This window comes from Gymnoscopelus microlampas (genome assembly GCF_963454915.1).
Source record: "Gymnoscopelus microlampas genome assembly, chromosome: 21".
NCBI lineage: Eukaryota > Metazoa > Chordata > Actinopteri > Myctophiformes > Myctophidae > Gymnoscopelus > Gymnoscopelus microlampas.
In genome coordinates, this window is record NC_139958.1 from 36,307,453 (window position 1) to 36,376,846 (window position 69,394).

The 69,394-nt window shown below is 42.8% G+C and overlaps 1 protein-coding gene and 1 long non-coding RNA gene across 3 annotated transcripts; one reads left to right on the top strand and one right to left on the bottom strand.

The window, feature by feature from the left end:
• Positions 1–5,752: 5,752 nt before the first annotated feature.
• Positions 5,753–50,949, top strand: zbtb7c (zinc finger and BTB domain containing 7C). Of its 2 annotated transcripts, none has more exons than XM_084047710.1 (5): positions 5,753–5,900; positions 44,749–45,120; positions 45,396–45,794; positions 46,766–47,451; positions 48,877–50,949. In XM_084047710.1, exons 2-5 carry the CDS (start codon positions 44,779–44,781, stop codon positions 49,472–49,474), a joined length of 2,025 nt encoding a protein of 674 aa, XP_083903836.1. In that variant the 5' UTR covers positions 5,753–5,900; positions 44,749–44,778; the 3' UTR covers positions 49,475–50,949. The 2 variants fall into 2 exon arrangements, with proteins under 2 accessions (XP_083903836.1, XP_083903835.1); XM_084047709.1 differs by lacking the exon at positions 5,753–5,900 and adding an exon at positions 5,966–6,004.
• Positions 50,950–51,330: 381 nt separating this feature from the next.
• LOC311038287 lies at positions 51,331–53,035 on the bottom strand. Its single transcript, XR_014600043.1, has 2 exons — positions 51,948–53,035; positions 51,331–51,568 (listed from the first exon to the last, which is right to left on the bottom strand). It is a non-coding gene; the product is annotated as an uncharacterized lncRNA (long non-coding RNA).
• Between the last annotated feature and the right edge of the window lie 16,359 nt (positions 53,036–69,394).

Consider the following 69,394-nt stretch of genomic DNA (forward strand, 5'->3'; position numbering starts at 1 on the left):
TGGGAGTGACTCGCAGTTGCTGCTACATGTGTTCTTGTTAGTTTGTTCAAGAGGGTAAACTCCCGACCGTGGGGCCTTAACGCAAAACACAGAAACCAATGAGTTACACACATGCAGCTGTGAAGCACATACACAATACTGTGCTGAATGTGCACACACAGGCACACACACACACACACACACACACACACACACACACACACACACACACACACACACACACACACACACACACACACACACACACACACGTATGCACGCACACCATCACAAACAGGTCTCTATGATGTTTTGTTTTGTGTGAGTACATTCAAATCCAAAGTGTTCAAAACGTTGCAGTTTGCACTGCTGCAGTACCGTTGAAGTGCCTCCCCCTTTTCTTAAAGGGCAAGAACACTTTAGTAGAGGTTTGGGTTGTGTAGTTACCTTGCCATGATGTAACTCCAAACGTGAACAAGAAATCTAAAATAATTGCTCCAGTGATTAGAAATCGATCATTCAAAATATGCTCCTCGTTGACTTACATTGGAGAGCTGAAACAGCTCTCAAAGTCACTCTTTTAGCACATAAACAAACGCAAACAAAGTTGATTCAGACAATACAGAACATTATATGTAAAATGTTAACATCCTGTTGATTTGACTATTTGAAGATCCTCATTCGGATCCATGGATCCAGTCCGGGTTTTCTTCCTAATAAAATTGGCAAAAACAACAGGAAGTTGACATTTGTATAAAAAAAAAAAGAAAACAGTACTGGGTTTGGTGATGTTCTATATTGTCTGAATCAACTTTGTTTGCGTTCGTTTATGTGCTAAAAGAGTGACTTCGAGAGCTGTTTCAGCGTACAATGTAGTCAATGATATTTTGAATTATCAATTTCTAATCAATGGAGCAATTATTTTTGATTTCTTCTCCACCTTTCGAGGTACATCATGGCAAGGTAACTACACACCGTATAAACACACTGTATTAACTTAACCTCGACATGGTGGAGATGGGGCAGGACAACACTCAAGTCTTTAAGAGAATGACAGGCAGGCAGGCAGTGATATTTGTAGAATGAATGGAGACCACGGCCTCATTGGCTAACTGCAAATTGAAAGAATCTGACTGGCTAGGAGAGCTCACGCTTAGAATTGTGAATGAAAGGTTTTCGACAGCGTGGGAAAGAGGAAGCGGCGTAGTGGAATTCCCCAGAAACAAAATGATGAAAGCAGAATGATAGATATAGCGTGAAAGAAAAGATCTTCCTCATTGAACTTTTGTAAAAGCTTCATTTTGTCCAAAATGAGGCGTGGACCGTCACCACACTGGAACGTGAACACAAGAATCCAGCCTGTACGCTGAACACACTATCTGTGATGTACTGTATGCCAGTGGTTCTCAACCTGTGGGCCGGGACGCCCTGGTGGGCGGTGAGGATACTGCAAGTGGGCCCCCAAATAATAGGCCCTATGCACAGCAGCCATATTGTAAGACATTCACACTGCCCTGCCAAGGTAAAGAGCAGTAACTACGTTTTTGGACACGCCGACTTATTTGTATATCCCAAAGGTCAAATTAGCCTTTGTGATTTTGGGGGATAAACAATTACCTCAAGAACAGATGCAAAATTAGTGTAATATCACTTATATGCCGATATCTCATTTGGCTGACCAGTAGAATCACTTTTAAACCCATTTTTCAGTGATTTTTGTTTTCGTAGTTACTGCTCTTTACCTTGGCAGGGCAGCACAGGTGTTATCAATGATACTAATGAAGGCTCTGTTCCATTCTGGTCAGAAGGAGTCAGGGTGCTGATATTGTGCATGTTGGCTCACTGGAAACACTCCCAAATGGCCCTTTACGGGTTTGTAACTCTGAGAGTGTACAAATGGAACCAAATGGACCCTTACGGGTCCATTTGGTTCCATTTGTACACTCTCAGAGTTATGGGGGTCGTGGAAATCTGAAATTAAAAAATCTGAGAACTACTGTGCTACACTAAATGGAACAGAGCCTTCATTAGTATCATTGGTAACACCTGTGAAGGAAGTGATAATATGGCTGCTGTGCATAGATCCTATTGGGAAAACACTAAGATTTTTGTAATGATATAACATTGATATTAAAAAGCATAATAATGTAAAAAAAAAATGATCCAAGCCAGAACACAATCGATTGAGGGATCATTCAAATAAACATGCTCTGAAAATGCACACGGCCCACCCATATCTGACCACTTCTGTTCAGTGGTCAGATGGGTGGGCCGCGAACACTATTCAAACGGGTCCTGATCAAAGGTTGAGAAGCACTGATGTGTGCATGCTTCAATCACAAACTGCAGTGCACACACAATAACCATCCATATAGTTCAACATTGGACAGGGACCACGCTGTTATTGGACTTTATGTCTTGTTTCTTGATGTTACAGGTAAGAACAACAAGAAAAACATCAAATACAGCTGCAGACTATTCTCATAGCTCCCATGGATCGTACTCGTGGTCCCCGGCTACAGATCAAGGCTTTCCATGCAACTGTGGAAGACTGTGGACTGCTAATATACTATTATTGTACCTGTTCATTTTGTTATTTGTGTCATTATAGAAAGTACTCATTATGCAGAATGTCCCATTTCACAAGTTTTCAAATGTATAAAATGTATACAAATATTTAGAAAATAGCAGATCTAGCAGCTCACAAAGCATCGCATCGCAACTCAACTCAACTCAACACAAACCCGCGACGCAAACCCACTGGTTTCAGTCTGTCTGGCTCTCTCCTCTCTCCCTCTCTCCCTCTCTCCCTCTCTCCCTCTCTCCCTCTCTCATGGTCAAGGCAGATGGCCAGCACCCTAGGGCCTGGTTCTGCCTGAGGTTTCTCCCCGTTAAAGGAGAATTTTTCCTTGCCACTGTCAAACACAAAAAAATAGAGAAGAAGAAAAATCGTGCTCAGGATGGACGGACGGACGGACGGACAGACAGACAGACGACAACATCAGTGTCTTGAAACGTGTGATTTGACACTATACATAAAATGAAATTGTATTCAACTGAAATCAAACCACTATGTACAGTGCCATGATGATCATGATATATTTAGAAAAATGTGTGAAATAGGGAAATGGCTAACGTCTTAAAATACATATTTATTTTCTTAGTTTTATTGTATCAGTACAAGTCTGTTAACAATACAGAAAATCACATTATGGTTAGTGTACTTAATGTCTTATCTACAGTAGTATTAAAACAATCTTAATCAGATCTACAAGCTTACAACGCATCGCCATGTGATGTGTTGTAAGCTTGTAGATCTGCCTTAATTCGCTCTCTTACCCCTTTAAGACCTGGAACGCATCTGTGTCACTTTAAGATGTATTTGGCTATTCAAAAATAGCAGATATACAAGCTCGTAGCGCGGCACCGAGTGCCGCGCTACGAGCTTGTAGATCTGCTATTTTTGAAAAATCGTGAAAAAATATTTTTTATATTTTTTTTCAAAAAACGGTTAGGATTTAGAAAACAATTTTTAAGAATCGCCTCAGGTCTTAAAGGGTTGGAAAAAAAATGTGAACATTATTTTAGGAACGTGTCATGCCCGCCGCCCCCCCCCCCGATTGACCCCCCCTCATTGATTCCAGCCTCTCATTATGTTCCTTTAAACAGTGGTACACACCACAGTGTTCTGTCATGCCAGCCAGGTACAGGTTGGCACGCTGAAGCACACACGCCCAGATACATTCAGATAGCTGTCACCAACGCTGCCTTTTTTTTCTTTTCTCCTCCGATACGTCTTTTGTTTCACGCTTGATACGAATCCCTCTTAAGCTCCTGCTTGGCACAGTCAGTCAAATAACCCACCCCACAACGCCCTGCAGTGCACTCAGCCCTTTGACACTCTTTACTGTGCTTTTTTACCTGTCTGTTGTTTTCAGTACCTTAACCCATTGAATCCGGGAACGCATGTGTGTCATTTTTAAGATTTCTTTGGCTATTCAAAAATAGCAGATATACAAAGCTCATAGCGCGGCACCGAGTGCCGCGCTATGAGCTTGTAGATCTGCTATTGTTTTTGAAAAATCGTGGAAAATGTGTGCAAATCTTTGAATAGGTATTTTTTCTAAGTGAACATTTTTAACTCCGCTACAACTTCTGGGGGTCCCTGGAACAAAATATGTTGAGATGGGCGTCCACGGCCAGATACATTTTTTTTTTCAAACTGTTAGGATTTAGAAAACATTTTGTAGAATGCAAAGATTTGAGTTACAAATGTTTGCTTTAAAAATATATATATTCAAAGATTTGCACAATATTTTCACGATTTTTCAAAAATAGCAGATCTACAAGCTCATAGCGCGGCACTCGGTGCCGCGCTATGAGCTTGTAGATCTGCTATTTTTGAATAGCCCAAAGAAATCTAAAAATGACACACAGATGCGTTCCCGGTCTGAATGGGTTAATGGCTGCACTACCAAGATATCCTGTGGTTTCTTTGGGGTCCCGTCTGGCTCTCCAGATCGATCTCTGACCACAGATCTATTCTTTCTTAGGGGGTCCTTGAGGGGGTTCCAGGGGGTCCCCCAGCTAAATGATTGATAGTGAGGAACCAAAATGGAACCTTACAAGTCTGTGACTCCGACTTTTTTCTATCGATATAGTCACTCCATGGAGAATTCATGGGTATTTTTTTTGTTATAATGGTCGAATTCCCAAGCCAATAATTTGATGACCAAGCGAACCGGTAGGCAGCGGTTCCGGTAGGAGACACAAAGGAGACTCTTTGTGTCTCTTACCGGAAGGGCCAAATTACCAACTTATTGGCTTAGTTAGGAATGCGACAAAAACTAAAAAAATATCAATGAATTCAAGTCGCCATGGGGTGATTAATCGATATCGAAAAAAAGTCATTTTGGGGGTGAACTAACCCTTTAGGCCATACCAAACCAGGAGGTTGTTGAAATGTCAAACGTTTGAGATCCTCAAACGTTTGACCTTAAGTCAACCCTTCTCCAACGTCACCACAGACTTCAACCCATTAAGACCTAGAACTGTGTCATTTTTAGATTTGAGCTAAAAAAGAATTATTTTACACTTTGGGCTATTCAAAAATAGCAGATATACAAGTTCGTAGCGCGGCACCGAGTGCCGCGCTACGAGCTTGTAGATCTGCTATTTTTGAAAAATCGTGAAAACGTGTGCAAATCTTTCAATATATCTATTTTTAAAGCGAACATTTTTTAACTCAAATCTTTGCTTCTGGGGGGGGTCCCTGGAACAACATATTTTGATGGGGGTCCACGGCCAAACGCATATCATTTTGGGGCCACGCTTCATATCTCCACCTCCTGTCCCAGAACCGAAGCTCGGCCTCACTCTAGGCCCAGCCAGAGAACCAGCACCACCACCCAGCCCCACAGTCCTATCTGAGAAGCAGGTTTTTTTTTCAGGCTTGGCCCTAGTGTGAGTGCATGTGTCACTCCCCTCCCCTAAGCACAGGTGGACGTGTAGGGAACCCTGCCAAATACTTTTGGTTTAGAGGGAGGGAGGGAGGGAGGGAGGGAGGGGTGTTGGCTGCATGGGGCCTGGTGGGTGGGTGTAGCAGGTTTTTTTTTTGTTTTGTTTTGTTGTGTTTCTTAGATAACCGTTTGGTGGTAAGGCTAAATCACTGACACACCTTCAGAGCAAATTTGAGCTTCTCTCTCTCTCTCTCTCTCTCTCTCTCTCTCTCTCTCTCTCTTGCCTGTCTCTCACTTTCACAAGTCTGCGACTGAAGACAGTGCAGGGTTTCCTGACGGGGGAGACGCGATACGGAGAGAGAGAGAGAGAGAGAGAGAGAGAGAGAGAGAGAGAGAGAGAGAGAGAGAGAGAGAGAGCGCGCGAGAGAGGAACTGAAATCAAAACTTCTTCTTCTTTAAAAGGTCAGTAACACACAACTCACTCTCTCTTGCCGCGTCGTCGCCCCTCTCTTGCGTTCGGTGTGTCACACTGCTTTTTTATTTCAACACAGGATGTCATGTCAGAGGTTTGTATATTCTGTTCAGAACGGGGTGGCATGGTGTTAAGAGTTGGTGTTGCGCGTCGCACAGGGGACTATGCCGTTGCAGATGATTAGAATCTCTCTAATCCTTCCTATCTTAAGTGGTCGGATGCTTCGCGTCTTAAAAAGTGTAAACCCGGGATAAAAGTTGAAGTCTAATTACGCCAGGGCCTCTGAAAAGATGTTCTCGGTGCTGTCATAGTTACAGTAAGTGTCTTTGAACAGTCTTGTGCTTAATTGGATGTCGGTGAGATTTTAACTCTTGACCATTCTCTTCAGAGCTATACTGTACATCGTGAGGAAGAGTCGTGTTAAAACATAGTGGTGTTCGAGCGGATCTAAAGTGCATTATGTGTTTGCTTTGCTGTCTGTGTTATTATGATGAGATGTCAGGATATATTGGGTCTTTCGTGTCTTAACTGTCATAGCATGTATGCAGTGGTGAAAAAAGTACTCAGATATTTTGCTTAAGTAAAAGTATCAATACTGCAATATAGAAATAGTCCGTTACAAGTAAAAGTCCGGAATTAAAAATGTAGTTGAGTAAAAGTACAAAAGTATTGGTATCAAAATATACTTAAAGTACTAAAAGTAAAAGTACTAAAATGTTTGAAAATAGCAGATCTACAAGCTCACAACGCGTCGCGATGCGACGCGTTGTGAGCTTGTAGATCGGCTATTTTCAAATAGCCTCGGTATGAAATAGGGCTAAAGTGGTTAATGTATGTTTTATAATATAATAATTGATAATGGCAAAGTAACTAGTAACTAAAAGTTTTCAAATAATTGTAGTGGAGTAAAAGTACAATATTTGCCTCTGAGATGTAGTGGAGTAGAAGTAAAAGTACTGAAAATTGGAAATACTCCAGTAAAGTAAAAAAAATACCTCAAAATTGGCAATCTATTGTCTGTAAAGAATGGTCTTAGCCATGACAGACCGCTGGAGAGCATGTACCGAATATGTCACTTCTCTCAGAGGCATAGAAGTCAGACAGACTTTCTGATGGTTTGAGACATCAGTAACAACTCAATCCACAAGTATTTCTCATTTTGAAAACGGAGGAAACTATATCAATTGAATTATCCCTTATCTGTTGAAGTTAACGACGTGTTAACCAGACATAATTATCTACTTGTTAATTCATAGCAAAACACTGGCCATTTCTGTAAGTGTAACTACCCGCGACTCTTCCCAAAGATTGCTCCAAAAACAGCCGATCTAACAGGCTCACTATGTGTCCCATCGCGCTGTGAGCTTACAGATCTAAATGATTTGGCCTGTGACACCGTCGTACAATGGAAGTATAATTCAGGCTTAAACCATTGAAACCGGGAAAGCGTCTGTGTCATTTTAGCTTTAAGTGTTGGCTATTCAAAAATAGCAGATATACAAGCTCACAGAGTGTCACTTCGTGCTGCGCTGCAAGCTTGTACATCTGCTATTTTTGTTTGATTTTTCTTTTACACAAATATGCTCTTCTGGGGTGGTCCCTGGCATAAAAAACGTTTTCAGCTGGGGGGTCCGTGGCCAAATATATACAGTGGTGTAAAGTAACTAACTTTCGGCCATTTGAAATGGGTTAAGTTTGAGGTTGTTTCCGTGTTGCCTCAGATGACCGGCATTCACTCATTCATCTGTCCGTGTTTGTAAACCCCTCTGGAGCCAGACTGGAGCCAATCACCATTAACCTCGCACATATTCCAAATTGACCTCTTTACCTGGCAATGTATTCCATAGGTTAAACCCATTGAGACAAATGCCTTCTAAATCACTTTTAGGTCAACTTTTTCGTGCCAAGGACAGGGCCGCATTAAGACCCCTCAGGGCCGTGGAACACCACAAAATCAAAGGCCCCCCCAGTCGCGTAATTTCACGCGCATGCACGCGCGTGCATGCGCACAACCTGCGCGCACTTTCGGGTCTAATTCGGGTCTAATTCGGGTCTAATTCGGTCTATTTCGGTTCTATTTAACCAATATAAATCAATTTTTTTCTTTAAATACACAAAAATTAAATACACAATTCTCACAGGGCCCTGCAGGCTGCGGGCCGTGGAACACCAGTTCCACTAAGTTCCGCGGTTAATGCGGCTCTGGCCAAGGACCCCCAAAATGACATGTATTTGGCAGCGGACCACCCCTACCTGAAAATATTTTGTGCCAGGGACCCCCAGGCAGAAGAGAAGATTTGTGTTAAAAAAAAAAAGAAGCATTTTTCAAACACTTTTCAAAAATGTTCAAAAATAGTAGATGTCCAGCTGGAGCATGGATATTACATTATCAGAATCAGAGTCATCTTTATTGTCGTGTCACAGGTTAACAGGTGAAAAAAAGTGCGTTCTCCATCATTTTGTATGGCATTCCGTGAGAAGAGAGAGGACAGAATTAGAGAGGGAGCAGATGAGAAAAGAGAAAGAAACACGGGCTAGAAACAGGTTATTCACCTGTTTCCTATAGGCTGTGTGTTTTCCACTTTCCTGTCGATTTGATCCAATGAAATCCAATGAAACTGGTCAGATGACCAATGATATCCAAAGAAATAGACAGGAAGTGGAAAACACACAGCCTAGGAAACAGGTGAATAAGATTTTGGCTGAGGAGGCGGAGCCAAAAGTACACCCTGCGTATGTCACTGATCACGTGACCTCAATCAATTATCCAGTTATAGGCAACATAGACGGGGGGGGGGACTTTTTTTCTTATTTCCACACAATAGCTCTAAGGTGTATTAAAGACATTTAAATGTTGAAAATTAGTGGTATTCCCCTTTAATACATATATCGTTACTGTCGGGCATTTACGTTAAAAAGTAAAAATATGGAGATAAGAGGTTTCTAAATGTTTTATGTAATCAATGTAACTGTTATGATGAATTGTATCTTCATCCGTTTCAATGTGTAAGGTTTGTACTGAACGTAGGTAACAATGGAATATGATGTTTTATATAATCATTTAATGACGACACACAGCCTATCTGCTGGTGTTTCCTTTCAATTACAACTCGTTCACGTTATTTACTATTTCACAACTAATTATAATTGAGGAAACTAACCCTGTGTCGTCTGAGCTTTCGCTCTGTGGCAGAGGGGTTATGTGGGGATAGAATCCATTAGACACACACACGCACACACACACACACACACACACACACACACACACACACAGGGCCACACACACAGGGCCACACCCACCTTTATTCTCTCTCACACACACACACACACACACACACACACACACACACACACACACACACGCACACACACACACACACAGTGTTGTAAGAATTGACCCGAACTGACCCACCTTTACACACAGATTTTACCATGTATTATAATAGCTCCCCTCTTCTTTAGTCTGTCTGTAAGGGCTGTCTCTGTGTTTTTGTGCGTGTGAGCCTCTCTCCCTCTCCCTCTCCCTCTCTCTCTCTCTCTCTCTCTCTCCCTCTCCCCCTCTCTCTCTCTCTCTCTCTCTCTCTCTCTCTCTCTCTCTCTGATTATCACACAAACGAACCTGATCCCGGCTATAGTCTTTTGTTGTAAGTCCTACCAGGATACTTTTACATCAGTGTGTTTAACAAACACTTCCAGGGGCAGACTCCCTCTCTGTGTGTTTGCACAATTAGGACTCTGGCAATAGAAGATAAGCCTGTGCAATCCCAGCAAGTCAATAAAGGACCTCGTTTCACCTTTTATTTGTACAAAAATACATTCGAGTGCCTCGTAATGTGAATGGAGGCAGCGTAAAATTCACTTGGCTGTCATAGACAGATGTGAATGAAGACAGCTTTTGTGCGCAGCAAAATCCTCAGTATTCATTTGTCCATTTTTAACTCCATTTGGTCACATTTGGTTACAGCTCAGAGTTAAAGGTGATGCAAGTGAGTCTATATTCTCCTAGTAATCATTGCTATAGAGCAGTGGTTTTCAACCTTTTTCATGCCAAGCTCCCCTAAATTGATATGTATTTGCCCGCGGACCCCCGTCTGAAAATGTGTGGTGCCAGGGACCCCCAGAAGCAGAGATTTTAGTTAAAATGTTCGCTTTAAAAGATATATGTATTCAAAGATTTGCACTCATTTTCAAGATTTTTCAAAAATAGCAGATCTTGTTGAAAACCATTGCTATAGAGTGTTTGATTAAGCAGTAACATGGGTCTCCCTGTCTCTCCAACTATTTTAAGAAGCAGAAAATGGTTAAGTGGGACCACAATTTCACCCAATCAGGAAGGAGAACCCATTTATCAGCTTAAATGTATAATTATAGCGTTCACACTCCAATTGTGTCTGCTCTTTTTTATTTCTTTCTTCATTTCCAACGTCACTTTTTTTATCCTGTATATGAGTTCACTCTCCTGAATGGAAGACATTAGTATCCGATTCCGACCTAAACGTTTATTTTCTGTGTACTAAAGAGCTGGAGAGACAGGGAGACTGTTTTGATTGATTGATTAATTGATTGATTGATTGATTGATTGAATACTTTATTAGTCAGAAACGTAAACAGCACGAGATACAGTCAGACGTTAAGGCTAAAAGGATAACACAAAAAAAGTCCTGGGAACTTGTTTCCATTGTGGTCCTATAGGTATTCAATTCATCACCATAGCATAAAAAAAATAACACAACAACACATATCATCAACAAATGCAAAACACTATACTGTATGTACAAAGGCGAAAAAAAAACGTTGGCAATGAATGACACCTCCTTTCTATGGGAAAATGCATTTAACGACCCTTTACCACTCTACCACATTTTGATGGCAGGGAGGCAGAGTGGTAGAATGAGAACTTTCCCATGTTTGTTCTACATTTGGTATAGTACCAGGGTCGTTGTCGCTCCCTGTTACTGAACCAACACTCTATATAGAAACTATATGATTACTATAAGTCACTATAAAGCTATTTAACGCATTCAATCCGGGGGGACGCATCTCTGTCATTTTAGACGTCTTTGGCCATTCAACAATAGCAGATACGCAAGCTCACGGCGCGGCACCGAGTGCCGTGCCACGAGCTTGTAGATCTGCTATTTTTGAAAAATCGTGGAAATCTTTGAATATATATATTTTTAAAGCGAACGTTTGCAACTAAAATTTTTGCTTCTGGGGGGAACAAAATATTGTACAAATGTTCGCTTTAAAAAATATATATTTAAAGATTTGCACACATTTTCACGATAAAAAAAAAAAAAGCAGATATACAAGCTTGAGCTTGTATATCTGCTATTTTTGAATAGCCAAATAAATCTAAAAATGACAGAGACGCGTTCCCCCGGATTGAATGGCTTAACACCTACTGTAACACCCTCTTTAATGTATCCATTTGTGACTCTGAGAGTGAGCAAAATGTACATGAATGAACACTGGGGGGGGTTTCACTGTGTGAGTGAGTGGAACATGTGTCCTATAATAAAATGTGTTCATTTACGAAAGGTGAATGAGGAGCTCGCGCTCAGCTCCGCCCACTCGTTAACCTATATCATTGAAGACACCAAATGTGACTGTGTCAAAGCCCTTTAAAAAGAAAGAAAGAAAAAAAAAAACATTTCCGTGTTTTCTTCTTCTCGCTTAAACAGCCGTGAAAAGGTTCTGCGCCACAAAGCATCAAAGATGTGTTTTTTTCTCTTTTGTAAATCTACCCGATGTAAGTGGATTAATAGCTGAATGTGCATGCCTGAGCATTCGTTTGTTTACCAGTGTGTGTGTGCGTGTGTGCGTGCGCGCGTGCATGCGTGCGTGCGTGCGTGTTTGGATGTGCGAGTTTGTAGGTGTGCGAGTGTGTGTGTGTGTGTGTGTGTGTGTGTGTGTGTGTGCCTGCATGCTTGCACCCCAGCGTGCACATTTGTGTGTGCGTATGCGTGTGCTTGCGCGCGCGTGTGTGTGTGTGTCCAGCCTCCTCCGTAGCGCCGAGGTCCAGGTTTTGTTATGCGTGGTACTGGGTAAGGGTGAGTAAGCCGCCCCTCACAGATGAATAGAGGAGCGGGATGAGGCTTCAAGAGGCTGCCGTGGGTGGGAGACCTGAGCCCTGCCAAAAAAAACTCCTTCTGTGTGTGTGCGCGTGCGCCTGTGTGTGTGTGTGTGTGTGTGTGTGTGTGTGTGCGCGCCTTGATCCTCCCACCCACCCCAGTCCAACAGGAGTTAGCCCGCTAACAATGCAACATGCCGGAGCCTAGCTTTTTACTGGCCCGCAGTCTAACAACGTACAGCATATAGAGATACTAGTGTAGATCAGTGGTACTTTTTAACTTCAAGGACCCCCCCCCTAGTTTGGTATGCATTACGACACAGACTCCCCATAACTCTGACAGTGCACAAAATGGAACCAAACGGACCCTTCCGGGTCCATTTGGTTCCATTTTGTGCACTGTCAGAGTTACAGAATGATAAGGGGTCAATTTGGTTCAAACTAATACATTTTTCTGGGGACCCCCCCGGAACGCCCTCACGGACCCTGCGGGTCCCCGGACCACAGTTTGAGAACCACTGGTGTACTGTTACCGTGCGTGTGTGCGTGCGTGCGAGTGTTTGAGTAACAGTTCAAAGCGTGTCCATTTGTGTTACAGGCTACGGTATACTTGGTGTTTTTGGGTGAAACAAACGCGCCTGGCTCGAACCACAAAGCGACCACGCGGGCAGGCAGGTCGAGCCTTTCTCGCCCTTTCTGCTTTCTTTAAAGGCTGTCTTTCTTTTGTTTTACAGGCCATCTTTCTCCTCTGTATACTCTGTGCAAAGCGCGTTTGCATGTGCGTGTTCTTATAGATGAACCACTATGCTCATAACAAAACTTTTGCAATGTGCATTATCTTCGAACAGGTGGTTCTCAACCGTTTCAGGCCGCGACCCCCCAAAATAATCATATTTGAACTAGGGGCCCCCCATTTCGTTTGACTCTGTTCCACAGATAAATATTGTGAAAATAGCCGATCTAGTAGATTGGCTATTTTATATATTTTTTGTCTCTTTTTTATATTATTTGACATTTGGCCAATGTTTTATAGTTTGTTGATTACTTTTGTTGCGGTGATGGTCTTTTTCTTTCTTTTTTTTAGGAATTAAAAAGGTCTCAAAAGTCCTTAAATTGTCACGTCACTATCATCTGGGGACCCCCCCAAAATCATGTGGGGACCCCCCTGGGGGTACCGACCCACAGGTTGAGAACCGCTGTCTGTCTGAATGCCTTAAATATCACGTGTCCATCATTGGTGGATGGTACATACATTTGTGAAAGCAGTAAGCATCATAAGTCTGATTTATAGTTTGTCACTATAAATTAGTGTTAGCCTGTAAGCTTGTAGATCTGCTTTTTTTTTCTCTTCTCCAGCATGCAACACCATTATGGACTATAATTTAAGCAATGCTGGCTTCCAGCAGCATTGTAATAACTTTCCTGGCAGGAAAAAAAGCTCTTAAAAAGAAGAATGCACTGGATGTACAACTGAATACTCAATATTCTCTCCGGACACATTTGAAATAAGGCACTTTATAAGTGGTATTCTATTGAAACATTTAAACACAGTAGCCAGTGAACTCGGTGCACTTTTACCAGCATATAATATAGCTACAGTACTTGCCTCTTGTGATGTAGGTGTTTCCTGTGTGTGGTGGCCAAGATCATCAGAAATAGTCCCCTGTAACCACTGGCAACCTACAGAACGTTAACTTCAGCTAAGTGACATATGCACACCGAGAAACTCCACTCTCTGCCAAGCAGTCGGGCACAAATTAAGCCCTAGCAAATGGGAACATTCAAGTTCAAATACCGTAGTACTAACTTTCAACCCGGCGCCTCTATCTTGGGCATGTCACTACGGGGGGAAAAGTGTCAAATAATAGTCAAAAGGTGCGAGAAATAGCAGATTAATTGGTCTTTTTTCTTTATTCTTCGTACGATGAGGTGGATATAGGGCTTACGTGGTTAACCCATTGAGACCTGAAGCCGATTCTACATGTCTCCTAAATATCAACAGTTTTCTGAAAAACGTTTGTTTCTATATCAGTGGTGCTCAAACTTTTTCATGTCAAGGACCCCCAAAATTATACGTATTTGGCCGCGGACCCCCATCAAAATATTTTGTTCCAGGGACCCCCCAGAAGCAAAGATTTGAGTTAAAAATGTTCGCTTTAAAAATATATTATGTTCAAAGATTTGCACACATTTTCATGATTTTTCAAAAATAGCAGATATACAAGCTCGTAGCGCGGCACTCGGTGCCGCGCTATGAGCTTGTAGATCTGCTATTTTTGAATAGCCCAAAGTGTAAAATGATGCTATTTAGCTCAAATCTAAAACGACACAGTTCCAGGTATTAATGGGTTAAAAGAAATCCACATCAACATTACCAGCAAACAAAACGTAACGGTGTTGTAATTCAGTGGAAGGAAATTAGATGTCAAATTGAGAAAAAAAGAAAGAGAAAAAACGAACACTGATTTCATAATGTCTAAAAAGAAAGATCTGGGTTGAATAAGTGGGTCCACCCACCTGTACTATATGTGAGAGGCAGAGAGAGAGAGGGAGAGAGAGAGAGAGATAGAGGAGGGCTGGATGGCAGTTTTAGAGACACGAGTGTGTGGGTTATGTTCGCTGGCCCGCGTGCGCTGCTATCTAATCACTTGGAGAGAAACGGAGACCATGCGCTAGCTGCCTTGATCCACCCACCCACCCACCCCAGTCAAACAGCAGTTAGCCCGCTAACAATGCAGCACACGCTGGAGCTCACAGCCCCGGCATGCAGCGGCGACACTGATAATATGGAAATGTTATGTGGCGTACGTATGTATACATTCTAATGGACGCCAATTACGACGTCTCGTTCTGTGCTGAGAGCAAAGATTGATGTGTCACTCTATAAAGGCGGCTATGGGTCGTGACCTTAGCGTGTGTGCGTGCGTGCGTGCGTGCGTGCGTGTGTGTGTGTGTGTATGACAGAGGGAGAGAGAGAGAGAGAGAGTGTGTTTGCTACAGTATGTGTACATTGCTTACGCATGTGGTGTCACTTCTCAGAGTGAGTCGGTGAATACTACAGATAACAAGCAGAGACTGAGTGGTTTGGGTTGAACAGGCTCCATGCACAGCAGCAGCCATATTGGAAAGACATTGGGCTCAGCTGCTTACTTCCTTCACAGGTGTTACCAATGATACTAATCAAGGCTACTGTTCCGTTCTGGTCAAACAGAGTCAGGGCGCTGATAGTGTGCATGTTGGCTCGGTGGAAACACTTGAGGGGCTTCCAAATGGCCCGTTGCGGGTGTCTAACTCTTGAGAGTGTACAAATGGAACCAAATGGACCCGTAAGGGTCCATTTGGTTCCATTTGTACACTCTCAGAGTTATGGAGGTCCTTGCAATTAAAAAGGTTTGAGAACCACTGTGCTACACTTAATGTAGCCTCGATCTCCAGGCTTTTATTGTTTAGTTTTGCTAAAGAATAAAAGCCTGGTGCAGTGGGCGTCGCTCGTAATGTTGTGTTAAAGGGGGGCGGGGGTTGACGGACAGATCGGTGAACCAATGGGATCAGGCGCAATCTCTCCGCGCCTCTATACACCCGCCCCCTCTATACACGAAAACAGGAGCGCTATAGTGCAGCCTGCACTTAATGGAACGGAGCCTTCATTAGTATCATTGGTAACACCTGTGAAGGAACTAGTAAGAAGAGGCCCAATTTCCTTCCAATATGGCTGCTGTGCGTAGAGCCTATCGAGCCTCATTACAACCTGAGGCAACACATTGAAAGCGGCGCAGCGTGTATCACAATGATGGATTTGACTGTCACTTTGGTTTCATTTGAACTTGTTGCATGCTAACAGTATGAACGCTGATATTTCAAGCCAGTGGTTCTCGACCCTTTTTAATTTCAAGGACTCTGAGAGTGTACACAAATGAAACCAAATGGACCCTTGCCCAAACCCAAACCCAGTTTGTGGTGGTTTGTACACACTCAAGAGTTACAAAACTGTAAGGGATCCATTTGGAACCTTTTGAGAACTACTGATTTAAGCCTTATGAGATGGCTGTTTGAGGTCGTTTTTTTTTTCACTTCAAACACTGGGAGATTATGATGTTTATATGTATGCAGTATCAGTGAAACATGTCTAAATATATGGATTTGACTCACAGTAGGCATCACAGTAGCACCGTTTAGCTTTTTTCTAACACTGTTTCTCAACGTCAGGCTCGGGGACCACCAGGCAGGCCCAAATGGACCCTTACTCAGTGTGCAAATGGAACCAAATGGACCCATAAGGGTGTAGATTGGGGTCCCAGACATACATGTATTTTTCTATTTGTACAAGACCCGTAAGGGTCCATTAATTTGGACCCCTGGTGGGGCCCGGACCAGACATTGAGAACCAGTACTTTATAACACCTGGGCGGGTCGGGTGGGGGGTTCGAGCTGACCCTGTGCATGGTTTGTGTGTTTGTGTGTAGTGCGTGTTGCCACTATGTGTGTGTTTGTTTGTGTATGTATGCGTCGGTGCACACTGCACACACACAGGTTCACAAACGTGTATGTGTGTCTTTGAGTTTGTGACAGCTTACCCACCTGTGAAACTGTGTGTGTGTGTGTGTGTGTGTGTGTGTGCGTGTGTGTGTGTGTGCGTGTGTGTGCGCGTGTGTGTGTGTGTGTGTGTGTGTGTGTGTGTGTGTGTGTGTGTGTGTGTGTGTGTGTGCGCGTGTGCGTGTGCGTGACAGGCATCTGTCTCCCCTGCCCTGCAGCCTGACTGGTTTTAATTAGGAGGTGCCAGAGTGCCTGAGGGCTCTCCTGCTGACATGACACACACACACACACACACACACACACACACACACACACACACACACACACACACACACACACACACACACACACACACGCACACACGCGCACACACACACACACACACACACGCGCACACACGCACACACACACACACTCACACACACACGTACGCACGCAGGCACGCACAGTCGCACACACACGCACACACGTGCGCACGCACACACACACACACACACACACCCTACCGGAGGGCAGACAGAGGCTCTCCCACCAAGCCTGGCCTTCTCGTTATCACCGTCATGTACGGTGGTTGTCCTCGCTCACCCCAACGACCCCCTGTGTGTGTGTGTGTGAGTGTGTGTGTGTGTGTGTGTGTGTGCGTACACACACAAAGACATACAGTAGCTATAGACATATATGTGTATGTCTACTCGTGTGTGTGTCGTCTCCACTGTATATGAATTGATGCACAGATACATACTGTATAGCAGCTTGTAATGCAGTGATGGTTTGGAGATGTACAGTAGATAGATGGATGCCTTTACTGATCCCGTGGGGGACAATTCAGGCGCCAAAGACGAGCAGTAAAAAGTTAGAGATACAGGTGATAGAAGTACAGTATGGGTACGGAAGAGTAACGTCACAATAGACACCCTTAAACCATTAAGACCGGGAACGCATCTGTGTCACTTTTTTGATTTGAGCTAAAAAAAGCATTATTTTACACTCTTGGCTATTCAAAAATAGCAGATCTACAAGCTCGTAGCGCGGCACCGAGTGCCGCGCTACGAGCTTGTAGATCTGCTATTTTTGAAAAATCGTGAAAATGTGCGCAAATCTTTGAATATATATATATATATTAAAGCGAATATTTCTAACTCAAATCTTTGCTTCTAGGACCCCCTGGAACTAAATATTTTGAGATGGGGGTCGGCGGCCAAATACATATAATTGTGGGGGTCCTTGACATGAAAAGAATTGTGCACCACTGATATAGAAACGTATGTTTTTCAGAATACTGTTGGGATTTAGGATCGGCGTCAGATCTTAATGGGTTAAACAAATATGACTAAAAGTAGACGTATGGACCCTATATATACAATCATCCTGCCTGGTGCAGAACAAGAGAGTAGGTATAGTTATGACATCGGCACAAACCACAGGTAACGTTACAGATGACAACAGAGTGGATATTACAATAGTCGCACTCCGCCAAACTTGAGCAATAGCTCAACGACATCGGCCCAATCCACAGCTTTGGTAAGTGGTAAAATGCTACAGTCAATGGTGCACAGGGGGTCCGGGGACCCCCTAAGTGGGGTCCTCAGAGTTATTACAGGGATGCCCCCCTGATATGATAAGATTTTGTCTTTTTCTTTTTACATGAACCACTTGAACCCTAGCATCCCTTTTCTAAGGAGGACTTTAGCAAAAGGCGTTGTGAGCTTGTAGATCTGCTATTTTTGTCAAATAAAAAAATATAGTGGGGGTCTCTGCTTCATCTCTCTCTCAGCTAGGGGGTCCTCGGCCGGAAAAAAACGTTGAAGACCTTTATCCAAAGCGCTTACTAGTATTCACTCACATTCACCCACTGAAACCATGCAAGGTACAGTACCTGCTCATCGAGAGCGGTTACGGGTTCAGCGTCTTGCTCAAGGACACAACCCCATGGGGAGCCATGCAGGGATTGAACTGGGAACCTTCCAATTCCCGAGTGTCCGCTCTACCTCCGGAGCCACTGCCGCCCCACTGTATTATTTAGATACTGCAGATACGACGAACATTATTATGAACATGATTCTGCTCGAATTCTAATAGAGCCTCGCTCAGCTTCACAATAGGGATGCAACTATTGACTATTTACTATTATTCTATCGATGAATTGATAGAATATAATCGAGGTGTATTTAAAAAATCTATGTTAAAGGATGTTTTATATATCAACAAATCGACGGATGACTTACGCGTTATTTCATACTTCAATGCACAACAGTGTCACGCAACAATAGTGAAAATAGCACGTCTATGAGCTCACAACTATTATTTTAGTTGTTTGTTTAACCCATTAATTGGAACTGTGTCATTTTTAGATTTGAGCTAAAAAGCATTATTTTACACTTTGTGCTATAAAAAAAATAGCAGATATACAAGCTCATAGCGCGGCACAGAGTGCCGCGCTACGAGCTTGTAGATCTGCTATTTTTGAAAAATCGTGAAAATGTGTGCAAATCTTCTGAATATATATATTTTTAAAGCGAACATTTTGAACTCAAATCTTTGCTTCTGGGGGGTCCCTGGAACAACATATTTTGATGGGGGGTCGGCGGCCAAATACATTTTTTGGGGGTCCTTGACATGAAAAAGATTGAGCACCCACTGATATAGAAACATACGTTTTTCAGAAAACTGTTGGGATTTAGGAGACATGTAGAATCGGCTTCAGGTCTCAATGGGTTAAACTATTAGGAAATGAAAATAAAAACCTTCGCCTATAACGACGCGCCCAATTAAATGATCGATTAACGCATTTTTTTTAAATAATCAATTAAATCGATTAGTCCCCTATTTAATTAGTGCAACCCCAATTAACACAGCCATTGTGGCTGTGCAGAGTAGTGGGTTCAGGGTCTCATACATACAGAGCACGATATGGCCACCTGTGTGAAACCCTGTGATTCAGCCAAGAAATCTCAGTGTGCGTGTGCGTGTGCGTGTGTATGTGTATTACTATACTTGTGAGGACCAAACGTCCCCACAAGTATAGTAGAATTTGAGGAATAGACGTTGCGAGGACCATTTTTCCTGGTCCTCGTGTGAAAAAAATGGTTGTTTTATGGTTGAAATCATTTTTTAGAGATACGTTTACAATTAGAAAAAGATTCAGGTCGGGGTTAGGTTCAGGATTAGACCTTTAGAGGTTAGGTTTTTATTGAGTTGGGGTTAGATTTGAACCTATTTTATACTTGCGATGTCAAACACCGAAAAATAGCCGATCTACAAGCTCACAACGTGTCGCAGCGCGACACGTTGTGAGCTTGTAGATCTGCTATTTTTCGGCTCTAGACTTGCGGTTAAAAATGCCCCCAAAAAATCATAAATCAATCATAAAATCGGCTTCCTAAAATGTTGATGTCCTCGCAAGTATAGTAATACAAACGTGTGTGTGTGTGTGCGCGCGTGTGTATACAGTTCAGTACGCAGCCAGCGGACTTCACCTCCCTTCTGGCAAAGCCTCCGTTACTGATTAGGACGTTTGAAAAAGAGACAAAACAAGAGAAAGTTGGAAGACAAACAGACAGGTCAGCAGAAAGCAAAACGCCCTCACTCTCTCTCTCTCTCTCACTCACCCGACTAGCATGCTCCGAGGTGAGTTCTAATGACCTCGCCTGCACTGATGGACGTGTGCGTGTGTGTGTGTGCGTGCGTGCAAGTGCATGTGCGTGTGCGTGTGTGTGTGTGAGAGAGAGCCTTTGTCTATGATGGTGTGAAGGAGATGGGAAGTTTGTACGCGTTATGTGTGTCCCTGCAATATGTGTCTATATGGCTGTGATATATGTCCCTGCAACATGTGTCTTTCTGGTTGTTATATGTCCCTGCAACATGTGTCTTTCTGGTTGTTATATGTCCCTGCAACATGTGTCTTTCTGGTTGTGATATGTCCCTGCAACATGTGTCTTTCTGGTTGTGATATGTCCCTGCAACATGTGTCTTTCTGGTTGTTATATGTCCCTGCAACATGTGTCTTTCTGGTTGTTATATGTCCCTGCAACATGTGTCTTTCTGGTTGTTATATGTCCCTGCAACATGTGTCTTTCTGGTTGTTATATGTCCCTGCAACATGTGTCTTTCTGGTTGTTATATGTCCCTGCAACATGTGTCTTTCTGGTTGTTATATGTCCCTGCAACATGTGTCTTTCTGGTTGTTATATGTCCCTGCAACATGTGTCTTTCTGGTTGTGATATGTCCCTGCAACATGTGTCTTTCTGGTTGTTATATGTCCCTGCAACATGTGTCTTTCTGGTTGTGATATGTCCCTGCAACATGTGTCTTTCTGGTTGTTATATGTTCCTGCAACATGTGTCTTTCTGGTTGTTATATGTCACTGCAACGAGAGTGTCTTCCTGGTTGTGATATGTCCCTGCAACATGTGTCTTTCTGGTTGTGATATGTCCCTGCAACATGTGTCTTTCTGGTTGGGATATGTCCCTGCAACATGTGTCTTTCTGGTTGTTATATGTCCCTGCAACATGTGTCTTTCTGGTTGTTATATGTTCCTGCAACATGTGTCTTTCTGGTTGTTATATGTCACTGCAACGAGAGTGTCTTCCTGGTTGTGATATGTCCCTGCAACATGTGTCTCTATGGCTGTGATGGCCCTGCAACATGTGTCTTTCTGGTTGTTATATGTCCCTGCAACATGTGTCTTTCTGGTTGTTATATGTCCCTGCAACATGTGTCTTTCTGGTTGTTATATGTCCCTGCAACATGTGTCTTTCTGGTTGTTATATGTCCCTGCAACATGTGTCTTTCTGGTTGTTATACTGTATGTCCCTGCAACATGTGTCTTTCTGGTTGTTATATGTCCCTGCAAAATGCGTCTTTCTGGTTGTTATATGTCCCTGCAACGAGAGTGTCTTCCTGGTTGTTATATGTCCCTGCAACATGCGTCTTTCTGGTTGTTATATGTCCCTGCAACATGCGTCTTTCTGGTTGTTATATGACCCTGCAACATGTGTCTTTCTGGTTGTTAGATGTCCCTGCAACATGTGTCTTTCTGGTTGTTATATGTCCCTGCAACATGTGTCTTTCTGGTTGTTATATGTCCCTGCAACATGTGTCTTTCTGGTTGTTATATGTCACTGCAATGAGAGTGTCTTCCTGGTTGTTATATGTCCCTGCAACATGCGTCTTTCTGGTTGTTATATGTCCCTGCAACATGTGTCTTTCTGGTTGTTATATGACCCTGCAACATGTGTCTTTCTGGTTGTTAGATGTCCCTGCAACATGTGTCTTTCTGGTTGTTATATGTCCCTGCAACATGTGTCTTTCTGGTTGTTATATGTCCCTGCAACATGTGTCTTTCTGGTTGTTATATGTCCCTGCAAAATGCGTCTTTCTGGTTGTTATACAGTATGTCACTGCAACGAGAGTGTCTTCCTGGTTGTTATATGTCCCTGCAACATGTGTCTTTCTGGTTGTTATATGACCCTGCAACATGTGTCTTTCTGGTTGTTATATGTCACTGCAATGAGAGTGTCTTCCTGGTTGTTATATGTCCCTGCAACATGCGTCTTTCTGGTTGTTATATGTCCCTGCAACATGCGTCTTTCTGGTTGTTATATGACCCTGCAACATGTGTCTTTCTGGTTGTTAGATGTCCCTGCAACATGTGTCTTTCTGGTTGTTATATGTCCCTGCAACATGCGTCTTTCTGGTTGTTATATGTCCCTGCAACATGTGTCTTTCTGGTTGTTATATGTCCCTGCAACATGCGTCTTTCTGGTTGTTATATGTCCCTGCAACATGCGTCTTTCTGGTTGTTATATGTCACTGCAACGAGAGTGTCTTCCTGGTTGTGATATGTCCCTGCAACATGTGTCTTTCTGGTTGTGATATGTCCCTGCAACATGTGTCTTTCTGGTTGGGATATGTCCCTGCAACATGTGTCTTTCTGGTTGTTATATGTCCCTGCAACATGTGTCTTTCTGGTTGTTATATGTTCCTGCAACATGTGTCTTTCTGGTTGTTATATGTCACTGCAACGAGAGTGTCTTCCTGGTTGTGATATGTCCCTGCAACATGTGTCTCTATGGCTGTGATGGCCCTGCAACATGTGTCTTTCTGGTTGTTATATGTCCCTGCAACATGTGTCTTTCTGGTTGTTATATGTCCCTGCAACATGTGTCTTTCTGGTTGTTATATGTCCCTGCAACATGTGTCTTTCTGGTTGTTATATGTCCCTGCAACATGTGTCTTTCTGGTTGTTATACTGTATGTCCCTGCAACATGTGTCTTTCTGGTTGTTATATGTCCCTGCAAAATGCGTCTTTCTGGTTGTTATATGTCCCTGCAACGAGAGTGTCTTCCTGGTTGTTATATGTCCCTGCAACATGCGTCTTTCTGGTTGTTATATGTCCCTGCAACATGCGTCTTTCTGGTTGTTATATGACCCTGCAACATGTGTCTTTCTGGTTGTTAGATGTCCCTGCAACATGTGTCTTTCTGGTTGTTATATGTCCCTGCAACATGTGTCTTTCTGGTTGTTATATGTCCCTGCAACATGTGTCTTTCTGGTTGTTATATGTCCCTGCAAAATGCGTCTTTCTGGTTGTTATACAGTATGTCACTGCAACGAGAGTGTCTTCCTGGTTGTTATATGTCCCTGCAACATGTGTCTTTCTGGTTGTTATATGACCCTGCAACATGTGTCTTTCTGGTTGTTATATGACCCTGCAACATGTGTCTTTCTGGTTGTTAGATGTCCCTGCAACATGTGTCTTTCTGGTTGTTATATGTCCCTGCAACATGCGTCTTTCTGGTTGTTATATGTCCCTGCAACATGTGTCTTTCTGGTTGTTATATGTCCCTGCAACATGCGTCTTTCTGGTTGTTATATGTCCCTGCAACATGCGTCTTTCTGGTTGTTATATGTCCCTGCAACATGTGTCTTTCTGGTTGTTATATGTCCCTGCAAAATGCGTCTTTCTGGTTGTTATACAGTATGTCACTGCAACGAGAGTGTCTTCCTGGTTGTGATATGTCCCTGCAACATGCGTCTTTCTGATTGTTATATGTCCCTGCAACATGCGTCTTTCTGATTGTTATATGTCCCTGCAACATGCGTCTTTCTGGTTGTGATATGTCCCTGCAACATGTGTCTTTCTGGTTGTTATATGTCCCTGCAACATGTGTCTTTCTGATTGTTATATGTCCCTGCAACATGTGTCTTTCTGGTTGTTATATGTCCCTGCAACATGTGTCTTTCTGATTGTTATATGTCCCTGCAACATGTGTCTTTCTGGTTGGGATATGTCCCTGCAACATGTGTCTCTATGGCTGTGATGTCCCTGCAACATGTGTCTTTCTGGTTGTTATATGTCCCTGCAACATGCGTCTTTCTGGTTGTTATATGTCCCTGCAACATGCGTCTTTCTGGTTGTTATATGTCCCTGCAACATGTGTCTTTCTGGTTGTTATATGTCCCTGCAAAATGCGTCTTTCTGGTTGTTATATGTCCCTGCAACATGTGTCTTTCTGGTTGTTATATGTCCCTGCAAAATGCGTCTTTCTGGTTGTTATACAGTATGACACTGCAACGAGAGTGTCTTCCTGGTTGTGATATGTCCCTGCAACATGTGTCTTTCTGGTTGTTATATGTCCCTGCAACATGTGACTTTCTGGTTGTTATATGTCCCTGCAACATGTGTCTCTATGGCTGTGATGTCCCTGCAACATGTGTCTTTCTGGTTGTTATATGTCCCTGCAACATGCGTATTTCTGGTTGTTGTATGTCCCTGCGACTTCCGTCTCAACACACGTCCCAGGGACATAACAATTTATAATACAATTTACACAACACTAATAATGTTGTTGTTTCTTTGCACTGCTCAGAGTGTAACACAAAGTGACACAACCAGTGCAAACAAACAACACAATTCATTCATTTATCTCACAACTTAAAGTGAAAGAGTTGAAGTGACACTGCGTGGGGTTTGTTTATGCATCCCTCTGTCCTTGGAGTCCAACTTTACTAGAAGGTGTGTGTGATGTTCTATCTCCAGGCTGCTGGGGCGATGAGTGTTCAATGCCAGTTGCCTCCCTTTCTAGCTGCTCTCTCCCACACCAGACCAGACCAGAGCAGACCTGCTGGTCTCCCAGACTCAAGGATCAAGGCTGCAGACTTTGTTGGTGCGCGTGCGTGCGTGCGTGCGTGCGTGCGTGCGTGCGTGCGTGCGTGCGTGCGTGTTTGTAGAGAAGAAGTGGTGGAAAAAGTACTCACATTTTTTACTTAAGTAAAAGTATCAATACTGCAATGTAGAAATACACTATTACAAGTAAAAGTCCGGAATTAAAAATGTACTCGAGTGAAAGTACAAAAGTATTAATTGGTATCAAAATTGACTTAAAGTAGAAAGTACTCATTATGCACAATGTCCCATATTTTCACAAGTTTTCAAATGTATAAAAATCATTTGAAAATAGCCGATCTACAAGCTCACAATGCGTCGCGATGCGACGCATTGTGAGCTTGTAGATCTGCTATTTTCAAATGGCCGACATGTATAAATGGCTGAAGTGGTTAATGTATGTTTTGTAATAATAATCAAAATCTACTAAGTAACTAGTAACTAAAAATGTCAAATAATTGTAGTGGAGTAAAAGTACAACATTTGCCTCTGAGATGTAGTGGAGTAGAAGTAAAAGTATTGTAAATCGGAAACACTCAAGTAAAGTGAAAATACCCCCCACAAAAAAAATCTCAAGTACAGTAATTGAGTAAATGTACTTAGTTACTTTACACCACTGCAGAGAAGCATACACAACATGCACTAGTAGCTACTAGTGTGGTGTTGATATAGTTAGTGCTATATATGACCATGATGTGTGTATGCGTGTGTGTTTGTGTGTGTGTGTGTGTGTGTGTGTGTGTGTGTGTGTGTGTGTGTGTGTGTGTGTGTGTGTGTGTGTGTGTGTGTGTGTGTGTGTGTTCATTCACATGCCTGTGTACCATTTGTGTGAGTCCATATCTATACCATTTTGTGAGCAACAATATGAATGCATGCATAAGTGAGCTCAAATAACGCAACCTTCCCGTGACATCCCCATTCACCACCCAACGTCCTGAATATGGCTTCATCAATGTAGATTTATGGATCTCGACAACTAAATAACACAGCTACCTCTTGACTATAGCCCGACTCCAGACCCTGGCTGTCTCATTGGCACAAATGCTACATTAACCCGTGAAGACCGGGAAAACGCATCTGTGTGTCATTTTAAGATTTCTTTGGCTATTCAAAAATAGCAGATATACAAGCTCGCAGCGCGGCACCGAGTGCCGCGCTACGAGCTTGTAGATCTGCTATTTTTTTTTAAAGATTGTGAAAATGTGTGCAAAGCTTTGAAGAGAGAGAGAGAGAGAGAGAGAGAGAGAGAGAGAGAGAGAGAGAGAGAGAGAGAGAGAGAGAGAGAGAGAGAGAGAGAGAGAGAGAGAGAGAGAGAGAGAGAGAGAGAGAGAGAGAGAGAGAGAGAGAGAGAGAGAGAGAGAGAGAGAGAGAGAGAGATAGATAGATAGATAGATAGATAGATAGATAGATAGATAGATAGATAGATAGATAGATAGATAGATAGATAGATAGATAGATAGATAGATAGATAGATAGATAGAGAGAGAGAGAGAGAGAGAGAGAGAGAGAGAGAGAGAGAGAGAGAGAGAGAGATAGAGAGAGAGATAGAGAGAGAGAGAGAGAGAGAGAGATAGATAGATAGATATATTTAAAGCAAACATTTGTAACTCAAATCCTTGCTTCTGGGGGGTCCCTGGAACAAAATATTTTGAGATGGGGGTCCGCGGCCAAATACATATCAATTTGGTGGTCCTTCACATGAAAAGGTTTGAGAACCACTGATATTATAGCAACATAGGTTTAAAAAAAAAAAAACTGTTAGGATTTAGAAGACATTTTGTAGAGTCGGCCTCAGGCCTTAATGGGTTAATGCTGTGTAATGCTTGTGCCCGACATGTCTAAAAAAGATAGACAGAAGTTTCCCAGATGAGATGCAGCACAGTTTTTATTTTATTTTTATTTTTTCCCCCTCCAATGACACGAAAAACAAAAACAAAACTGTCTCTAACCAACCCCAAGTTCACAAAGCAAGTGAAACTATATAAGTTCAGATTCAGGAATAGGTTGCATGAAAAAAAAAAAACGAAAAAAAAAGAAATCCTGCTTCTGCAATCTGCTAAGTGCCGTTTTTATGCAAAATAAAAACTATGTTGGGTAAAGCTTCAGAATGCCTCCAGTATGTTAGCGTTCAATCTTTAACAACCCCCCCCCCCCACACACACACACACACACACCCACCCACCCCTCCGATCTGCCAATCTGGCACGGGTGGAAGCAGTACTGAGATTCTTTTTTACTTAAGTAAAAGTAGCAATACCACAATGTGGAAAGACTTTGCTTACAAGTAAAAGTCCTGTATTTAAAAAAATGACTTGAGTTAAAGTACAAAAGTATTGGCATCGAAAATAAAGTCAAGCACCAAAAGTATAAAGCATCTTCAATCTTCAAGCAACTTCAAGCTTGTCTATTTTTGAATTAAACGGGGCATGTTTTGTAATAATAATCCAAATCTACAAAGTAACTAGTAACTAAAACTGTCAAATAACAGTATAGTGGACTAAAAAGAACAATATTTGCCTCTGAGATGTAGTGGGAGTAGAATATAAAGTATTTAAAAAAAATACAATTAAGTAAAGTAAAAGGACCTCAACATTGAAACTTAAAGGACGACTTCACCGCTTTTCAACCTATCTTCATATAATAGGTCCTCACTAATACTCATGATAAAATGGTAAAAAAAAAATCTACTCGGTCTGTGTCTCAGAGGAGGGCTGTGGACAGGTCAGAAACCCGTCTACCAGTGACATCATCAATGGGGAATCCAAGCTAATAGAAACTGCAGGCTTTCTATTCCTGGAAAGTTGCAATGCAATAAAAGAAGCCATTGTTCTCGTGTTAATAAAAATCTAAATAAAAAATGTGAAATCTTGTTGGAAAGAAAAATCATGCATAACGATGATGTCACTGGTAGACGGGTTTCTAGACTGTCCACAGCCCTCCTATGAGACACAGACCAAGTAGAAAAAAATGGTACCATTTTATCATGAGTATTAGTGAGGACCAATTATATGAAGATAGGTTGAAAAGCGGTGAAGTCGTCCTTTAAGTACAGTACTTGAGTAAATGCACTTAGTTACTTCCCGCCACCCGCCCACCCGCCCGCCTGCCCCCTCAGGCTCTGCCAATCTGGTGGCTCCAGTATGTGAGCCTTGCGGGGCGCAGTGGGCACACAGCGGGCACAGCGGGTGGCGGGTAAACAGGTACAGTGAGGAGACAGACACTTACTCAGTCCTCGCAGACCTCCTGTCTACTGACTGTTAACCCTTTCAGAACGCGTGTCCGTGTGACACCGCTTAGACCATTATTTTTATACTTTTGGCTATTCAAAAATAGCAGATCTACAAGCTCGTAGCGCGGCACCGAGTGCCGCGCTACGAGCTTGGCAGATCTGCTATTTATTTTAGAAAAATCGTGAAAGTTTGGTGCAAATCTTTGGATGTGTATATTTTTTCTAAAGCGAACATTTTTGACTCAAATCTTCGCTTCTGCGGGATTCTACAAGTGTTTTCTACAGTAATTCCTAATTCCTTTTTTTTTGGTCGAAAAAATATATGTTCCTATAATATCGGTGGTTCTCAAACTTTTTCATGTCAAGGACCACCCAAAATGATATGTATTTGTCCGCGGACCCCCCCCCCCATCTCAAAATATTTTGTTCCAGCGACCCCAAAAGCAAAGATTTGAGTATATTCAAAGATTTTCACAAATGTTCACGATTTAAAAAAAAAAATATTAGCAGATCTACGAGTGCCGCGCTATGGGCTTGTATATCTGCTATTTTTGAATAGCCAAATAAATCTTAGAATGACACAGATGCGTTCCCGGTCTTAATGGGTTAACACACTCCCGAGTGATATGCCTTGGATTTTACAGCACCCGCAGAAGGAGAGAAGTAGCAAAGATTATGAGTCGTTAAGCCCTATTTTATGCTGTTTGTCGCGCTACAATGTATATAGGGGCTTAAACGGTGGTGCTAAGTGATATGGTTTTTGTTAAAAAGTTAACGCTCAGTATTCTGATAGTAATCATGGCTTGTTTGTTCAGTAACAGAGGGTCTCCCCCCGTCTCTCTCCACCTCTTTAAACAGAAAATACATGTTCAGATGGGCCACCCATTTCATCGAATCAGGAGAGAGTACCCGTTTATCAGCCTACATTTTTTAGTGTTCCAGTTCCGATTATGTCAGCTAATTTGTTTGTTTCATCACTTCCAATTTCACTTTTTTATCCTGTATCCTGTATGAGTTCACTCTCTCTGTCTCGATATTTTGTTGGTATTTATTTTGATTTGATTAGAGTTCTCTTTATAGAGATATACAACTGTATCACAGGCTGGCGATGCAATCAAACTGTTACATATAACCACAATGTGAAATACTTACTGTAAGCCGTATACCTTGTCACACAACACAAAGAAAGTGACACAACAACATCTAATTTGTGACTCACAAATACCTGCAAACATTTCTACTTTACAAAACATTTCCCCTCCCTCTTTTCACACCATGTTGTCAACACGTTGAGAAAAAGCTATTTTCGCTATCTTTGTCGACATTTTTGAAAATTTGTAAAACATTTTAAACGTGTCTTCTATAATGACATGCCCAAAACATGGACACTATTGGCTCGAATGCCTGAAATAAGTGTGTGACATGTCTGAAAAACACAGGCAATGACACAACACACAGTACCGTACATGATCGAGACATTTGCCTCTGTCTATGAACAATTTAAACCCTATAATTTGTTGACCGGGGTCCCCCAGGGGTTCATCCATGGTCTCCTCCTTTTTGCACTTGCACTGTGATACTGTACTTTGTGAGCTTGTAAATCAGCAATGTTTTGCAGAATGGTCACGTATTTTCACAGAATTTCCGCCTATTATTATGACATGGCCAGAACAGGGATGTTCTGTCAATATCCAGTAAACTTGAAAATCTCGAAAGCATGTTTTGAACCCCACCCATATCTGACCACTTAACACGGCAGCCTATCTGCCGTGTTAAGTGGTCAGATGGGTGGGCCGCGCGCATTTTCAGAGCACGCTTATTTTTTATCGATTGTGTTCCCGGGCTCAGATCAAGTTCCTATTTATCTGAATCACAATGAAAACTCATTTTTCAAGGTTTTAAAGATAAAATGCCATGACATTTTGTTTACCTAATGTTTTGAATATCAATGTTACAGGATCATGACAATCGTAGTGTTTTGACAATTATTTAGGGGGCCCATACCCTCGCGGCCCCACCAGTGGTCCCCGGCCCACAGGTTGGGGACCCGCCGGACATACACTTTTACACAATTTCAATAAAAACCTGCTCCCACAGGTGTTCCTCCCATTGTGTTGCCGGGACAACAGCGAGGCATTTAACCCATTGAGGCCTGAGGCCGATTCTACAAAATGTCTTCTAAAAAATATAATATAAAATCAGTGGTTCTCAAACTTTTTCATGTCTACGACCCCTAAAATATGTATTTGGCCGCGGACCTCCATCTCAAAATATTTTGTTTCAGGGACCCCCCAGAAGCAAAGATTGAGTCACAAATGTTCGCTTTGAAAAAGTATATAATCAAAGATTTGCACACATTTTCACGATTTTTTGAATAGCCAAAGAAATAAAATAAAAAATTACACAGATGCGTTACCCGGTCTTAATGGGTTAAAATAGATAAGCCCCCCAATCGGCTATCTTCTAGGATGGTCCAATAATGTTTGTCTGGCTGTCTGGCTGGCCTGCTAGCATTTAGTGGCTAACCCCGTTTATATATACTGTAGGCCACTGTGAGCTGGCTGCACAAAACAAGTGTAAACCACCCGGGCCCGTTGGCCTGTGGTCTGCACTTTTTTTGCTTTGGTCTATGTATTCCCATGGGGGAAGTGGGCATCGCCTGTCTGATGTATGGTCTGAGAGCGTACTTGTTTTGCATGGGTTGACCGTGTATACTCTTTGAATGCTTCTGGTGCATGCATACTATACTTGTGAATGGGTCATAGTGTTGCTGAAAAAAACAATGGCTATAATTTTCCATAATTTTGTTATCTTGTGAGTTTCCTCCAAATTATACTGAAACCACAAGGAGAACGGAAATAATATTGTTTAAAATGACTCGTAGCAACGGTAGCATTAGCCCTTGGTGTGTGGAATCTTTTTCTTTTTTTTTCTATGAATGGGTCATTTTATTAACCCAGTAAAACCGTGAAAGCGGTAGATTTTAAGCTAAAATTATTTTATACTTTGGCTATTCAAAAATAGCAGATATACAAGCTCGTAGCGCGCCACTTCGTGCCGTGCTACGAGCTTGTAGATCTGCTATTTTTGAAAAAAATCATGAAAATGTGTGCAAATCTTTTGTTTTTGTTTTCTACTTTGTCAACTTGAATAAAGAGTTATGTCACAGCAGATGGTATACTGAAAACCACTGCTTTAAAACATGTTTAAATTGACTGGATAAAGTCAAAGTATTGCTTCACGGCGCGGTTTAATGATGTCATACAGGAAAGCCTCCATGGCCCAACGGCTCAGATGCTGTGAATGTGCCGTGTCATGTTAACACACACGCTTACGCACGCGCGCACACACACACACACGCGCGTGCACACACACACACACGCCCTGACCAATGAGTTTAGTCAAATGTGTTTCAAAATGCAGAAAGGAAACAAAGCAAAAAGCTTTTCCCTATTATTATATTTTCTTCAGTGGCCCCCTCGCACCACGGCATATTGTGAGCTGGAACTTTTAGATCTGCTATTTAATGTCTACAGTATAAGAACATGACCAGGTTGAAAGTCTGTCTGTCTGTCAGACAGCATTGTACTCCTAGAAGAAAAGTCAAAGAGAATAATTACAGTTAACCGAAAACAACAACAAAAAAACTAACAACTATTAAAACCAATCAAAATTATATTTTATTTTTCATGATTTAAATTAAATCAAATTTAGTCTAGTGAATAATATTTTCTTCCTAATAAAAAAAAAACACATTAAGTCAAGAAGAAGAAGAAGCAGTTTATAGTACTGATACATAGCACTGATTGAACCATGACTGAAAGGTATCAATAAAACGCTTTGGCATACAGTAACAGGGACTGATTCTAAGGAGACCGTCTGTTGACTGATTGTATGTATTTCATATTTACATGTGTGGGCCCTATAGGGGTTGAAAAATACATGAGTACTGGTACATAAGTAAAGTACAAAAGTATTGAATGTGGATGTATTCCCTGAGAGGGTCTCCATTCTGGGGGGAGCATTTGCAGAAAATAGCTCACAACGCGTCGAGATCTGGTGTAGAGGGATAAAAAGAGCAGACTAAGTACAGAGCCAACCCCAGCCAACTAAGTAGTTGTGTAGAGAATTTAAGTTTCAAATGGGACACATTTTTCATTCATTTAGTTTTTTTCAAACTACCATCAACATAAAAAAAAAAAGGTGAACAAATGTGAATACTTTAAAACCGAGTGCAACCTGGACTCAAAAGGTTAATCCCCATAACTCTCCCTCACTGACTGACAAGCGGAGGTGCACGAAATAGTTTTCAAACTTTTTTTTCTCCCCCCTGTGTTTGGTCTCTTTCTTTTTATACCCTCCCTCCCCGCCTCTCTCTCCCCAAACAACCTCTCCCAGCGTCTTTGCCCCACTCCCTTTATGCTGAAATCCACTCTTAACACAACTAAAAATTCATTTTGTCTGACCTAAATCAGAGGGTGTCTGCGCCATGGGCTTATTACACACTGCGCTTAAACTTGTGTTGTGGAGGAGGATGGGGTATTATTATCTTCCAGCTACCCACCCTGCTATAAAAACTAGTGGTGCGACATCTCCACAGCGCAGTGCTGCTGCCCTCCCTTCCTCTCGCTCTCTCTCTCTCCCCCTCTCTCTCTCTCTCTCTCTCTCTCTCTCACACACACACACACACACACACACACACACACACACACACACACACACACACACACACACACACACACACACTCTCTCTCTCTCCCCCCTCTCTCTCTCACAACAGTGCCTGGTTCTAAACTCCACACTAGCCACTCTGGTTCAGGGAGACACAAGGATAAGAATTACACTCTCCTCTCCTCTCAGCTCTGCTCCGCTGGCTTTCCTGCTCTCAATTGGATATTCCTCCCGGGGTGTTTCTTTTTTTTTTCTTCTTTTTGTGAATGGGCATCCGGGACCGGTTGGTGTAAGGAGCTTGTGAATGGACTTACTGCCTGCCTGCCACACTGACTGACTGACTGACTGACTGATTGACAGGCAGACTGATTGACACAGAGAGAGAGAGCGAGAGAGAGAGAGAGAGGTTCACTCAAAGGAGACAATGCTGGGAGGTCAACCAGGGAACAGGAGAGTTTCTTAATAGTCTGGGAATACAAACGCGCGCAGTGAACCCAGGTATGTACACGGCGATGACTGCCTGACACTGTGGAATGCATGTGGGACGTATCGAGACATGTGGAAATCTACGTCGATGCCAGCCAGAGTTTTTGGGGAGTGCGTGTGTGCGTGTGTGTGTGTGTGTGTGTGTGTGCGCGTGCGTGCGTGCGTGTGTGTGTGTGTGTGGGAGCGTGTGGCATATACGCAAATATTTGTCACATTAGTAGAGCTTACGGATGAAGTTGTTTGAGTGTTTAGTACTTGTCACATTAATATAGATTCAGTGCATGCGTGCTCGTATGCATCCAGTGTGCATCTGTGTCATGATACTGTATACCCTCTGTACTTAGTAAACTATAGTTGGCTCTGTACTTGGTCTGCTCTTTTCCCACCCTCTAGACCAAATCTCAGTGCTGAAAATAGTCCCTCTACAAGCTGGTAGAGAATATTATTTGCCCCCCCCCCCCCCCCCCCCCCCCCCATAATGGGGATGCTAGGGTTCAAGTGGTTAGTACGTGACGGCTGTTTCACATCATTAAGGACCCGGGACCTTCTCACAAGGTGCACAACAGGTCAGCAGCCACCGACAGAACCACCATTATAGTCATTTAATGACTCATGTAATTATTTAAGTAGCACTGTAAATAATGTCCCTGCAAAACTTAGGGTGTCATGTTACTGGTCGTCGTTGCTGTGTCGGGCGGAAACCTCATCATGTCCAAAAAATGCCGAAGTAGAAAGAAATCTAGTAGCAAATCGACAAGCTCAAAAAACGCGTTTTGAGCTTGTTGATTTTTTCTTTGCTACTTTTGTGCGACACTGTAGTAAGCCGAAGTAGGTGTTAGATTACGACCGAACACGCTAAGTTAACCTATGGAGATAAGAGGTTTCTGCCTGTCAGCGACATCTGAGAGTTATGTGCTGAGATTCATTATGAGGAATGGGACGTCACAACAGGTGTCATAAAGTGCTTTTAGAAGATTTCGGCATATCCCTCGTTTTCTAAGCTCTCCGAGTATGTTCAGTTTCAGATTTTAAACGTTTCCCCCATTTATTAAAATCTCTACTATATATATATATACAGTATATATAACATATATACTATGGTATTCTATTGAATTAACACACAATTTTTGATTGCACGGGCAAAATAAAAACATGTTATGGATTTGAGGCTGAGCTTTAAATTATTGTTTACACCATGCTTGTTGTCAGACAGCTTATGGATGTGTTGCCTCATGTTGTTACAAAAGGCGATGACCAGGATTAGCACCGGTAATGTTTACAAGTTGTTTTTCCTTTAACTACTAAAGTCCTGTTCATAAACAACACCAACGCACTGAGATTATAAGCAGGTGTAGGTAAGAAAAATACAGAACCTGCAGTGCATGTCAATATTTGCAGTGCAGAAAACGAAAATATTTACGGACATGCTACTGGAAGGAATTATTTGATGGCTAAATTATACATGGCATGTATCATATCATACTGTATATGTACGACGATGGTCTTGTGACCAAAACGTTAGTCCTCTTTTCACTTAGCACTTGATCGCTTTAGGATTGAGCATGTCAAAAAATTAAAGAACATTCTATTTTTGTAAGAGTCTTTCACCTCTTCAGTTCCTCTGACAAAATTATACACAATAGAAAGGTCATTACCATTCAAATATATTATCTATTTAAATAATTACCCCTTTTAGCTGGCCATTTGTCAATGTCAGTTATAGACACAAAGTCAAAAGAATTATATTTAAATCCTGACAGAAAAAAAAAATATGACGATATGTGCGACAAAAAACTAAACAGAGAATGTATTAAACGTTATAATATATAGATATAATGTGTTTAGCAATACATGTATTTATCTATTTATTTATCTATTTATTTATCTATTTATCTATTTATTTATCTATTTATTTATCTATTCTTTTAAATATTCAATTATTTATTTACTTAATGTTTCATTTTGTGTCTGTTCTGGTCAGAATAGATAATCCATCCCACTTTATAATCAGTGAACCAATATGGCACACTAACTAGACAACAAGCCTTTTGTTTACTTTGCATGGGGTCTGGACCTATAATGGGACCGCTAATGATGTGCGGCTGTAGGGGCCCCTGAAGGACAGAGGGCCACGCAGCCTCTACACACTCCATTTACTGTAAGCCCTGGATACAGTCATTTGTCGGATATGACATATAGCAAAAATAGCCGATCGACAAGCTCACTTGTAGATCTTGTAGATCGGCTATTTTTTAATACATAATATGAAAAGGATTTGACTTTTTTTTTTATTTGTGGTCAATGTCAGTAAGGATCTCTCTGCATTTTGAAATCTAATACAAACGTATACATTTTATTTTTAGGTAATCTACACAGTACTGTAGTTTTATTATAATGAAGATATATTTGTTACCCTCCCTTTTCAAGTAAAAGGTCCTGCAAGGGCACCTATAGAAATAACACATTTTACTTATGATTGAATCAATGTGAAATTGTCACCAGAAAGAGAGTGTAGTGGGAGTCATTTTTCACTGAGCTGTACCTTCCCACAATAACAACAAAAACATGGTATAAATGTATGGAATTCACCATATCTCCCTTCAGAAGTATAGCACTCCCTTCAAATACCCAGTGAATTTTTAAACATGGACAGAGCATAAATAGCCTACTCGCGTAATGATAAAAAAAAACATATCACAACTCCAATTGTCACCAATAAAGACATATTCAAAGCACTCACATGCTGATACCTAAAGGAAGTAAGCGGTGGAAGAAGAACTCCCGAGTTCTTTTACTTAAGTAAAAGTAGCAATACCTATACATGGAAATACAAAATAAAAGTCCTGTATTTTACTTGAGTAAAAGTAGAAAAGTGTTGGCATCAACGTATACCTGCGGTACTCATACGTATAATATAGAATGTTCCATTTCACAACATCTTTCGAAAACAGCCGATCTACAAGCTCACTCCGTGTTGTGCCGCGATGCGACGTGTTCTGAGATTGTAGATATTTTTGAATAGTCGAATTATAAAATAGGGCTTAATTGGTTAATGGATGTGTTGTAATAATACTCTATCTAGTATTTAACAAGTATAGTAAAACTGTCAATTAATTGTAGTGGAGTGAAAAGCACAATATTTGCCTCTGAGATGTCGTGTAGAATGATAAAGTAATGAAAAATGGAAATACTGTACTCAAGTAAAATCAAACGACCCCACGAATAATCCCACAAATTACCCCTTATACATGTATAAGTACAGTACTTGAGTAAATGTACTCCGTTACTTTGCACCACTGCCTAAGGGCTCCATAAAGTTATGTTCTTGGTATGAGTTGTAGATGTTACTTCATTATATTATTGGTACGAGTGTCTCCTGGAGCCAGCGCTGAAACTTCTTTTTGGGGCGTTATATTGTAGATATAATTGACCGGCTTTATATGAGCCAAATGAATGTCTGCTCCTAATAAGGGGGTGGACTGTATAGCTGTCAATGACATCAATTATTTGACCATGCGATTGTCCAACCGTGACAGTTGTGGGAGCAGGTGTTTGTTATGGGCCCGGTCTGTGACATGGGGGACAACTTTGGCGGCTGGTGGTGATTTAGCTCATGTGGGGGCCCAGGTGAATGTTCTGGTCTGACAGGGTCTAAACTAGGTTTTATCTGCTGTAGCTTACGGGCCAAATGAGTGTCTGTCTGTGACAGGGGAGGAGGAGGGGTGAGAGATGGACATTAGCTGTTCATTTGTGGCCTGAGTGGTCAGGGCTGGGGACACACGGAGAGCCCCGGCTAGTTACTAGAGTCTGGACATAATGATGGTACAGCTGTGAGGGAAATAACAACAGAACGGCCGAGGAGAAGGGAGGAGAGGGGAGGGGAGGGGAGGGGAGGAGAGGAGGGGAGGGTTTCGGGAGAGGAGAGTTGGGGAGAGGAGGGGGGAGGACGGGAGAGGAGGGTTGAGGAGAGGAGAGGAGAGGAGAGGAGGGGAGGGGAGGGGAGGGGAGGGGAGGGGAGGGGAGGGGAGGGGAGAGGAGAGGATTGTTGGAGTGAAATGATGTGAGGAGGGTGTCTGACTCTGAGAGGGTACAGAGTTGACTCTGAGAAGGTACAGAGTTGACTCTGAGAGGGTACAGAGTTGACTCTGAGAGGGTACAGAGTTGACTCTGAGAGGGTACAGAGTTGACTCTGAGTTGACTCTGAGAGGGTACAGAGTTGACTCTGAGAGGGTACAGAGTTGACTCTGAGTTGACTCTGAGAGGGTACAGAGTTGACTCTGAGAAGGTACAGAGTTGACTCTGAGAAGGTACAGAGTTGACTCTGAGAAGGTACAGAGTTGACTCTGAGAGGGTACAGAGTTGACTCTGAGAAGGTACAGAGTTGACTCTGAGAGGGTACAGAGTTGACTCTGAGAGGGTACAGAGTTGACTCTGAGAAGGTACAGAGTTGACTCTGAGAGGGTACAGAGTTGACTCTGAGAAGGTACGGAGTTGACTCTGAGAGGGTACAGAGTTGACTCTGAGAAGGTACGGAGTTGAACGTGTTGGTGTCTAACTGACACAAGACAGGAGAATGTCAAGTGTGCACAGAAAAAAAGTGTTCCTTTAACTCTGAGCGAGTACAAATGTAACCGCATTGGTACACTCTCAGAGTTACACATTTACTTGTACATGAATATACTAAGGATTTTACAGTGTAGGCAGACTGTCCCTCAGCGCTCAGTTTGAGGGGTGTTGATATGGAACTCAATACAAACTAAATATAAAAACATCTGAAACTCCCGTTGAGCAAAGTCATTCGATATAATTCTGTGACCCTTTGCAGCCATTTAAAAAAGGCATAGCCTGTGTAGGCTACTATAATTGATGATTGTCATGAGCTGATGTTCAGACATGTTTAATTACAAGCATGTGGTTAAGTTATAAATAGTCAAACAAGCTATCATTCATTTTGTTCTCTTTATTCATTTAAACGATCAATGCCAAATACACTTATAGTCTTAAAGTCATGCTGTGTAACTTTTTAAATTAAACAATATATTTTTTTATATAATCTTTCACTGGTATATTTTTCCACAATAACCAATAAATGTGTATTTTACAATGACAACTTCAAGGTATTACATGAAAAATAACCTCGGTTACTAGGACCCTGCAGCATTCGTTTTGGAGTGGCCCTTCTGTGATTTAGTTTCGAACTGAATTCTGGGAATCGCAGACAACGGAGCCACCCGAGGTGTCGCCAAATAGACTCCTAAAATGGGCGTTACTCAGCACGACTTGAAAAGGTCAGGACATTAAGTCACCACAAATCACATCAGTCACAAAACCAGTCGAGTTTTCAAGTCATGTATTTAGCCCATTAAGACCTCGAACGGATCTGTGTCGCTTTAGATTTCTTTGGCTATTCAAAAATAGCAGATATACAAGCTCACAGCGCGGCACCGAGTGCCGCGCTGTGAGCTTGTAGATCTGCTATTTTTGAAAAATCTTGAAAACATTTTCATTTTTTTATTTTTGAACTGTTAGGATTTAGAAAACATTTTTAAGAATTGCCTCAGGTCTTAATAGGTTAGATAGGCCTGTATTGATGCCACGGGGGGGAGATTCACTTGTCATGGCAATACCGCAGTTATGAAACACAGGACAGGTACAGAAAAAGAGATACAGCTAGTAGGAGGACAAAAAATAAATGAAACAAAATAATAACGCAAAACACCACACTGTTTGACTTCATAAACATAAACACGGATAAATGCAGATCCGGGGGGTGGGAAAAAACAGATTTGACTCATTCCCTTTCAACAAGTGGGCATCCCTCCCTCCCTCCCTCCCTCCCTCCACACCCCGGCTGTTTAACTTTGGATGAGTGCGGGGGAGTGGTGGTGTCGCGTCTCCAAAGGGTTAAACGGCCGACTTTGACTTGATGAACCATCGCTCCAGGACCTTGCGGTGGGAACGCCGTGCCCTCCCTCCCCCCTCCCTGTCTATGTGGCACATCCTCCTCAGATCCTCTCCACAGTTGTAATTAGGGGCCCCGGCCGCTAAAGCGCATATAGTGCTATATAGCTAGTGGCAGGAGGGGAAAAAAAACCCAGTGGGAACGCAGGGGAGTGTCCGCCGTATAGCCGGGGCCACTAGGCGTGCATGCAAGCGGGCTACAGCGGCAGCACGTGTCCGAGAGTGGGTGGGAGAGTCGGGAGGGGGGGGGGATAGGCCGGGCCCTCCCAGTCTCTCTCTCTCTCTTATCCACTCGGTGTTGTTCTAAGCTCAGCTCTATTGTTTGCCTTGGCAGGCTGTCGCAGGGAGGGGCCCCTTTGCACTGGTGTTTGTGCAACCTGTTGGGGAACTTTCAGGGCCATCCGATCTGCTCTCTCTCTCTCTCTCTCTCTCTCTCTCTCTCTCTCTCTCTCTCTCTCTCTCTCTCTCTCTCTCTCTCTCTCTCTCTCTCTCTCTCTCTCTCTCTCTCTCTCTCTCTCTCTCTCTCTCTCTCTCTCTCTCTCTCTCTCTCTCTCTCTCTCTCTCTCGCTCTCTCTCTCTCTCTCGCTCTCTCTCTCTCTCTCTCTCTCTCTCTCTCTCTCTCATACTGTAGCCTCTTCATTGGGAGATTCTCACACCTCTTACATCTAAGCCTATCACTTTTTTTAATGGGGTATTGTAGTGTGTGTGTGTGTGTGTGTGTGTGTGTGTGTGCGTGTACGGTGCAGAATGAAATGCATTATCCTGATATATGTTCCAGTTGAACTCGTCATAGGCGAGAAATATCCAAATTTGTTGAAAATCATGAAATATTTTCAGAAAACATTATGAAAATTCAGAGAATGTTGGTCACACACACAGCAAATAGGGTATACGGTATGAGATAGACCCTATAGTACCCCTATTCTGGGGGTGAACATTCAGCAAGCTGATCTACAAGCTCGCAGCAGCTCACAGCACGCGAGATGGTGTGAGCTCGCAGATCGGACGTTTTCTGCGAAGATATTTTCGTATAGAGCAAAAACAGCAGGAGGGGGGCGTCGAGCCCTGGGGGACGCCAGTCAACTAAGTATAGGGTTTAAGTGGTTTCTGAGTGGTTAAGTATGACTGGTGTCAACATCAGTATCCAATATGACTCAGGAAAGTGAAGGGAAACACCTTTAGCCTTTTGTGGGGGACTTTAGCTGAGTTTACCGTGCTCCATTAGACAGTGGGACACCATACGGTATCATGATATACACAAATCTAATGACATACCAGTAGGATAACACGGTTTCCTTTATTCTGGAGGCTACAACACTTCCCTGACATCGTAAATGTGTTCTTACAACTTATTTATCAACATACAATGTTGGTTGTGGGGAAAAAACTGATCTCATCACACTTTTTAACCCATTAAAGACCTGAGGCCCATTCTACAAAATGTCTTCTATATCCTAACAGTTTTCTGAAACACCTATGTCGCTATAATGTCAGTGGTTCTCAAACTTTTTCGTGTCAAGGACCTCCAAAATGATATGTATTTGGCTGCGGACCCCCATCTCAAAATGTAGTTCCAGGGACTCCCAGACGCAAAGAGTTAAAAATGTTCACTTCAAAAGGATATAATTATATATTCAAAGATTTGCACACATTTTCACGATTTATCAAAAATAGCAGATCTACAAGCTCATAGCGTGGCACTCGGTGCCGCGCTATGAGCTTGTATATCTGCTATTTTTGAATAGCCAAAGTGTGAAATAATGCTTTTTTAGAATCCAAAAATCGAATCAAAAAATGACACAGATGCGTTCCAGGTCTTAATTGCGTTAAGCAACACTGTCATGCGACAAAAGTACAAAATATGCGTCAGTGCCACGGCAATTCTTTTAATATGCTTAATGGTACTTAAGCAGAGTAGATTTATCATATCTGTGGGTCTATAATATCTTATAATGAAACCACCACCCCCTCTATAGACATTTCAATTATGTCTAAACTGCATCGGTGGCAACAACATAGCAACTGTTCCCTAGCAACAAGATCGACAAGAATAAACTACACATAAGAAGACTCGTATCCAACTTGTATACCTGGGCGAACTAAAGGCTTTTTTTTTCCCTGCCGAAAGAGTTCTCTCTCCTGCATGTTGTTGTGCTGCAGCGAGAAGCTGAGAAGCGAGTGTGTCGGTGTATATACCACCCGTTTGAATATAGTTCCCAAGCGTTTTCAGATCCAAGAGAGAAGTTTGGCGTCTCCCCACGACCCAAACTTATGAATCAGCCACTTAAAGGGATAGTTCACCCCCAGAATGGCTTTTTTTTTCGATTAGTCACCCCATGGAGACTTGAATTCATGGAATTTTTTTTAAGTTTTTGTCGCATTCCTAAGCTAATGATTTGATGACCGGCAGCGGTTCCGGTAGGAGACACAAAGAGTCTCCTTTGTGTCTGCTACCGGAACCTCTGCCTACCGGTCCGCTGGTCATCAAATTATTGGCTTAAGAATGCGACAAAAAATAATAATCCATGAATTCAAGTCTCCATGGGGTGACTAATCGGTAGAAAAAAAGATATGTTTTGGGTGAACTAAGCCCTATTTCAGAGATAGTGAAAATAACAGCTCTACAAGCTTGCAACATGTCGCATCGCGACACGTCGAGAGCTTGTAGAGCTGCCATTTTACTCATGACCCACACAAAATAGGCTCTATGCACAGCAGCCATATTGGACAGAAATTGGGCCCCTTCCTTGCTTCCTTCACAGGTGTCACCAATGACACTAATGAAGGCTCTGTTCCATTTAGTGTAGCACAGTGGTTCTCAAACTTTTTTTTAATTTCAAGGACCCCCATAACTCTGAGAGTGTACAAATGGAACCAAATGGACCCGGGAGGGTCCATTTGGTTCCATTTGTACACTCTCAGAGTTACACCCTCTCAAGGAACCATGAGGGTCCCTGGACCACACAATATCAGCACCCTGACTCCGTTTGACCAGAATGGAACAGAGCCATTCATTAGTATCATTGGTAACACCTGTGAAGGAAGTAAGAAGAGGCCCAATTTTTCTCCAAAATGGCTGCTGTGCATAGAGCCTATTGGGTTCCGCGACCCAAAAAACAGGCCGCGAACCCTACGTGTGGCCGGGAAGCCACTGGTTTTGGAGCCAGTCAACAACAATGCAGCTGTGGCTGAGCCGGTTGCTGCTTCAAAGTATTTATCCACACATGCCTCCAGTGACCGCCGAGTGTGGACGGGCTAAGTTTATACGCTATTCATAGGATGTGAATGAATGAGCACACTGCCAACGGCACTTTTTTCTTTTTACCATCCACTGTAAACACTAGTAGTGAATCAACAGGTAGGAACTCAGACAGTGGTGTAAAGTAACTAAGTGCATTTACTCAAGTACTGCACTTTGTACAATTTTGAGGTACTTTTACTTTACTGGAGTATCTCCACTACATCTCAGAGGCAAATATTGTACTTTTACTCCACTACAATCATTTTAAAACTTAGTTACAAGTTACTTTGCAGATATAAATGATTGCATTATAAAACATACATTAACCACTTTAGTCCTATTTTATACCTATAGGCTATTTGAAAAGATGCGACGCGTTGTGAGCTTGTAGATCTGCTATTTTCAAACAGTTTAGTACTTTTACTTTTGGTACTTTAAGTACATTTTGATACCTATACTTTTGTACTTTTACTCAAGTACATTTTTAAATTCTGGACTTTTACTTGTAACAGAGTACTTTTACATTGCAGCATTGATACTTGTACTTAAGTAAAACATTTGAGTACTTTTTCCCACCACTGGAACTCAGACAGTTGTGGAATTCAGAGAGGGGGAAGAAAAGGAGGAGAAAGACTGAAATATAAGACAATATCTCCTGTGTGAAGGAAGAAAGTGATGTTGAAGTGGCTGCTTTGAAGGAGAGTGGGGGTTGGAAATAGTGCAAAGAAAGCGTTTTTGACAGGATACTAAATCTAGAGTACAATCTGACCTCTTTTGTTTCCCCATCTTCGTTTCTTACCACAACACTATCATTTTTTTTTTTCTACAGACGCCAGATATAAACCTGCTTTCTTGCTCATATCTGATGACAGAGAGACCAACCAACAGGAACTATACACTATCAGTCCTCCCTTGTCGTTTGACGAGCTAAATAGAACAAAGCAATTTGATTTATTGTTTGTTATTTATTACAAGTGTAATAGAGTGGGTGAAAGTATTTTTTTGAACAAGATCCCAATGTTTCAAAAATAGCCAAAAAGTCAGACAACAAGACAAGTCAAATAAGGTGCACGGTCAAAATAGGAAAAAATAAATGAGGCAGAATATCATAGTCTCTTGTGCAAGTGAGAGACATCATATTCATCAGTTATTAAGTTATCAACACTAGACCATACCCGGTCGACGCATCCGTGGGGGGATATGCGCACATGATCTGGCAACCCGGGAGGCGACATTGTTTGACACATGAAATTGAATTGAATTGAAATTGAAAAACGGGCTTCACACTTAAGTTCAGATGGTAATGGTCAATGGCTGTGTGCAAAATCAGAGCAATTGGTCCAGCCACTGAGGAGAACCGGGTCGCTTCACCTACTCACCACTACAGACAGAGGTTACTAGAATTATAGTAGGATAATGGTTTCTTACCTCATAGTTGCACATCTTTTTTTACATTTAGTGTACGCAGAAAAAGTACAGATACTTTGTATTACTTTGTTCCGAAATGAGATATGTACCACTAATGGCCTCATCTTGCTCAAATGTCGCACAAAGAATTAGCTTTACTATGGTAAAGCTACATGGCACATGGCTTTAACATCATGTGGGAATAGCATAGCATTGCTCTTGTTCTTATAATAAAGCCTATTGTTCTTGATATTGCTCAGTGACCTCATCATCCAATTCAAATTCATATTATTTTTTAAAACAGATAATAGATTGGGTGAAGGATTACCTGTCATTTTCACTCCTGGGGGAATGAGAGGGAATGAGGAAGTTTCTCTTCCTACTCGTTACTGACATTTTACTCATTTCCTGTTAATGATTCAGTAGAGAACCTTTCCGAAAACGTCAAACATAGACATGACATGTGAATATGAGAGTGGTGAAAATAGCCGATCTACAAGCTAACAACGCATTACATCTCAGCGCACTGTACTGTAGATCGGCTATTTTCAGAGCGCGACACGACGCGCGCAAACCAAGGGCGCCGATACTGCGGGTGCCTCGGGGCTGAAGCACCCAGGGGAAATGACGAGCACCCATCACAAACTCATCACAAAAAAAGAAGAAGAAAAAACCTCCGACATCTTCACTTCATGGAGTACATTTATTTGTACCAAATTAACCAAATTAACCGCTACGCGCGCACGCGCGCACTGGCCGCACATGCACGCGCGCTGCGTTGCGCACCCAAAAGCGCGGACATAAATCGGCGCCCCCCCTGCGTGCAACAACGTATAACTCAGGCTTTGGGGGCAACAAATGGCATATTTTTGAGTGGTGCCAACCACTCCTATATCTGACTTTGTCCGTGTGTCCGTATGTATGTATGTCCAATAAACAAACATCGATGACAACACGGGTGATGACAATACGGGGCTCATCAAAGGCACCACTCTCTTCACACAGGGTGTGTTTTTTTCTATGATTCCAGGTGTAGTGACGGGTATTTTCTTTTGTCCCCTCATCCAGAGAGCGATCCGACCACTCAGAAGACACAGCATGGCGCACCACCACAGAGAAGAGGACCTGATCGGGATCCCCTTCCCCAACCACAGCAGCGACGTCCTGTGCAGCCTCAACGAGCAGCGGCGCGACGGCCTCCTCTGCGACGTGGTGCTGATCGTCCGCGACCACGAGTACCGGACGCACCGCTCCGTGCTGGCCGCCTGCAGCCAGTACTTCAAGAAGCTCTTCACGGTGGCCACCGCCGACGGCGGCGGCGACCACCACCACCAGACGGCGGCGGTGTACGAGATCGACTTTGTGGCGCCGGAGTCCCTCGCCGCCATCCTGGAGTTCGCCTACACGTCCACGCTCACCGTGACGGCCTCCGACGTCAAGGTAGCTGTCTTTCTATCTTTCTACTAGATAGCTGTCTTTCTATCTAGTACCTATTTTATGTTATATTATTTCTTCCTTATCCATGTTCCTTGACTTATTTTAATTACCAGATATGTTTTTACTGCTTATCTGAACTGAATGCTTTTATGTCAAGTCCATAAGACTTTTTAATCTTGTATGCTATGTTTCTACTGTTGTTCAGCACTTTGTAACGTATGTTTTGAAAAGTGCTATATAAATAAAGTTATTATTATTATTATTATTATTATTATAAGGAGATCCTGAGCGCGGCGCGGATGCTGGAGATCCCGTGCATCGTCGACGTCTGCCTGGAGATCATGAACAGCGGCGACGGAGGAGGAGGTGGAGGAGGAGGAGGAGGAAGGGAGGAGATAGGAGAGGAAGACGAAGAGGAGGAAGAAGAGGAAGGAGAAGAGGACGAGGAGGAAGAGGAAGAGGAGGAGGAGGAGGAGGGCGGCTCGCAGAAGGGGGAGCGGGACGAGGAGGACGCCGCCAGCGAGAGGTCGACGCGGTCGTCCGAGAGCCGGGGCGAGCGGACGCCCAGAGAGAGAGGAGACTCCAGTCCTCCCGGCACCTCCCAGTACCAGTATGACCTCCACAGAGACTCCTCCCACTCCCAGTCACAGTCCCCAGACACCATGTGTGGAAAACAGGTCTGTTATCTAACATCATCTTCTCTCTTCAGAGACCTCCATAGGCCCTATTTTGCGCGTCTTAAGTACCATGTCTTAAGTTAAGTCATAAGACCTGGTACTTAAGACGCGCAAAATAGGGCCCTTGTGTGTACAAATACAGTAGGACCAAATGGACCGTAAGGGTCCATTTGTCCACTTTCAGAGTTACAGACCTGTAAAGGTCCATTTGGAACACCCTCAAGGAACCCTAAGGTTCCCTGGACACCACTTTGAGAACCACTGTCATATGTGATGATTTGGTCATCACGTTGTGTTATATGCCCTTGTTGTTTTCTTAAAGCTGAAATCCATAACTTTCATGTCCTACTCGGGACTTAAACTGTTACAAGACAGAGCCTCAGCTTAGCCTGGGGAGATATTGCATTTACAAGCTTCAGGCAGTACTACAACCCATAGGTGTCTTACCCGGCACCAGGGTCTACATTTCTCAATGGAAGAGTACGGAGACCACCTCCAACCACTGCAGATGTACATACACATTGGTTAAAATGTTATTTTATTAATCAAAATACATTTTGGATTGCTGCTTTAACCCATTAAGACCTGAGGCCGATTTTACAAAATGTCTTCTAAATCCTAACAGTTTTTTGTTCGGAATGTTGCTACATTAGTGGTTCTCAAACTTTTTCATGTCAAGGGCCCCCAAAATGTATTTGGCCGCAGACCCCCATCTCAAAATATTTTGATCCAGGGACCCCCAGAAGCAAAAAATATTTTCATTTAAAAAATATATATCTGCACAAATGTTCAAGATTTTTCAAAAATAGCAGATCTACAAGCTACGGTATGAGTTTGTATATCTGACATTTTTGAATAGCCAAAGAAATCTAAAATGACACAGATGCGTTGGGTTATGGTTATAAATAGTAAATAATAAATGGTGAATGGTTTGGGTACTGAAGTTGTGCTGTGCGCGTGTTGTGTTGCAGGAGAGCATGGAGAGCCGGGCCCTGAAGGACTTCTCCATCGAGTCTCTCCTCCAGGAAGGCCTGTGCCCTCGCATGTCAGTACTGGACAGGAGGGCCAACTTCTCACCTCTCCTTCCCGGGTTCTACCCCTCCATGTGGGCTTCGGAGTTCCCCGGCTTCCCCCAGCAGCTCTTAGACGCCGGTCACCACCCGCCGCCGTCCCGCATGGGAGGCCCCCTGCCGGCCAGGCCTCAACAACACCCGTACGGCGCTTCCGGGCGAAGCCACCTGGAGAACTCCAGACCGCTTGACCTGGCCATCAAGCGGGCCGTCATAAAGGAGGAGATGAAAGAGGAAGTCCAGCCCGGTCTGCTTCACGGCGACTTCCTGAAGGAGTTTGTCAGCTCCGGACTGGGCGGCGCGGTCAACCCGGGTTCGGGGTCGGCCGAGGGCCACCCGCTGGGCCAAATCAAGGACGAGGCCGACTTCCGGTCCTACTTGAGCTTCCTGAGCTCGGCGTCTCACCTGGGGGCGCTGTTCCCTCCTTGGCAGCTGGAGGAGGAGAGGAAGATGAAGCCCAAGGCGTCCCAGCAGTGTCCCATCTGCAACAAAGTCATCCAGGGGGCTGGGAAACTCCCGCGACACATGAGGACGCACACGGGAGAGAAGCCGTACATGTGCACCATCTGCGAAGTGCGATTCACCAGGTATAGAACACCTCGCTTATCATCACAGACCCAGAGTTTACAATCGGTGATTCACGTTCCATTATCTACGATCGGTAGTTCCTCTTAGTCTCGACCAGACAATCGGAGATCTAGGCCGACATCTGGTGACATCTGAATTCAATCTAGTGGCTAGAACGCTACGGAGAAAAACAAACCTACTGCTTTGAAAACAAACTCATAGCACTGTCCCAACACAAAAGGCCGCCCTAAAGTCTTTCCATTGGTTCTGCAATGCAGTTATTTTATATATGTTCTCCAAGTTGTTTCCACCCAGTTTTAGCCACTGCACTAAATTTAGATGTCACCAGACGTATCGGTAGGCGGAGATCTCGGATTGTCTGGCTACGCTTGACTGTCTTTTAGTAAGCCACAGGAAACAATCATAATTTACAGCAAAAAAAAAGATATAATTTATGTAAAGCAGTAGGGTTAACGGAAAAGTACCCCATATTTTTGCGGCTAAGCTCTTATCTGCTTTTTTACCTCATGTGAACAACACATACGTAGCTTAGAAGTGGAAAGTCCCGTCAAGGTGGTTTCTGTGTATTAGCTAATACCTCAGACACCTACGTCCTGCTGCTTTGGGCATGTTTCCACCACTACTATACAACCATACAATATGGACTATGGACAATATTGAGACAAATTATTTGTCTCATTCGAATGTGGAATCCGAATTTTTAGAACAACACCAGATACAAAATGGCAAAGAAATATTGTATTTACAATAATTGGCATTAACTCTGGCGTACAAGCCTAGGCCTAAATACTTAATTTATCTACCTTACAATTGGAATCTACAGTCAGAATGTTTGTGCGTCTGTATGTAAGTTGCATCAGCACTGCGCATGCGTCGACGCACTTTCCCTAAGCAATTACACGCCACTTCACACTTACAACTCCTGGACATGGCAACGCCGGCAACCCCGCCCCCCATCCAAATACTGTCTGTCTGACTCTTTGGGAGGGTTGAACGCAGCGAACGCCGTCTCGCTGGGCTGAGCGGGCTGCTTCATCAATCTGTGCCGCACATTCTGGTCCTGCAAGAGCCTGTGTGAATACATAGATAGATGAACGGGTGAAATGTGTCCGTCTCTCAGTTTGCTTTCGTTTTCGGTTTGCGTCTCGAAACAAACACTGCTGTTGCTCTCGCTTTTGGTTTGCGTGTCGAAAACCTCTACAGCCTACTACACGAGAGCCTCGCGCCAGCGACTAGACGGAAGGGTCGCGTAGCGACCCGCACCTCTAGTACTGTACAAGTTGTACGTCAGTGATGCGATCTACAAACGTAGAGAGCTCGAAGATCTGCTATTGTTTGATGTACAATGGCGTCTCGCTTATGTGGTTAACATCATCACCACCAAACGACTAAATAACTGACCAGATGTTTTGTCTCCTTCATAGACAGGACAAGCTGAAGATCCACATGAGGAAGCACACGGGCGAGCGCCCGTACATGTGCCTCCACTGCAACTCCAAGTTCGTCCACAACTACGACCTGAAGAACCACCTGCGCATCCACACCGGCGTCCGCCCCTACCAGTGCGAGCACTGCTACAAGAGCTTCACGCGCTCCGACCACCTGCACCGGCACATCAAGCGCCAGAGCTGCCGGACGTCCCGCCCCCGTCGGGGACGCAAGCCGGCCGCCTGGAGGTCCACCCCGGCCGCCAACTTCCTGTGTCCCCCGACGGCGGCCTCCGCCAATCGGTTCGAGGAGGGCAGGCTAAGCTCCACCTTCCAAAGGGTCAAGAGTCACGAACTGGAGGAGATGTTTAGCCTGGGCAACAGGGGCCTCAGGTATAAGAGCATGGATGCTGCCGGGAGGGAGGAACGCGTGGAGAGGAAACACATAGCGGGGGAGGACAGGGCAGGGGCGGAGAGGCAGAGAGGTGTGTTTGCCTTTGCCCTGGCCGGAGAGGAAGTGCTTACCCGCTCTCCGTTTTTCAAGGCGACTTCTGAAACATGGACTGAGACCGGAGCGTGCTCTGCTCTTCCCTGAACCTGTCGGCTGAACTCAAGACATCATTGTGTGGCCGACCACATGAACGCATAGCGTCCGGATTCTGGGGAGGCGAATATTCCGCAAAAAATAGCTGACCTACAAGCCCAACACATGTCGCAAAGCGACGCGTTGTGAGCTTGTAGATTGATTATTTTCGGGCAAAGAGATTTGGTGTAGAGGGAAATACTAGTGGACCTAGTATAGATCCCTGGGGGACCTCGGTCAACTAAGTAGGGTTTACGGAGGCTAAAGCAGCTAGTGAAGGTTTCAGGGAGAGAGGTGATTTCAATGAACTTTTGTTGTGGCTAGAATCAGTAGATCTCACAACATGTACAGTTGCAAATGTTTTCAGATCAGAGTCCTTTTTTCAGTCATTTTAGCCTCAGTATGGTGTGTGTGTGTAGGCTAATTGATCATCACACGTAATAAATAGAAAACACAATCAAGATAGTGACTAAGGCACGCGCACGCACATGCGCACGCACACGCACACGCACACGCGCACACACGCACGCACACACACACACACACACACACACACACACACACACACACACACACACACACACACACACACACACACACACACACACACACACACACACACACACACACACACACACACACACACACACACACACACACACACACACACCCCTTCTCTCTTCCGTCTCGGTCTCTGACCCATCTCAAGCTAATCTTTTGACAGTTCAGTGAGAGAGAGAAAAACATGAAGAAACACTCAAACCTCACACTAACGTGCTCCCAGAAAGAAGCATTTCCTGAGACTGGCTTGAGGAATCGTAAAGTCATAAAGATATCGAATCAATCGAAAGCACTCAGCCAAAGCCTGTTTAATCATGGCACACACAGTGCCATATAGGGCACCTTTGTTCCTGTAAATGTAAAAAAAAAAAGACCATTTCCGTGCATGTATCCACATTAATTTCATACGTGTAATCTCAAAAGCATAATATTTCAGCTACAACACGCGAAGTTTTGATGACTGTAATTAGTATAGTATGGCAGTTATTCCAGAATTACTGTAAGTACTTCATTTCTGAATATACAGTATGCTAATCATGTTTGTCCTCCCGACCTATCTTTTTAAGAGTCTTGTTAGAATATATCTTTTTTTTTAGATTCAGAAGCCCATTCTCCTCCCCGGTGCTTAGAGGGCCAAGGGCGTAGACATCTACCTTGGTATTTATTTACATCACTCTGATGTAAATATGGCCTGCATACCATGTTCCAAAAATCACCTCGGTTGATTATAACTAGAGAAACTATAGGTTCTTGGTCACGATCAGCTAAATCACTCCAGTACAATCAGTGACTGACTTTGACTTTACATGCACCCTAATATTCAATTTATTATTCAGAAATGAATTTTAATCAGAATAAAAAAATGCCTCATGTAAACGCCTCAATTGGATCCATTCAGGTTGAGAGGGCTGTTAATAACCTTTCGATATCCAGATCAACAGGAAAACATCAGCAAGTAAACACTTATTCTGATCGTTTCTCTCCGGTTGGTTGGACTCTGGTAGGAAAATCAACGAACAACAACAGGCAGAAGAACCACTGCTGTACTGTTTCAGCCTGAGTTCGAAAAAACTGTCTTCCTTTAAGATAATGGAATCAGCATGGCTCTGACTGCGGGGGGTCATTGAAATCTACACTGTAATCCACTGGACCCCCCATCGGTCCTTGCGGGATTTCCAGGGAGTCAGCAGATAAATTATTGACAGTTGGTGACCCTTAACGGTCTGTAACTCTCAAGAGTGTACAAATGGAACCAAACGGACCCGTAATTAGTAAACTCAGAGTTATGGAAGGGGGGGGTGGGGGGGTCTGTTAAATTAAAACATTTGAGAACCACTGCTGTAATCCACTATTTCAACTGTTGGGACACCGGTCGTCCACTGTCACATTGACTACTGTCTCCTGGCCCTGACATCACCACATCGAGTCCAATGAACATTGCCAAATGCCTGCTGCTAAAGACTGTTGCCCTCGACCTCTGCTTTCTGACTTCAAAGATTCCTCAGACACCTTGTCAGGGGGTAACAGGTCGGCCGACAATAGGCTCTATGCACAGCAGCCATATTGGACAGAAATTGGGCCCCTTCCTCGCTTCCTTCACAGGTGTTACCAATAATACTAATTAAGGCTCTGTTCCATTCTGGTCTCAAAATGTGGGGACCCCTCATGGTTCCTTGAGGGGGTTCCAAATGGCCCCTTACGGGTGTGTAACTCTGAGAGTGTACAAATGGAACCAAATGGACCCGTAAGGGTCCATTTGGTTCCATTTGTACACTCTCAGAGTTATCGGAGTCCTTGAAATTAAAACGTTTGAGAACCACTGTGCTACACTAAATGGAACAGAGCCTTCATTAGTATCATTGGTAACACCTGTGAAGGCCCAATTTCCTTCCAATATGGCTGCTGTGCATATAGTCTATTCAACTCCATTCCAATGCAAATTTGATGCATTATTTCCATAACGCTCCTGAGAAAGAGGAGCGATAGCATAGATATCCTTTTTATACTTTGGTCATTCAAAGTTAAACTACCTGTTGAATATGTTTTTTTCCCCTCCTTTTTTTGTCTCTCTCTCAATCATGCTGGTTAAGGCCTTTAGACTGGATGTGAAAAAGTCTCTGTTGTTATTATTACTTATTGCGGCTTTTATTCTTAATTTATCCAGGTCTATGTTCTCACTATGATATACAATATTTCTCTCATTTCCATCCATCCACCCATCCATCCATCCATCAATGCTGACTCATTCTGTCATTAATCAAATCAAGATATTCATTCCCTTTCCTTTGCCATAATTATTTTATTTTTTCCATTCAGTGTGTTGTGTGTTTAGAGTGTGTAAAGTACCAATTATAAAGTGTGTGAGTCCTTGTATTTTGTGGGCCCTGAATAGCTAAATAAACAAATTCAGATAAACTATTTATCGGTAACACCCGAAAGCCGTCATATTATTTGCACTCTTCAACTACTTTGTTTTCCAAAATACACTTAATTGGGAGAAAAAAAACATTTAATCATAAAAATTGAAAGAACCCACTTGAAGTTTGATCAAATCATGAGATTTGAAAATGTGTTTATACGTTTTTATTGCCTTGTTATGAATTAAGCTTTTTCTCTGCACTATTGTATATAGACAAACATTTGGCCATGGTGGTGTTAATTGCTGTTTCATTGCTGATGATATAAAAAAAATATATATATATTGCTCTAAAAAGACTTTGATATTTCACAAACTTGAATAAGCCTTGTTTTAATGTTTATGAATACGTGTCTTAAGATGTACATTTCGGACTAATCGACTGCCGCTTTAGCTACGTACTGCTCGTGTAATTGCGCAGTAAGAAATCGAAAAGGGTTTAACCCTATTTTCATATTTTCTTTGATTTATGTATAAAAATTGTTATTCCAAAATTATTTGAATTGAAATGGGAAAATATTTTCTTGCTATTTATGCATATTTAAATGAATGAGCCTTGGCTATATTTTGCAAATCTGTTTTATAAAGACACTAAATGTTGAAGTTTGTTTTGTGCCAGGTGTAACATTTCTTTAAACTGACCACGGGGCGCGCGTGTGTGTGTGTGTGTGTGTGTGTGTGTGTGTGTGTGTGTGTGTGTGTGTGTGTGTGTGTGTGTGTGTGTGTGTGTGTGTGTGTGTGTGTGTGTGTGTGTGTGTGTGCGCGTGCGTGCGTGTGTGTGTGTCTATTTGTAACATAAATGTTCTTGGATATTTTTAGCTCAGTTATGTTGGTGAATTGTTCCCTGATTAATTATTAACATAAAATACATTCACATTATATACAAATGAGACCAGAAAAACACTTCAGATTTCAAATAAGATAAAGTACAAATAATTAGATTATTTGAATCCTCTGATTTCATAGTCATTGTCAGTGGTGTAAAGGTATTTGGGTTTAAATCATACAAAGTCAATTAAATCCATCAGTGAATAATAGATCAAATATTCTATATATAATTATTCTACAAGCTAGAATAATGTATGACAATAATATTATTATATTATCTATTTTGTTATGTACTTTGTAAGGATGTGAATAAGGGCACTGACGATCATGACTTTATATCATAGGTGGGCAACTTTGATGATGGAGAGGGCCACTATATTTCCACACTCACTCCAGAGGGCCACATTGCATATTGCCATTCTATGTCACACAAAAGTAGCAAAAATAGCCGATCTACAAGCTCAAAACGTAGATCTGCTATTTTTGCTATTTTTCAATTGGAATCCAGAATTAATTTTTGCTATTTTTCAATTGGAATCCGGAAAGTAACATTTTCATTTCATTTCAAATGCATCTAGTTATACTTATGTTAATTTTATGAACTTAAATACAAATATATTGGACATAAAAAAGACAATAGAATTGTAATACTAGTCATTAAGCTACTAATATAAACTGAAGTAATGAAAGCGGGTCATGTTTGCATGTTATGAATTGTAAACAGCTGAAATCAATAATATATCAGTATTCTGATATTAACCTGCGGGCCGCATTAAGTGAAGGTGGGGGCCGCATGTGGCCCCCGGGCCGCCAGTTGCCCATGTATGCTTTATATCTACAAATGTACAACTCCTAAACAAACAAGACACGTGCAAACCCAGTATATCAGGTCAGAGCACAGCATTGTCCAACAATACATATGATTATGTGTAAATATGATGTTGCTCTTCCATGAAATGTCTAAAAACCACAAATGATCCCTGCAAGGTGATTATTTAGGCTGCCACATTTAAGTCTATTTTAGTATCCTGACCTCTAGTGTATAAACAGCTACACTGCACCATGTTTGCGCAGATAAACAGTGGTTGAGTTTTTCTCCTTCCGTAACGTACCAACATTTACATTTTCCTCATGTTAAGTATTGTTATGCCGCGGCTCTGGAAAAGGATAACCAAACTTTGAATGCACGCTGCCAGCCAGTAGGTCATGACTCCACTATTGTTTTATACATTTATACCTTTTGAAATATTGATTTAAAAAATGCAGGAAAAACATTTATGTGTGGTCCAACAGCATAACATAGAAATGCCTTTTAATATGAATATATATATGTGACCACCAATGCAAAGAACTGGAGTCATTCATGGTGAACTTAACTTTTGAACCTCTAGGTGGCGCCAAATAATAATGACTGATGATGAGTTTTGATGTTGTTACATACTATGAACCTCTGTCAGCTAATTTATCAGACACATTGGCTGCTGATGTTTTCACATGCCATCTTTAAGCAAAACGTCAGTCAAAAAGTATCTTCACGCATTCAGACTATAAAAGTGAAATATACAAAATAATGTTTGAAATGGTTTGTATATAAGAGCTTGTAATTACTGTGCACGTCACATAAAAGTTTTTTTTTTTAAACACGGGAAAAAATATCCCCACGTTCCCACGATGAGTGATGACTCTCTCAGAATGGAGGACACACATGAATCATAATTACATGTTTTGTAAAAGAAAGTTGTTGTTTTTTTCTCTCTCTCTCTCTCTCTCTCGTGAAATGAACTATACTACAGCATGAAGACATTGTGGTTAAAAAAAAAAAGACATGGACCCCAGTGCAGAGGCAGAGGCTGCACATCCTTTCATGTGGGGAAGGGTGGGTCTAGCAGCTGCTTCAGACACAATTCTGACTTAAACAAGTATTATTAGACTGTATAATGTGTAACTGATTTCACTGCAACAAGGTGCAGCATCATGCTGCTGATCACGTGTACGGCATTCGACATACTTCAATCAGTGGTGGACAGTAAGTAACTAAGTGAATTTACTTCAGTAATGTGATGTTTTTATTTTTTCTCCAAGCACATGACTTTCTCTCTGCTACATTTAAAATACAAAATGTGTGTTTGTACTTCCTATATAAATGTGTCTGTGTGCGTTTGATTTTGATCTTACTTTATTAGTCCTGCAGGGGAAATTCTGTTTTCAGCTTCACCCAGCTGAAGGCTGCTGGTATGGTTATGAGCGCTAGGGGTTAAGTTAGGGGTTAAGTGTCTTGCTCAGGGACACGTCAACACAGATAGACTGGGGTCAGGAGGCGAACCAATGACCTTCTGATTACCAGACGGTCTCTCCACACACACGCGCGCACACAGACACACACACACACACACGCACACACACACGGTCACGTTAGTGTGACTTCCTCAACACAAGTCTCCTGAGGTGTGACTTCCTCCTGACCTGATAACCTTGCTGTGGTTTTTATGGAGCTGGCCCTGAGTTCCTCTGTATGCTCTGTTCATCCCTGACCACTCCGCTGACCCTCTGACACACATTGTTAGCAGGCCGCCCGAGTGGCCCTTCCTTACCCTGTGTGTGGGTGTGCGTGTGTGTGTGTGTGATTTGATTTTGATTCGATTACCTTAGCCGTCCTGCGTGGGAAATTCAGTTTCAGCTTCACCCGGCTGATGGCTGCACAGATGGTAATGATGAGCGCTTTAGGGAGGGGTAGCAGTATAGGGATTAAAGTGTCTTGCTCAGGAGCACTTCAACACAGACCTTCACAGGTGTTACCAATGATACTAATGAAGGCTCTGTTCCATTTAGTGTAGCACAGTGGTTTCCACGACCCCCATAACTCTGAGAGTGTACAAATGGAACCAAATGGACCCGTAAGGGTCCATTTGGTTCAATTTGTACACTCTCAGAGTTACACACCCGTAAAGGGCCATTTGGGAGTGTTTCCAGTGAACTAACATGCACAATATCAGCACCCTGACTCTGTTTGACCAGAATGGAACAGAGCCTTCATTAGTATCATTGGTAACACCTGTGAATGTCTTCATAATATGGCTGCTGTGAATAGAGCCTATAAGATACGGTCTTGTGTGTGTGTGTGCGTGTGTGTGTGTGTACGCGCACGCGCGCGCGTGCGCGTGTGCGCGTGTGTGTTCTGGCCCAGCAGTTGCCAGCAGTTGCCCTCACCCCTAGAGCAGACGACGCCTAATTACAGACACATGTTTGTTTACAGATTGCTGGCTGATTCATACTTCGCCGTAGGAACGGAGTACACAAATGAAGCATCTCCAGGCTTTGAATACAGTTCAGCGTGCGACCATTTGAGGGCATGCCCACACCGCTCATGATGCGACATCCTCTGAGGAAGCCGGCCTGACAATGTGACCATACAACACGGACGCAAATTGGGCCACGGGGACTATTTGAGGTTAACTCTGATGTTCTCTATGGGGGCGGGGGTGGGGGGGGTTGAAAGGGCAAAGAAGGAAACACCTTCCAAACAATGGGAGTTGAAAACTCAATGGTTGTCCTGTGACATAGTCTTAAAAATGAAAAGGAGCGGTGCAACAAACAGTAGTAACACCGGGGTCAATGGTCCAACAAAAGGGAATTATTTCAGGATAAAGTAGAGCAGTGGTTCTCAAAGTGGGGTCCGGGGACCCCCAGGGGTCCTTGTGGGGGGGGGTTGCAGGGGGAAAAAGGACGAACGGTTTAAACACTTAAGCCCTATTTTATTTGTCGGCTATTGGAAAACAACAGAGCTTCACGCTCGCAACCAGTCGAATCGCGAACACGCTGTGAGCTTGTTGATCTGCTATTTTCTTGTCTTGGCGGGGGGGGGTCGCCTCGCACAAAATCGTTTCAAATGGAGGTCAATACATATCAATTGGGGGGCCCCTGACATGAAAATCTTTGAGAACCACCGAAAAAGAAGACCTAAAAGAAACTGTAGCAAAGGAATTACAGTAAGTACAAAGTGAAGCTGCCTATTGTAAGCCATGTAACCACTACTTTACAGTTATATTAGTTGAATGGGGTCCCGTAGGGCTCTCTATCAAGAAGGTGCACCTCTGAATGTTGCCAAATAATATTCAACCCAGATGCTATGGGTTCATCTGGTTAGAGTGATGTTTCAGTTCTTGTTCATTGACAGTAGATCTCAAACTCAGACTCATCCTGTAGACACGCACGTGCGTGTGTGTGTGTGTGCGTGTGCGTATGTGTGTGCGTGCACGTGTGCGCAAGCACACAGGTTCAGGCAGGCAGGAGCCATTATATAGCCTAATAAAATATGTATACATACTGTACACAGTATATGTGACTGTCTCTTCTATGGCTCTGTAGGTTCTTCTATAGAGGTTTATTTAACCTCCTTAAACTAAATTTGAATTATATTAATAAGAAAAAAGCGCCCTTCGGGCACGTGCATATTTTCTGTGTGGTTAACACAGTGTTGTGTTATTGGGGAGAACAGTAAAAGTGCATCTGGTTGAAGACATTAACGTAATTTGTCACAATGCAAAGTAGGTGAAATACTGGCCAACAGCAACAATTCAAAAAAAGAAGGATAAGTAGCCTCAAGAGTTTCACATACTGTACACGCTCACTGGTGGCGCACATTACGTTTTTATTGCGCTGTGGACATTTTCTTTTTTTTGCAGAATTGCCATTGAAATGCATTGAGCACACTGTGGGCAGTTTTTTTGCGAGACACAACCGCTTATTTGGTGGGTTCGAAGCGACACACGCGTGCGTGCACACACACACACACACACACACACACACACACACACACACACACACACACACACACACACACACACAAAGACAGAGATAGAGTGTCACCGACTCACACGACTAGTCTAGTGGGAAGAAGGGGTTATCATGCACCCACTGGAAATATACTTCTAATCAGTGTTTCCTTATTACAAAAAATGTGTCCCTTGACACATCAGTGTCAAGGGACTCAATCCAGAGTTGTGTTGCCCTTCCTCAGACAGCATCCAGGCTGTGCACTGCAGGTCATGATCATCCAGCCTCTTACTGCGAGCTATGCAGATGTTGTACAGCCATTCAGTTTAAGTGGACATCCTGCCTTGAAGAGAGCATGAAAACCAAAGAGTTGCAGGGCTTTCTCTGCGAGACAGTCATTCACCTCATCTTTGGTGCTGGTTGACAGTAACGGTTTTGCTGAAACTTTTCCTAATAGTGTGTAGTGGATAATAGTGGATAATAGTGGATATTCCTATTTGGACTCTTTGGACTTGCTGTTCAGTGTTGCTGTGAAATGGTCAGCCTGTTGAGAAGCTTGAAATATACTATTTCCTATTTTGACTATTAACCGAACAGTATATGTGACAATAAACACGTAGACCGGTCAACTTATTTCTAGAGAGGCTATTTGCAGAACCCATGCATATAGCGGTTAGAACCTGTAGTGGTGTACAGATGGAGCATCAAACCACACTGCTAAAACCACTCGCGTACATCTTTTACTAGTGCTTCTGTTAAAACAGCGACCATTGTTTGATTGTGGTTAGTCTGCATCCTTCCTGTCAGACGCGTCTCCTGAGTTTAATCATTAGTAGTGTCACTGCCACCGCAAAGCCCTAATTTGCAGCAGTAACCATGCAGGTGAACATGTCTCAGTTTCATCTCTATTAGTAACACCATTACATTTAGTTTCTGGCGGATGTCAAACTTTCCAATAAGTAGGTCAAAGGGGTTTAATTGTCGGTATCAGTGACAGTCGAGAACACAGGAGTCTATCCTGGTTACAATGCACTAGACCCCTGGGAGAGGTCGAGCGTAACACCTAATGCACCATCAGCTCCCAGTACTCACCGCACAACTAGACCAATTATTTGTTTACTAACATTGAGACTGGACGCACAGGTGATTGTTTCACGCAATCAATTCCCAACCTGTTGTTTTGGGGTACACTGGTTTCAGCGTGTTGGCTAGTGAGGCGCGTCCTAGCGAGACCTGATAGAATGGGTTTAATTGCGTGCATACTGGTTGCGTGCATACTTATCAGTGTGACATTGTCTGTTAAGGCAGTTGTTCTCAAACTTTTTCATGTCAAGGACCCCCAAATTGACACTTATTAGCCCGCGGACCTCCATTTGAAAAGATAAGCCAGGGATCCCTATAAGAGAATATTTTTTTTAACGGCTCTAGCAGTGATTCTCAACCATTTTAATTTCAAGGACCCCCAGTTTGACCTGCATTAGGCTACGGACCCCCATTTAATGGTATTTCTATCTCTGGGACCCCAATTTATATTGTAAAATCAATGTTAATTTATTTACAGACCCATAAGGGTCCATTTGATTCCTATCCATCATTTAGCTGGGGACCCCCTGGAACCCCCTCAAGTACCCCCGGGGGTCCCCGGACCCCACTTTGAGAACCAATGTGTTAAGGGGTCTATAAGTGAATAAAGATCATGTGTGTGGTATAACTGATGTGCGTATGTAGTCAAATGTTACAGGTGCAGATTAAAATGCTCGTGTAATCATTTTGTGCAGGCCCCATCCTTGAATGTGGCACAGTTCATCAACAAGTTAAAAAGGATCATTTTAACATTTCAGAGAGGTTTTTCATCCAAAAGCCTGAAGAGTAAAGTTAACAGTGAAAACAGAACAATCAGAGAAAGATGGAAAGAGAACTACTGTATGCATTCATCCTACTCGGTTTCATCGATGTAAAACCATTGCTGCCCATATCCTACCTACATTATGTGAGACTGTCAGTCAGATATTGTTTACTTTATTTGGATATTATAAAATATTTGCAAAATAATTAGCTGGGCCAAATATTATCGCTGGCAGGCCCGTTCTAGCCCACAGGCCGCATGTTGCCTACCACTGGTCTAGAGGGCTTAAAGTGGTTAAATATCTCTTTTACAAGAGTGTCCTGGCCCAGACAGGCAGCAGCACATTAAAACATTATTGCAGACTAACATAAAACAAATTACAGACAAAAACATAAAAAAAATATATATTGATCATGATAATCAATAAAAGTAGCCAAAAACTAAAGTCAGCACAGAGTGCAGGATCAAATATCACAATACAGCAGTTATCCAACTTTTAAATGTCAAGGACCCCCATAACTCTGAGTGTACGAATGAGTACGCTCTCACAGTTACAGACCTGTAAGGATCTATTTCCCTTAACCAACTACTATTACCACACCATATGGAACAACTATTTATGACATCATGACGCTCGCTCACAGCGCAATACATCAGCTATTTTTGCTCGGCATTGTAGGAGAAACATATCGGGCTGAAATAGTTAAGGAAACCGATTTAAACCGGGAAAGCATCTGTGCCATTTGCGTTGGCTATTTAAAAACAGCAAGCTCACAGCGTGTCACTTCGCGCCACTCTGCAAGATGGCACATCTGCTATTTTTGTGTTCAAAGTGCATTCAAAGTGTTTGAAAATTATAAGGGGTCCTTGGCACGAAAAAAAGGTAATGTGTTCAAAATCAAAATCACCCATAATAGTGTCATTAGTGCTTTCATTGTTTGTCATGTCTATTTATAACAACTGAGTCATGTTGTGCGACAGGACTGTCTGTGAAACACATTGTTCTGCTTCTGGGAAACTATGGTTAATACAGTCACTTCTCACTAAATAGATTAGATTAAATTAGATTAAATGATTAACCTGAATTATTTTATTATTATTTAGGGGTCCAAGCACGTACTACATTCTAATACATTTTCAGATCGGGATAACAATTTGATCCAATCAGGAGAGAGAACTCATACAGAATACAGGATAAAAAAAATAATTGGCACCGGTCTGGCACCGTTATTATGAAGCACCAACTCTGTCGTGGTAATTCACGTTTAGAATAACTTTGTTTTTATAATTAAATATATCAAACCTTTCTTGGCATTTATCGCAAGACCAACCTTGGCACACTCTGACACAACTCTGGACGCAGTGTCCGGGTACGGGGGCTTTCACATAGGAAGGGCCTAAACGCTTTTATTCTAGTCATATGAACCAACATCCTGTTACAACTCCCAACCTTCAACCGCAGCCACAACACAACACAACAGACATAAAGTAGATCCACAACAGTTCTCAGGTTGTTATGTGAGAGCAAAAACCTCCAACGTGAAAAGGAAATAGCGCTAATTCAAGTGATCAAGAGCCAGCCCACAAATATGTATCTGTACCCCTGTCGCAGCTCACTACCGTCACTGAACATGATACATTGCCACCCAGTACATATCATTCAATACAATATGACGACAATTGTACATAGAACAGCTTGAATCACACTAGTACAGGGGTCTTCAACGTTTTCAGCCCAAGGACCCCCTAGCTGAGAGAGAGATGAAGCAGGGACCCCCTCTTTATTGTATAAAATTGTGTTTCAGATTCAACTTTTTTTGTTTACTTGGTCTGCTCTTTTTTCCCTCTACACCAAACACCTCTTTGCCAAAAAATAGCAGATCTACAAGCTCACAACGCCTCGCGCTGCGAGGCGTTGTGAGCTTGTAGATCTGCTAAAGTTCTCTTCAGAAAAAGGATGCTATGGTTCAAGGTGGTTAAGGTAAAAAAAAAACCATCATATCACACAAAGATTTGGCGGACCCCCTGTAGTAACTCTGAGGACCCCCTAGGGGTCCCGGACCCCCTGTTGAAGACCCCTGCACTAGTATACACACAGCCTGGTTCCAGACGAATCTGCCATTGCAAAACAAAATTGCCCTTGGCAGATTAGGTCCGGCCCCTCTCAATAGAGATTGGATTTCTCTCCCTCCGAAGTTGTGAGGGACCAATCAGGGCCCAGTATGGAAATTATGGGGCGGGTTTATCACCAGAGGCATTTTTTTAATTTGCCCCTCGGAAATGCAGGTTCCACACAGAGATTCCAGACTAATATCTATACGCAGTTAGTCTGGCCATGCCAGGCTAGTATACACACAGCATACAACACAAGCATCAGCAGCAAAGACAAAAGAAAAGAAAAGGTTCCTACCTTGAGCAGTCTTCTGCTTGACTTCATCAGCCGAGTAAGTGATGGCTGTGTCACACTTTGGAACTCATCAAAGAGAGAGAGCGAGCCCTCTCTTTAGTCCGTCCTCGGGTCTCCAGTCATCTCCTCCATCCTCCATATATCTGGCTAGCTTCGCCGGAACTTTCCTCCCCTGCTGGGAGCTCCCGGTGTCAACGGCAGTGACCGACCGACCGACCGGCCTCTCCTGGCTGCCATCTGCTCACTCACCCTTGGTACTATAGCCACATATCCCATAAAGATGCTTGTTATACTGTAGGTGTAAATCTCAGTTTGTTGTCATTAAAGGTGGATGTTCTGTGAGGGTGTTATAGGTGATAACCTTGGTGCTCTTGGCATTTTTCGACCAACCTTGACACAACTCTGGTGAAGAGCACCTGTGCCTTCTCTACATGGTCAGGCAGATGTCATCTGTCTAGGTCTGTTAAGAGCAGTGAAGTTCTTGCTCCCCTCCACTGATAGCCTGCATATTAGCGCATAGTCTGACTGTAATGAAGACGAAGGGGGGGTGAGGGTGCCCTCCTGCAACACCCCTGGCAGGATGTCAAACTCTGCAATGTTGTCGCCTGGGGTCATCACCATGTACATGTACATGGCTCCTTTAGCCAAGAGTAGGGAGGGACACCATAAGCCTTGAGTATAAGAAAGAAAGAAAGAAAATTCAGCCACAGAGCTACTCAACATTATGTTTATTGTGTATTAGGATTTACTTTTATTTTTTATACTTTTATAATTAGTATTTTCAATTGCTTCTAATCCAAAAATACTATCAACAAACTCTACATTGTGCAGGGGGATGTATGTGTGCGCAGCCTTTAGATTTCTCAAAACATTTTCAAAATGACATTCATCATATTACTTTAATATTTGTATAAATGTTTTTCCTGTAAGTTATGTAATAATTACTGCCATAATGGTAGAACTGCACAAAAGAAAATGATTATGAATATATTGAGCAATTGAGTGATTGATGTATACATAATACAACATATGCATATCATCTCTATCAGGCAAAAACCTTGTATCTCAACATTTTAACTTCTAGTTTTTACACGCATTATTGCCCCACTTCCAGTATCTCACAAATGTAGCAAGCTCAGAATACACACACGCGCACACACACACAGCACCTGCAAATACCTCATCATCTGTTAGTTTAATAATACAGCATATATTTTTTTCTTTCTTTTTTTACAACACATAGCCTATGTGTATACATCTAATTTAACCACAACTAAAACATAACACGCACGCACGCGCACTGCGCGCGCGCGCGCACACACACACGCACGCACACACACACACACACACACACACACACACCTTTAGGCCTGCATTTTTCCATTAGCATCACAATCGAACACAGCTACATTTCAACATAAACAAACACATTCACTTCACCTCATACAAAAACGCTTTATCCTGAATAGCTTTTTGTTTTGCCAAGTCAAATGTTAAAAGTAAAATGACACACAACTCAGCGCTGTTCTGTGTAAATAAATGTTAATGCTAAGCGGCTAATAGGTATCACCTGAATCCAATCAGTTGATGAGAAAAGTTAGAAAGATTAACTTCCCTTTTATCAGCTGTGACATAATATGTCTTTTAGCAGTTTTAACTCCCTAGCAAAACTGATATCTCTACTCAACTTCCATGACGGTGGAATGTACATGACACGTTGTTTATTTCACTCTTATGGTCTTACCTTTGTTTACTTACAAATATAAAGGAGCTGATATCAAACACCTGACCTGTCTGTCTACTGCAGGCATGCGCGGGAGGAAGGGAAGAAGGAGGGGGGGGGGGGGGGGGGCTAGGGAGTGTTGACTGTCTAGATCAGTGGTTTTCATTAGGTAAACCCCTCCCTCAGGATAAGGGGGGAGTTACCAGGCTACTTTTTCATGCCAAGGACCCCTAAATTGATATACATTTGGCCGCGGACCCCCATTTAAGGCAGGGACCCCCAGAAGCAAAGATATCAATTAATTTTCACTTTAAAAAATATAAATATTAAAAGATATGCACACTTTTGCAAGGTTGTTCAAAAATAGCAGATTTACAAGCTTGTAGATCTGCTATTTTTGAATAGCCTAAGTGCCTTAGTGGTTAAAATGATTGTGACGCTATATGTTAACTAATTTAGCTGGGGACCCCCTGGTGCTCCCTCAAGGACCACTGGTGGCAGTGTTGCTATGCTCATTTGGGATGTGCTTGCACTGTATTTTAATGACGTGCACGTCGCTTAACACCTACACTATGGTCACACAATGGACTATAGGCTCTATGCACAGCAGCCATATTGGACAGAAATTGGGCCCCTTCCTTGCTTCCTTCACAAGTGTTACCAATGACACTAATGAAGGCTCTGTTCCATTTAGTGTAGCACAGTGGTTCTCAAACGTTTTAATTTCAAGGACCCCAATAACTCTGAGAGTGTACAAATGGAACCAAATGGACCCGGGGTCCATTTGGTTCCATTTGTACACTCTCAGAGTTACACCCTCTCAAGGAACCATGAGGGTCCCTGGACCACACTTTGAGACCCACTAGTATTTCTAGTGAGCCAACATGCACAATATCAGCACCCTGACTCTGTTTGACCAGAATGGAACAGAGCCTTCATTAGTATCATTGGTAACACCTGTGAAGGAAGTCAGAAGAGGTCCATTTTTTCTCCAAAATGGCTGCTGTGCATAGAGCCTATTGATATGCATCTAGGCCAGGGCCGGCGCTCCCATCAGGCAGAGTAGGCAGTTGCCTAGGGCGCCATTAGTGGGGGGGGGGGGGGGGGGGCAAAGAAAGGCTCTGGGTGGCGCTGTGGCAGAAAACGGTGACGCGGCGCTGTCAGACATACAGTAGGATAGGCTTCTGTCCTCTGAATTACTTTCTGTTTAAAAGAGACAAGGTGCTCTTATTTTTAAATCGGGGGGCAAATTGCCTCGCACCGGCCCTGATCTAGGCTCATTCCTATGTTAATGTACCTGGTTGAGTCGGGAGCCTTTGTAAACTTTGTTGAGGTGTGAATTTAAAGTAGTTTTAAATCTATGCGTGTGCCTGCACAACTCTTGAGACTAATTACAGTACAGAGACATGGCCATCACCATTGATAATGCTGTCGTGACGTCAACTCGGACTGCGAAGAATCTGGGTGTGACCCTGGACGATCAACTGTCGTTCTCGGCAAACATCGCATCAGTGACACGGTCAACCGTCCCAAGTTCTCCCACACAACTATCCTTCTCCGTTCTCTACACTGTCTCCCCGTAGCGGCTCGCATCCAGTTTAAAACCCCGGTGCTATAGTTCATATTCACACGGTGGCCATTTTGGAATTTAACATTGCGTTGCTCTGGCAACCGGGGTGGCAACTGGGGTGGCATTTCATTGACTTAATGGTAATATGGCCGCCGTGTGAATATGGTCTATAGGGCAGTGAAAGGAACAGCTCCTTCTTATCTCCGGGCTATGGTCGATGCTTACACCCCTGCCCGACCACTTCGGTCGGCCACCTCGGGGCGACTGATTGCCTCGTCGCTCTACACGGTCACGACTTTTTTCTGTTCTGGCCCCACAGTGGTGGAATGAACTCCCCACTGATGTCAAGACAGCAGAGTCACTGCCCATCTTTCGCCGCAGGCTAAAAACCCACCTCTTCAGGAAACACTACCCTTCCTCTTCGCCTTGCCTACTTGTTGTTAACTAGTTGTACGAACTCTTGTTTTACTGTTTTATTGGATCTTGTTTATTCGATACACTTATTTGTTTTAGCTCTTGCTCAGTTGATTTTCCTATTTTGTCTCATCTGTTTATGAAAGTAGGTAGCTGATATACTGCACTTTTACTTTAGCGCTATATATACTCTTGGTTGCTTGTTTTAGAAGAGAATGCATTTAAATGCTTCTGGTGATTAGTAGTTTTGTTCCCTACCTATGTTGAATGCACTTATTGTAAGTCGCTTTGGATAAAAGTGTCTGCTAAATGACTGTAATGTAATGTAATGTACAGTACCTTGACAAACGAGTTTTGTGTGAAATTCAGTCAGAGAACTGAGAAAAATAACTAAGGAACTGAAATCTCAGCCATACGTATTTGTGTACCATACATGGTACAACTGCGATGTCATCAGAATTCTAAGTATTTGTCTCATTAGCGAGAACTGCACAGTGATGGTGAAGAAAGAGAACTTGGAAAGGCACTTGCGGACAAACCACAAATCCTTTCACTAGACATTTCCAGAAAACAGAGAACTGAGATGAGCGGTCCGGTCTATAATAAGGTCTATAACAAGGTCTGCTAAGAGGATTTTAGATACAAAAAAGCCTATGTTTGTTTCCATTGGGGTCCTTTCTTTGTACTCAATTCATCGAAACATTTAATAGGCAAATAGACACTACTATGCAAAACATCATATGAACAGTTATATGGGGGGGGGACTAGGCTTTGACTTTGGGGCCCGTTTCGAATTGCAGCCACCTACCTGTAAGTGCTCTTTTAGAGCGGTTTTGAAGGAGTGTAGGGATTTACACTCCTTTACGACATTTTTGTGGCATAGCAGGGGAGAGAATTTAACCCCCGTTAGAGCCAAATCTGGGTTGGACGTGATTAGTGGAGCTTCCTCTGGTGTTGTGATTGTGGACTTCATTGACGTTTGTGAAGTATTTTGACAGGTACATGGCCTGTGTGACTTTGTGGTGTATTGTATCTTGTAGACCAGGCCCATTGCAAGTTGCTGTATACTCTGTCCTCTACCCTGAGCCATCCGACCCTAGCAAATTAAGTGAGCAGGGGTTAAATAAGTTGTAGATGTAAGCCCAAGAAGCATAGCCTTACCAGTTTGTTTTGGGATGTCTGTAACCTTGTTTTTAAGGCCTTTGTGGTGCTATGGTACCATGAGGTGCATGCGTAGTGGAAGCAAACTTGCATGAGTGCACCTGTTAAAGAGTCCTCATTCTTACTGACCAGAGAGGAGATCCTGTACAAAAATCTTGTTCTTTGGCTGACTTTTTTGATTACTCTAGTTGCCATTTTCACTGGAAAGGGTTGCCTATAAAATGGAACCTAGGTAGGTAATTTCCTCTTTTCTTGTGATAACATTGTCGTCCACTTTTATTGTGAAGCCGTCGGCCTTGCCGAGGTTAAGTTTGGACCCAGAGAGAATGGATTCAGTTTTACCCAGGTGTAATGATAGTTTGTTATCAGCGAGCCGGGTGCAGATTCTACCGAGTTCAGTGCTAAGGGCTTTTTCAACCTGCAACGTGTCCCTGTCCGAGAGACTAGCAGAGCTGAGTCATCCGCGAACAAGAACAAGTTGCAAAGCTGATGTCATGTCGTTTACATATACAGTAAAGGCCCTAGTATGCTACCTTGACAACACTGGCCAAAACAAAGCTCCAAATAACGGAACTGAGGAATAAACACTAGACAGCTAGAGAAATGAAACAAACCAGGAACTTAAGAAACTATACCTTCAACAAAGGCCCTGGCAGCTCACCACGGGATGTTGTCATGGTTAGCCTCAAGCCAAACTCAAACTGCCTTTCCTTATAACATGCCTTTTAATCAGGTGAGACAAACCATCACATAATTATTAATTGGTAACTCTGTTAACTCAAACACGGCTAACTAAAGCCCATGAGTTATCTTACACAATTACATAATGAAGTAAGTTACAAACAAAGCGCTAATTCATTCACAGATATTATAATAAAGCCAAATCATGATACCAACATAAAAAAACACCCCTCCTCTACAGTGCTTGGTCTCTTCCAATCAACAGGATTGCCAGCACTGCAGAGGAGAGACAGGTGACCCCACAAACAATTCAACTTCCCCACACACCTGTAAGGAAAACATGCAACACCACACTACTAAAAACCCTTCACAGCCAGCTTGCTGGTGAATGCTATGGGAAGCAGCTGTGCAGTGTGTGTACTGTGCATGCAAAGTTTGTCATTACTGTCTATAGGGCACCGGTTGCCCCGTGACATTTTCCCCTTCCTCTGAAGACGCTCCCTGTGGTGTCCTCGAAAGGAAGTCCACTGTAACGTTCCTTGACCCCTGTCTGTCGAGCACCACAAAGTTAAAAGGTCATCTTAACCACATGGTTCTTACAAAAGATAAAGAGAAGTATGACTAATTTACAGAAGTGGTCAATTTTATCACCAACTTCACGTCATGGGTGGACTGGAAATAAAAGTCAGCCTGGGAATTAATATTAATTACAGCGGCCCTCATATTTGTTATTTAAAAAATTATAATAATAAGTAGTGAAAGCTCATCTGTCAACAATCAAATAAATACAAATAGATACCAAAACAATTATACAAATTAAAGCATGGTAATCTATAGGTTTTACAAACCAGTATTGTACTGCACATGGGTTATGAATAAGGATAAGGATAATTCCTTTTAACAGGTCGTTCATGAAAGTCCTTGCGGTCTTGTTTCCAATGAGAACCTGTGAGCAATTAGGGGTTAAGAGTCTTGCTCAGGGACAAATTTCATTTCATCGACACATATGCTGGCCTGGAATCGAACGTGGGGCAACCAGGGCCTCTGGCTCCCCAGGCGGGCTCACTAACCACTCAGCTATGGCCGCCCCTAACTATGAAACTATTCTCATATTTTGATACTTCCCTTTTTTCTCAAACAGATAAAATAAGAGAGAAGTGGTACATTTTGTTATCAACTGTATGTTGATAATGAATCAAATAGATCATATCTCACACTAAATATAAACAGTGCTAAATAGCACTAAAAGTGGTTATCTGGCTGTGTGTGTGCGTGCGTACGTGTGCGCGCGTCCACTATGCAGAAACGAGAAGCTATGTAGAAGGAGGCATGGCTGGCCTGGTACAGTATCAATAGTGCAGCAAATGTGTTGCAAACATTCAGATGTATTGAAAAACATATGTATTTGTGACATTAACACTCAAACTGCAGACTAGAAGCAAATGTATGAAAAATGTCCACAGAAATATCATAATGTTCATGGTTATGAAAATGATATGTGGGTATGATAAATGGACTGCTTTTACAATGTTGTTTTGTCTGTATGGCCATT

Excerpts from the sequence above, each read along its gene's own strand:
- zbtb7c (XM_084047709.1), top strand. Across the intron at positions 45,795-46,765 it reads ACACCATGTGTGGAAAACAG|GAGAGCATGGAGAGCCGGGC; the intron begins GTCTGTTATCTA and ends GTTGTGTTGCAG. Across the intron at positions 47,452-48,876 it reads TGCGAAGTGCGATTCACCAG|ACAGGACAAGCTGAAGATCC; the intron begins GTATAGAACACC and ends TCTCCTTCATAG.